Source organism: Dendrobates tinctorius, unplaced genomic scaffold, assembly GCF_039654945.1.
Source record: "Dendrobates tinctorius isolate UK_male_01 unplaced genomic scaffold, ASM3965494v1 ptg000331l, whole genome shotgun sequence".
Lineage (NCBI taxonomy): Eukaryota > Metazoa > Chordata > Amphibia > Anura > Dendrobatidae > Dendrobates > Dendrobates tinctorius.
In genome coordinates this window covers 2,591,543-2,663,631 of record NW_027361997.1, presented here as the reverse complement: position 1 = coordinate 2,663,631, position 72,089 = coordinate 2,591,543, and the positions used below count along the sequence as shown (strand labels likewise).

Below are 72,089 nucleotides of genomic sequence, written 5' to 3'. Positions count from 1 at the left end.
GGGACCTATTCTTTTCAACATATTTATTAACGATCTGGTAAAAGGTTTGCACAGTAAAATATCGATATTTGCAGATGATACAAAACCATGTAAAGCAGTCAATACAAGAGAAGATAGTATTCTGCTACAGATGGATCTGGATAAGTTGGGAACTTGGGCCGAAAGGTGGCAGATGCAGTTTAACAATGATAAATGTAAGGTTATACACATGGGAAGAAGGAATCAATATCACCATTACACACTGAATGGTAAACCACTGGGTAAATCTGACATGGAGAAGGACTTGGGGATCCTAGTTAATGATTAACTTACCTGGAGCAGCCAGTGCCAGGCAGCGGCTGCCAAGGCAGACAGGATCATGGGGTGCATTAAAAGAGGTCTGGATACACATGATGAGAGCATTATACTGCCTCTGTACAAAAATCTGGTTAGACCGCACATGGAGCACTGTGTACAGTTTTGGGCACCGGTGCCCAGGAAGGTGTGAGGTAGCACTGTTATACTGGTAGGGGATACTCGCTCAGCAGCCACAAAATCAGATCCAGCACAGATTTTCCATAAAGCAAGCATAGTCCATGCAGTTTATTCAACATCATAAACCCACAGCAGCAACAAAACTTCATATAAACAGCAGAGCATCCATGGCAGAGTTTCACTCTGTAAACCCTGTGTTCACACAGGTTGTACAATGTCCAGCATACAGGCTCTCTTAGTCTCACTTATCTCACCCATGTCCGGGATTCCTCATGGCTGCTTCAGCTTACTGTAGACCAGGGGTGTATCTAGGGGGGGGCAGCCGGCGTTCTGCCGCCCCCCCGGCCTGGGATTCGGCGGTACTCTGTGTCAGCTGTCAAGCTGACAGCTGGCGCAGAGAAGGTGCGCGTGCCGGCTCCCAGGGTCAGGAACAATTGTACTGGCATCTGACCGCCAGTACAATTGAAGCTCTGACCGCCGGGCCAGAGCGACGTCAGCAGCGTGATCAGGTCATGTGATCACGCTGCTGACGTCACTCCCCGGTGCCCAGAGCGAACGCTGGTGGTAAGTGCTCCACTGTGGAGCTGAAGACACCGAAGATGGGGGGTGTTAATGTGGGGAAGGGGGTTAATGAGTGGGGATGGGGGTTAATGAGTGGGGATGGGGGGTTATTGAGTGAGGATGGGGGTTAATGTGAGGGGGGGTTAATGAGGGGAAGGGGGTTAATTTGTGGGGGGTTAATGTGTGGGGGATTAATGTGTGGGGGGGTTAATGAGTGGGGATGGGGGTTAATGAGTGGGGGATTAATGTGTGGGGGGTTAATGAGTGGGGATGGGGGGTTAATGAGTGGGGATGGGGGTTAATGTGTGTGGGGGTTAATGAGGGGATGGGGGTTAATTTGTGAGGGGTTAATGTGTGTGAGGGGGTTAATGTGTGTGTGGGGTTAATGTGTGGGGGGTTAATGAGTGGGGATGGGGGTTATTGTGTGGGGGTTAATGAGTGGGGATGGGGGTTAAAGTGTGGGGGGTTAATGAGTGGGGATGGGGTTAATGTGTGGGGGGTTAATGAGTGGGGATGGGGGTTAATATGTGTTGGGGGTTAATGAGTGGGGTTGGGGGTTAATGTGTGTGGGGAGTTAATGAGTGGGGATGGGGTTAATGTGTGGGGGGTTAATGAGTGGGGATGGGGTTAATGTGTGGGGGGTTAATGAGTGGGGATGGGGTTAATGTGTGGGGGGTTAATGAGTGGGGTTGGGGGTTAATGAGTGGGGATGGGGTTAATGAGTGGGGATGGGGTTAATGTGGAGGGATTTGGAGTGGGGGGTACATAATGTGTGGGGGCATTTGGGAGTAGGGATGGGGGGTTGTTTAATGTGTGTGGGGAGATTTGAGGACACAAAATGAAGAGTATGTATGAGGAAACAGTATGGGGGATGGGTGCAGACAGTATGGTGAACAGAGGGATGTTAGAGGAGACAGTATGAGGAGGGAGGGGAATAGTGTGAGGCGACAGTATATTGCAGACATTTTTATTTAAGAGCATTATAATGACACTTCTATCTTTAAGGGGATCGTGTGGAGAGTTGGAGCAGAAGACCGGAGAAGATGGACGTCTACAGAGATGGCTGTGGATGAGAAAACTCATCATGGGGTCTGGACAAGAAGAAGAAAAGAAGACCGACTGCAGAGACGACGTCATCTATAAGGTACCTGGATGTAAATATTATGTGTGATACTGACTAATTCTCATGTTTTTATTTGCTAGGAACATTAAAAGGGTTGTCCAGGCTTATGCTGAGTCTGCAGTCATTCTATGTGACTGCAGACTTCTGAATTCTCACAGTGCTCACTGAACGCTGTCAGGATTCTCTCGTGCCGGTAATTTACATACATGTGGTCACATGCTGACTAGACGTGTGTGGCCTCACTCAATGAAAATGAACAGAGCGAGGCCGGGCACGTCTAGTTGGAATGTGGCCAGAAGTATACAAATCACATACTTGTGCTGACATGACTGTATATCGGCAAGGGAGAATCCTAAAAGTGTGCAGTGCTTTAGTTGTGAGAATTCAGAAGCCTGCAATGTCAGGATTCAGCTCTGCAGGTTCCAGTGCCATCACATAGACACTTCACTCATATGTGATTTTCATAGTTATGGTCCTGTGACAACGAGCTTCTCTTCCTGCTTTCAGTTTTTTACTGAACATTGAGAGGATTAGGGAGAGCAGCTCGTGGGTACATGACTAACTGTGCAAGTCGTATATGTACTTGGGGGGGCGCCGAACCAAATTCTTGCCCTGGGTGCCAGAAAGCCTAGATACGCCTCTGCTGCAGACGTTCATTCCCTCCCCTGAGAACTCTGACACGTGCAGCCATTCAGCACAGCCACTCCACAGGCTGTTAGCCAGGAAGCTCCATCTCAGCGGGACCTTCCACACTGGACCAATCGGGTCCCAGCATTCACCCCATGTGACCTACCCTGGCCACATTATATGGTCCATAGCCACGCCCACCGGGTCACATGACTATGACCTCATCACAGGTCCTTCACACACTCACATAGTCTTTTACAATAGAGTAAATAAACACACCCCCTGGGTGGGTTTGGAGGTAACTAGTTCCTGACACATTGAACCAGCACCTCAGCAGTATCACTGCTGATTAACACACATAAATCTCCATCTCAAGGCCACCCACCTTGAGATACATAATGGTCATTCCATATTTTGCCATTCATCCACTCTCCTGGGACATCCATACAGCGCCCCCTAGCGGACACAGTGGTCACTACACCACATACCTCCCCCTCTGTTCAAACTTGTGGGGTTGAACACACAACCTTACACCAGGCTCTCGAGACCGGGCACTTGCTACACCTTGCCCCACAGGTCGAGAGAACCGTCTCCAACCGTCATACGGCCTCATCTCTACATTATGCCTCCCCCGCCCCCAGCGGTCATATGTCTTAGTTAAGCCTGAGTCTGACTCATACTTCATCTCACAGGAACTACGGTCTCTCAACGTTGTCCTGCCAGTCGAACTACCACTTGCTGACATTCTTCGGCCACCTGCCATGTCACTTCTTGGAGGAACCCTTCGGGTCCTTACATCTTGGGTTGAAGGCGGCCACCACCTGGTATTCCGTACTTTATTGATTCGCTGACGGTCCAGCCTCAACTGCTCAATCTCTTGCAGGTACCCCACTCGATACTCCAAGAGCATCCGAAAGTTTCTCAGGCTTTCCACGGAGCCAACCACCAGAACGGGAATCCTACCCTCTTCACTGGATACCTGGTCTTCATCATCAGGAGGGATCCTCACCCTCACCACACCGGAGCTATTTTCAAGGTCTTGCATTACCTTCCTGAATCTTCCAATGATTCTTCCAATCAGACCTTTGGGAACCGGAACTACCTCTTTCTGCAAACCCAACTGATCCATAGCCTCTCTTGCTAACTCTAGGCGTTGAGCAGCTTTCATATTACTCCACCTAACCAACTGTTTGACATGGAGACACTGCAGATGCATGTTTTTCAGAGCAGCCACCCGCTTTGCTGTGTCTTCCCTGGCTGACATTATCAACAACTGCCGAGTCTCAGGCGCCCAGTGCACCTTACATGCTTTCAGCACCTCTTTGAAAGCTTCATGCACACCTTCCTCAGCGCAGGTCTCTTGCATGTCTTTTGGTACATCAATCACAAACTTGAAGGTCGTGGTCTTGCTCTCTTCCTGACCAGGAGGCTCTGGCTTTACCACGGACACTTCCCTCACTACAGTTGCCCCGACCAGGTAACTGTCTTCTTCATTTCTCAGCTCCTCAACCGCACGAGATCTCATCTCTTCACGACCGTCTGCCAAGACGGGCACGGGCAGCTCCATTCCACCACTAGTTGGACCCGGCCGCTGTTCATCACTGTCCAAGTTCTTCTCCCGCAGAAGAGCACTTACAGTTTCTTTGAGCTCCAAGACTTCTTTCTCGAGCTCCTCAACCCTGTGCTCGGCCATTTGTCTCAGGACTCTTTCTTGTTCGAGATGTCCTTCCACTGTCTCCTTTATCAGCTGTATCTCATGATCCTGTTCTCTTTTGGCCAGCACGTGTCTCACTACTACCTCTTTAATTATATTGTCAAAGGGTACCACTGGGTCAGTCCCGTCAGCCAAGTGAACCGTCCCGTTACCGTTTAACCGTGTTTTCCCCCCAGTCGTCTCATCTCCCAGCCCACCATCCGTCATATCACGAGACGTCAGGTCCGTAAGTTGGGCAGATGTACTTCTTTCGGTCAGATCTACCTCTGACCTGTCCACGTCAGGAGCCGTCACCGTCTCAGTGTCTGCTGGCCCCACTGTCGAAACGTCTCCATCGTCCGACCATACGTCATCAAACAAAACAAAGTCCCGGCCCCTCTCCAAGGCATAGACTAAGTCCCATGGTATCCCGCCCCCTTGGCACTCACCACCTTTGGTCCCCTCGAACATTACTCTGTCTACGGCATAGTTCACCATGACCCCGTGTTTACAGCGAACCCTGGCGTTTTTCTCGGTTAGAGATAAAATGAGAGGAGTTCCTGTCAGAGTCACCTGACTCTTTGAGTCCAGTCTACCAGAGACTCCTTCCTGGTGCAGTGTCATGGTACACACCTGTGGCCCGTCATTATCCGGAAAATACATGCCGCACTCCTCAAAACTCATACAGACACACTGCGGTTCCCCAGACATATCCACTGAGGCAACCCGTGCTACCATTTCCTGACCCACCCCAATTTGGGTCACCGCCCCCTTCCGGAACTTCACCCCTTCTTTTTGGGTTACCACCCCAATTTTGGTCACCGCCCCTTTTGGGACTCCACCCCCTTTTGGGCTACCACCCCAATTTGGGTCACCGCCCCCTTTTGGGACCCCACCCCCTTTTGGGTTACCACTCTGATTTGGGCCACCGCCCCCTTTCGGGATTTCCCCATGTTCGTTCTGCAGAACTTCTTATGCCACAGTTCAGTTTATGTCTTTTTGGGCTGGTACTGGCCCTTTAAGCACAACACCACACCAGTTCCTTCTGGCGCTGCCACAGCTCCTGCTGTCACAAATCACCGGCACCACCGGTTGCTGTTCACACACAGCAGCTGTTGTCTTCTTCGTAACCCCGCCGAGTTACCGGAAGCCGCTTGTCCCCTTCGTAACCCTGCCGAGTTACCGGAAGCCGCTTGCCCCCTTCGTGACCCCACTGAGCCACAGCAAGTTGCCTTGCAAAAAAACTTCGTGACCCCTCTGAGCCACAGTAATCACCTTCAGGTTTGCAGAGGAAAAGAGGAAAAATAAAAAATAAAAACACCACACAAAAAACTCACGTGTCCTGTCTGTGTGCTATTCAGGACGTACCATCTCTGCCTGAGATCGTCCAACACACAGGGTGCATCAGGTGCTATTCAGGGAGCCGACCCTCCTCCCAGGGTTTCCCAACACACCGGACTCACCAGGTCCAGGGGCTCAGCGGGTGCTATTCAGGACATCCGTCTCCACCTGAGACTGCCCAACACTCACGCCTCACCAGGTCCAAGGTCATACCACGTTCTCCAGGGATCCAATTCTTCTCCTAGAACCTCCCAACACTGATCCTCCAGGACCTTGCTCACTGAATCCTCCAGGTACAAAGTCTTTCCCACTGACCCAGGTCAGTACAACACGAACACCTGTCCGTTACCTGTGTCGGTCACACAGGTCCTCGGATACCTCTTCTCCACAGAGGCACCCTATAGAAAACCACAGTCTCTCTCTCACTGACCCCGGTCAGTACAACACGGTTTTCACGACCGTCACCTGCTGGCCGCGCAGGTTCTCGGACCCTCTACCGCAGAGGTATCCTATAAGTCTCTTTCTCCTGGGGAAACGGCCGCACTGGGCTCACCGATCCGGACAGTGCCTTACTCACTAGGCCGCCCCACGGTTCCAGAACCCCAGCCGGGCAGTGGCTTCCCCACCCGTCAACCTTCCTTGCTCAGCGTTGCCCTCAGCAACCGACTTTGCAGTCCTCTTCCGTTGCTCACAGCAACAAGGCTACAACAATGCCCATAGTTTTCTCCACCAATTGTGAGGTAGTGCTGTTATTCGGGTAGGGGATACTCGCTCAGCAGCCACAAAATCAGATCCGGCACAGATTTTCCATAAAGCAAGCATAGTCCATGCGGTTTATTCAACATCATAAACCCACAGCAGCAACAAAACTTCATATAAACAGCAGAGCTTCCATGGCAGAGTTTCACTCTGTAAACCCTGTGTTCACACAGGTAGTACAATGTCCAGCATACAGGCTCTCTTAGCCTCACTTATCTCACCCACGTCCGGGTTTCCTCATGGCTGCTTCAGCTTACTGCAGACGTTCATTCCCTCCCCTGGGAACTCTCAGACACGTGCAGCCATTCACCACAGCCACTCCACAGGCTGTTAGCCAGGAAGCTCCATCTCAGCGGGACCTTCCACACTGGACCAATCGGGTCCCAGAATTCACCCCATGTGACCTACCCTGGCCACATTATATGGTCCATAGCCACACCCACCGGGTCACATGACTATGACCTCATCACAGGTCCTTCACACACTCACATAGTCTTTTACAATAGGGTAAATAAACACACCCCCTGGGTGCGTTTGGAGGTAACTAGTTCCTGACACATTGAACCAGCACCTCAGCAGTATCCCTCTGATTAACACACACATAAATCTCCATCTCAAGGCCACTCACCTTGAGATTCATAATGGTCATTCCGTATTTCGCCATTCATCCACTCTCCTGGGACATCCATACAGCGCCCCCTAGCAGACACAGTGGTCACTACACCACAAAGGATATAATGGAACTAGAGCGGGTACAAAGGAGGGCAACAAAATTAATAAAGGGGATGGGGGAACTACAATACCCAGAGAGATTAGCAAACTTAGTATTATTTAGTCTAGAAAAAAGACGACTGAGGGGCGATCTAATAACCATGTATAAGTATATAAGTGGACAATACAAATATCTCTCCGAGGATCTGTTTATACCAAGGAAGGCGACGGTCACAAGGGGCCATTCTCTGCGTCTGGAGGAGCAAAGTTTTTCCACCAACATACTCGAGGATTCTTTACAGTTAGGGCAGTGAGAATCTGGAATTCCCTGCCTGAGGAGGTGGAGATGGTGAACTCAGTCGAAGGGTTCAAGAGAGGCCTGGATGTCTTCCTGGAGTGTAACAATATTGTATCTTACAGTTATTGTTAGGTTCTTTAGAAGGTCGTAGATCTGGGGATTTATTCTGATGGAATTTTATACGCTGAACTGGATGACTATTGTCTTTTTTCGGCCTTTCTAACTATGATACTATGAGTCAAGCCCATCCAAGTGATGTGGGCAGGTCAGAGGAAGAGGTGGTGGTCACGCTGCCCTAGCTGCTCAGAAAAGAGGGTGCAAAAGCACAGAGGCCAACCCCTAGCCAATACGTCGGCTGCTACTGACCACTGCACCGATGTACTGAGCATACCATTAAAGCCAGCTCAAAGGAGCTCCATAACAAGACACAAGTGGTTTGCATGCTGTGCATTCAGAGATTGAAGGGAGGCATAAATATTCTTAACATGAGCACTACCTGCATGATGAGGCATGTGAATGCAAAGCACGAACTGCAGTGAAGTACACACCTGAAAAAACAGAAAAGATCTGAGCATCCTCCGGCTCCCTCTTCTGCTGCAGTCTCAGAAGCTTCCTCCTGCTCCTGAGCAACAGGGCCACCTGGCTCCCTGCAAAGAGAGTATGTGACAGTACCACCACCAGCAATGTCACCGAGCATCTCCACACCATCCCATTTAAGTGTTCAGAGGTACATCCCCCAAACACTGGATCCCATATTCACTCACAAGTGATTTCTAATATGCTAAAGATACACTGGGATGACAGGAACCACAGTGCATGCTTTCCAGTCGCCACTACTTTTCCAAGTGGGCCATCCTTGCCCTGCAGCAACATATTGTTGGATCTGTGTGTCATCAGCCTAGAGATGATACTGAAAGCCGTGGGACTCTATGAGCTGTTCCAGACCGAAAGTGTAGATGAAAAAGGGCAGGGGTCCTAGAACTGAACCTTGGGGGGGTACCGAGAGAGAGGAGGCAAGATGAGGAGATGGTGTGTGAGTGGGAGATTCTGAATGTCCGTTCTGTTTTCTCCCGAGTACGCCAATACCCCATATGTGCGGGAAAACCACAGTTTGGGCGCACGGCAGGGCTCGGAAGGTAAGGAGCACCTTTTGACTTTTTGAACGCAAAATTGGCTGGAATTGAGAGCAGGCGCAATGTCACATTTGAAAAAGAGCCCCTGGTATGCCTAAACATTTTAAAACCCCCACAAGTGACCCCATTTTGCAAACTAGACCCTTCAAGGAACTTATCTAGCTGTGTGGTGAGCACTTTGAACCCCCAGGTACTTCACAAAAAATTATAAAGTAGTGCCGTGAAAATAAAAAATCTAATTTTTTTTCCCCAAAACTGATCTTTCAGCAACGATTTTTTTTATTTTCACAAGTGTAATTTGTCCTGAGTATGTCGATACCCTATATATGGGGGAAAACCACTGTTTAGCAGGGCTCGGAATGGAAGGAGTGATGTTTTGGATTTCAGACTTTGATGGAATGGTCTGCGGCCGTCATGTTGCGTTTGCAACATGATATGCCTAAACAGTGGAAATCTCCCACGAGTGACTTCATTTATACTAACATGCTACCTATAAGGGTATGTACACACGCTGCGGTTTTGCTGGGGTTTTGGCCCTGCAGAACTGCAGCATTTCCACAGACATGGTACTTTACCATGTTAGCCTATGGGTTTTAAAAACCGCAGTGCTCACGCTGCGGTTTTTTACCTGTGGAAAAGCTGCATTTTTTTTCCCGCAGCATGTCAATTGTTTCTGCGGATTCTGCTGCGGTTTGCCACCTATTCCATTGTCCAGGTGTCAAACCGCAGGGCAAAACCGCAGGCCAAACCGCAGCAAAACCGCAGGTCACTTTACCTGCGGTTTTACCTGCGGTTCCGCAGGAAAAAACCCGCAGGTGAATCTGCAGTGTGTGCACATACCCTAAAACTACTCTGTACGATTTTTTTTTCTCTAGAAGAAGATTGGTCATCACTAACACTGTGATGCCGGCTACGCTACCTCTAAAACTACACTGTACTATTATTATTTGTTTTTCTAAAATAAACACCGGCTACACTACCTTGCTGCATCTAAAACTACTCTGTACTAAGTATTATTATTTTTTTCTTAAAAAAATCGGACGTCGCTTAGACTGCTATGCTAACTAGCTAAAAAAAAGTCCCATGGTGCAGTCTCTAATCAGCAGCGATACTGATCAGAGCGCTGCGGACACAGGAAGAGTAGGAATGTTCTGCGCAGAACACTGCGCACAGGAATAAAAGCGCAAAAAAGTGCACTAAAAATTCAATGGGGAGGGGGGAGAGGGGGTACTGGAACAGGGATGGGGACTGGGAAAGGGATGGGGAGGTGCTACTGCAGCAGGCATATTGCAGCACAGAGCAGGAAGCTGGAGCAGGATGCTGAAGCAGCAGCCAGGAGATTGCTGGGGAGATCACACTGGCCACCTATGAAACTTTCAGGTGACACAGAGGCGCTGGAGAACCACTCTGCATGCCAAATCTGAGGTAAAGATGGCGTGCAGGGCAGTGATCGCTATTTTAGATTATCCCCAGTAAATGGCGGCGCTGTACTAGTACTGCTCTGGACAGAAATGCAGTTCCCACAGAGCCGTACTAGTACGGCGAAGGTCGTGAAGGGGTTAAGATGGACATGCTCTTCCAGTATTTTGAGGCATAGAGGAGAAGTGATATGGGATGATAGCTAGACACAGAGGATGAGTCAAGAGAAGGCTTTTTGGGGATTTGTGTGATCAAGGTATGTTTAAAGCATGAGCCGAAGACACTAGTTGTTTAGATGTAGGTTAAAGACATGGGTTAGGGTTGGGATGAAGACTGTGGTGAGGATGCGAAAACACCACCACCAGCAGTGTCACCGAGCATCTCCATGCCATACCATTGAAGCGTTCAGCTGTACATCCCCCAAACACTGGATCTCATTTTCTACATGTGGCCTCACAAGTGATTTCTAAAGGGCTAACAATATGTTGGGATCAAGATAACCACAGTATGTGGTTCTTAGTCACCACTAATTTTGCAGGTGGGCCATCGCTGCCCAGCAAGAACATGTTGCAAACAAAATCAGGTGTGCACAGTGCAAAGCCATCAGTGTAAAGGTCCAGCTTAACCACTGATATGTGGACCAATATGCAAGGACCTTATATCTCCTTAACTGCCCACTAAGTAAATGTTGTGGTGGCTGGGCTTGAGGCAGAAAGCGTATTGGCGCATGTCCTACCACCACTGAAGATTGGTGGATTTTTTTTTCATGTTTCTCTGTCTATGTAGCCTCCTACTCCGCTTCCTCCATCACCTCCTCCTCCAGTCAGCGTAACACCTGCATGACCAACTTCAGCCAGGGGGAAATTACAGCAGGCTGCTCTGAAACTCATCTGTTTCAGGGAAAAACCCCACACCACGAAGGAGCTGTGGATGGGGATCAAACAACAGACAAATGAGTGGTTGGGGCAGCTGAACTGCAAGCCCAACCTTGTGGTGTGCGATAAAGGGCGAAATCTCGTAGCAGCTCTGGGCCTAGCCGGTTTGCCGCACATTTCTTGCCTGGCATGGTCACAGCAGGGTGGTACTCAAAGCAGCTCATGGGCATCACTGGTGTGTGGCTGGGGAGATACAGAGGACACAGATGATACACCTCCCAATGAGGACTGATTGTCATTGCTTCAGGGCAGCTTGCCACACATGAGCCAACACATAGTGATGTGCCTGTGCAATGACCGTCAAGTAGCCCGGATTGTTACGATTGTTACAAGTTCTGATTACTGGGTGGCCACCCTGCTGGATTCCCACTACAAGCACAACGTGCCATCTTTATTTCTGCCACTAGAGCGTGATCAGAAAATGCGGGAATACAAGCGCACGTTAGTAGATGCACTACTGATAGCGTCCCAACCTGACAGTGGGGGTTCAGTGGAAGCACAAGGCAGATAAGGAGAAAGAAGAGGCCAATTAATGTGACTGACACCACCTCGGAAGGGAGGATTATCCTGACCGAAATGTGGAAAACCTTCAACACGCAAAAACATAGAGCACAGCCATCTGAAATGGTCTGCATTAGCAGGAGGCAGTGTTTCTGTTATGCATGTGTAGCAACTCAGGATTAATAGGTTATACACTAAAAAAAAACAAAAAACTGACTCTGCCGATTCCAGTACAGACTAGATTTCCTGGCACTACAGTGTCTAGTGAAGCTTGCAGGTACAGAGATAGCCCTAACCACAGAATTAGGAGATGGCAACTATAACCTAATCTGCCTAAACGGGCGTCGAATTACTTCACGTTCCAACAAAAAAGAAATGCAAGGCAGAGCAGAGTGTGAATTAACTAGGAGAGGAGAAGTGTGCTGAACAAAGATAATATCTCACAGTGAGTAAAGTGTAAAGCAAGTACTGTTAACAAATATTCTTTCTACTTACTAAAGGTAAACATAAGTATAGCAAAGAAACAGGCAAAAATCCTTAGATGAAAGCTCGAAAACTGGCTGCAAACATCAATAGAATGTCAGAACATCAAAATGAATCTATCACCAGCAGGAAACACCAGCTGGGGATAGAATGTAAAGCTGCACCCAAAAGGTGATAGACGGACAAATGAAAACACCTGTATAAAGCTAGAGAGACTGCAACCAGAAAACAGAACCTAAACTCCCAGAGAAAAGGTGTGTCTCCTTTGGCTTGGCAGAAAGAGAAGCAAACCATAGAACACAAGCTCAAGGAATCAAATCTAGGAGAATGACAGTTTCAACAACATGGTAAATTGGGCAGACCCATCACTCACTCTAACTTCTGGGTCTCCAAATTGGACACATGGCCTGAGTTTGCCCTTTACGTCGCAGAGGTACTGGCCTGGCCTGTTGCAAGTGTACTGCAGGAACATGTGTTTAGCACAGCAGGGGGTGTGATCTGTCCACAGCCAACGTGGGCAAGCTCACATTTATTAAAATAAATCAGGCATAGATACCACAGGACTTATCTGTACCTTTTTGAGAAGCATACAAGTCGCACCCAACCGTTATTATACTCCAACGCAGTTTGTTCATTCTATTTGCCATTTACAATGTTTTGGGGCCTCCCCAAATTAAAATAAAATCCCTAAAGAAACAAGGCTGTTTTGCAGAGTACCCCCACAGAGGCTGTTTTGCACAGTACCCCCATAGAGGCTGTTTTATTATATCCCACTTTCGAGTTCCGGTTTGGAACTTGCAGCTCTCTGGTGCTCCCCTTACCCTCAGGTCAGTCAGAGAACTACAGCTAGGATAAGTAGTCGCCAGAAGGGCTGCCTGGTCATGTACTGGCTATTGGGCACTCGGCAGGGAGGGCGGTATGTATGTCCCCAGTCTCAGTCGGGTAATACACACATATAACCTCTGTTCCATCACTAGCAGAGTCTCCCTAAATCCCTAGAACACTTGCTGTCACCAGCTCCTAGTTCTATATTAACCCCTTTACCCCCAAGGGTGTTTTGCATGTTAATGACCAGGCCAATTTTTACAATTCTGACGACTGTTCCTTTATGAGGTAATAACGCTGGAACACTTCCATGGATCCCAGTGATTCTGACATTGTTTTCTCATGAGATATTGTACTTCATGTTAGTGGTACAATTTCTTTGATATGACTTGCGTTTATTTGTGAAAAAGCGGAAATTTGGCGAAAATTTCACAATTTTCCAGCCTTGAATTTTCATGACCTTAAAACAGAGAAATACACTCACTGGCCACTTTATTAGGTACACCTGTCCAACTGTGTGTTAAGACTTAATTTCTAATCAGCCAATCACATGGCGGCAACTCAGTGCATTTAGGCATGTAGACATGGTCAAGACAATCTCCTGCAGTTCAAACCGAGCATCAGTATGGGGAAGAAAGGTGATTTGAGTGCCTTTGAACGTGGCAAGATTGTTGGTGCCAGAAGGGCTGGTCTGAGTATTTCAGAAACTGCTGATCTACTGGGATTTTCACGCACAACCATCTCTAGGGTTTACAGAGAATGGTCCGAAAAAGAAAAAAAATCCAGTGAGCGGCAGTTCTGTGGCCGGAAATGCCTTGTTGATGCCAGAGGTCAGAGGAGAATGGGCATACTGGTTCGAGCTGATAGAAAGGCAACAGTGACTCAAATTGCCACCCGTTACAACCAAGGTAGGCAGAAGAGCATCTCTGAACGCACAGTGCGTCGAACTTTGAGGCAGATGGGCTACAGCAGCAGAAGACCACACTGGGTACCACTCCTCTCAGCTAAGAACAGGCATCTGATGGCTACTTTCAGCAGGATAATGCGCCATGTCATAAAGCTCGAATCATCTCAGATTGTTTTCTTGAACATGACAATGAGTTCACTGTACTCAAATGGCCTCCTCAGTCACCAGATCTCAATCCAATAGAGCATCTTTGGGATGTGGTGGAACGGGAGATTCGCATCAGGGATGTGCAGCCGACAAATCTGCGCCAACTGTGTGATGCCATCATGTCAATATGGTCCAAAATCTCTGAGGAATGCTTCCAGCACCTTGTTGAATCTCTGCCACGAAGAATTGAGGCAGTTCTGAAGGCAAAAGGGGGTCCAACCCGTTACTAGCATGGTGTACCTAATAAAGTGGCCAGTGAGTGTATATCACACAAAATAGTTAATAAATAACATTTCCCACATGTCTACTTTACATCAGCAGAATTTTGGAACAAAACTTTTTTTTGTTAGGAAGTTATAAGGGTTAAAAGTTAAACAGCGACTTCTCATTTTTACAACACCATTTTTTTTTTAGGGACCACATCACATTTGAAGTCACTTTGAGGTTATATATGATAGAAAATACCCAAAAGTGACACTATTCTAAAAAATGTACCCCTCAAGGCGCTCAAAACCTCATTCAAGAAGTTTATGAACCCTTCAGGTGCTTCACGGGAATTCTTGGAATGTTTAAAAAAAATTAACATTTAACTTTTTTTCACAAAAAATTTACTTCAGATCCAATTTGTTTTATTTTATCAAGGGTGACAGGAGAAATTGGACCCCAAAAGTTGTTGTACAATTTGTCCTGAGTATGCTGATATATATGCAGGTAAACCACTGTTTTGGGCGCATGGCAGAGCTCGGAAGGGAAGGATCACCATTTGACTTTTCAATGCAAAATTGGCTGGAATTGAGATCGATGCCATGTCACGTTTGGAGAGCCCTTGATGTGCCTAAACAGTGGAAAACCCTCACAAGTGACACCATTTTGGAAATTAGACCCCCTAAGGAACTTATCTAGATGTGTGGTGAGCACTTTCAACCCCCAAGTGCTTCACAGAAGTTTATAATGTAGAGCCGTAAAAATAAAAAATCATATTTTTTTTTACAAAAATGATATTTTGCCCCCAATTTTTTATTTTCCCAAGGGTAACAGGAGAAATTGGACCCCAAAAGTTGTTGTGCAATTTGTCCTGAGTATGCTGATACCCCATATGTGGGGGTAAACTACTGTTTGGGCGCATGGCAGAGCTCGGAAGGGAAGGAGCACCGTTTGACTTTTTCAACGCAGAATTGGCTGGCATTGAGAACAGACGCATGTCGCGTTTGGAGACCCTCCCAATTCTAAATTCAACCTTAACCCCACCACACCACTAGCCCTAATCCTAACCACAAACCTAACCCTAACACACCCCTAACCCTAATCCAAACCCTAACCCTAATTTTAACTTTAGCCCCAGCCCTAACCCTAACTTTAGCCCCAATCCTAACCCTAACTTTAGCCCCAACTCTAACTTTAGCCCCAACCCTAACTTTAGCCCCAACCCTAACCCTAAATTTAACCCCAACCCTAACCCTAATGGGAAAATGGAAAAAATATATATTTTTTAAATTTTATTATTTTTCCCTAACCAAGGGAGTGATAAAGAGGCGTTTGAGTTACTATTTATAGCGGGTTTTGATAGCAGGTTTTTATGTTTGGCTGCTGTCACACACTAAAATATTCTTTATTGCAAAAAATAGGTTTTGCATCACCACATTTTGAGAGCTATAATTTTTCCATACCTTGGCCCACAGGGTCATGTGAGATCTTTTATACATGGCGGTTTTATACAATAAAAACTAAAAACTATTTTATATAAAAAATAATTATTTTTGCATTGCTTTATTCTGAGAGCTATAACTTTTTTATTTTTCCGGTGATGGAGCTATATGGCAGCTTGTTTTTTTGCGGGACAAGATGTTTTCAGCGGTACCACGAATATTTATATCTGTCTTTTTAATCGCCTGTTATTCCACCTTTTGTTCGGCGGTATGATGATAAAGCATTTTTTTTGTCTTTTTTAATGGTGTTCACTAAAGGGGTTAACTAGTTAAATAGGTCATGTAGTTACGGACGCAGCGATACTATATATGTGTACTTTTATTGTTTATATTTTTTTCATTCAAATGTTGATTTAATGATAGAATAAATATTTATTTTTTAATTATTTTTAAAAAAATATTTTTACAATTATTTAAAAAAAAAATTCATTTTTTTATTTCATTTCATTTTTATTTCATTCTTACTTTTACACTTTGTCCCACTCTGGGACACTTATTTAGTGCAGGCTGATCGCTTCTATAGCACTCAGATCTGCATGCTATAGAAGCAGTCAGCGCTGCATGGATTTTACACTGACCTGAGACACTTCCTGATCATCAGTGCACATGACAGGAAGTCTTTTAGGTCTGGAGACCCCGGATGTCCGACACTGGGTCTCCATGGCAGCGATCCGGACCCCGCGTCATGTCACGGGATCTCCAATCCAAAGGCAGAGGGGCTGTCAACCCCTCTGCCAGCTCGGGAGCGCTGCGAGAGGTCCGTGACCACTCCTGGCACTTAGTGCCGGATGTCAGCTGTGAGAATCAGATGACATCTGGCCGCGATCAGCCGCGCTCCCCCATGAGCGCAGCTGATCGCCTATGATGGTCGTGTACTGGCTATTGGGCACTCTGCAGGGAGGGTGGTATGTATGTCCCCAGTCTCAGGCGGATAATACACACATAAAACCTCTGCTCCGTCACTAGCAGAGTCTCCCCAAATCTCCAGAACACTCGCTGCCACCAGCTCCTAGTTCTATATTAGTATCAATATCGGATCAGGAGCCAACCCACTAGGTAGTGTGAATTTAGCATGGAGACGTGGCAGTAAGTTTATAGAACAAGGAAAATGGAACTAGTAAATTTTTATAGATTTTACTCCAAAAAGAATAGGCAATGTTTACAAAAGTACAATGATATTACAAAGAGAGACAGATTACAATATATACAGGCAATTACAAAATAAAAGTCAATTACGATACGAAACTTACAGTTATCAGTCAATAGCATGCCATGTGGAGGTGGGGGGAAGGGAAACGTCTCAAATCATCAGGTCAAAATGCACAGCCTCTCATAGCTGATTCCCTGGGCAAGAAGACAACTTCCTAATTGGGCTTCATAGCCTTATACACTCTTTGTTCCAAGACCTCACTGGGTGGGCGGAGCTAAGGAATGCACTCCCTTTTGCAAGCTACTAGAAAGCTTAAAAGTACCAGAACTCTGGCTGCGAGGCTCGTAGAGTGGCGACAGGGCTATCATTTTTCTTATTATGAAATTAGCTTTCTATTGCTACCAAACACCAACTATCTGCCAGCTAGGGGAAGGCAGGAACCCTTTTCTCAGCTCCTGATGCGTGCATAAGTCAGAAAACACCACTGTGGATAGCTTTGAGGATGCAGATTCCAAAAATATATTTGCCCTGCTTCTCTGCCTAATCTGCGTTATTAAATTTGATCTGAAATGAACAAAGAGACATCAGATTGCCAGGTGCTTGAGACAGACCGAATTTATCTGGTTAGGGCAATAAACTTGCCTAGCTGCTGGTCTCACATTACACCTTCACATTACTCAAAACTATAGCAGCCAGAGGGAGGGGAGAAGAGGAGGGGGGCTGCCGCCTCGTGAGGGGGATGTCTCTGAGCTGTACCTGCATGTCTTTACCAAACCAAGGAGATGCAGTAGAACTCTGTATGTGTGACTAGAACAATAAACAATATATGTCATTAGAGTTGAGCGAAACATGTCGGTCAGATTCAAAAATCGCCGACTTTCGCCAAAGTCGGGTTTCGCCGATCAAAACCCGACCCTAGGTCGGCCATGAGGTCGCCGATCAGCGCAACAAAGTCACGTTTCAAATTATGCTTTCAGCGCCTTTTCTCACCCAATGATGGAGGACGCACACTGTGGGCAACGCGATGACATGCGCAGCGGCCAGCACCATCTTAGAGAAGGGCATTGAAGTGATTGGCTGGCTTTGTGTGGAGTCACAGTGGGTATAAAAGGCTGTGAACGCCGACCGCCATCTTACTTCTGCCGATCTTACAATAGGGAGAGGTGCTGCTGCTGACTCTGAGCAGGGAGAGCGTTAGGCAGGGAAGAAGAAAAAAACCTACTTCTGCTGATAGCGCTTTTCACTGTACAGTTAGTGTGCAGTGAAAGGGGAGGATTTTTGTTGTGTGCAGCAGCGCTGGTGGTGATTAGGCTGCCTTTTAAGGCTACCTGCTAGCTGCATTGCTGTGTGCACACTGCTGTTCAAACTGCTTTTTTCAAAGCACTCCAAATTTTATTATTTTGTCCTGGTGAGTTACTGAGCGTTCATTTTTTCACCCACCGTCTAGCGGTGTACGCTCCTCACACACTACCGTGTACCGGCTGGTATCACGGACAAATAGAAGCTATCTCGGTGTGACTCTGGAAGAAAAAGCCGAGGAGTTTGTCCGTTTTTCCAGACCTACACCTTAGAGTTGTGTCCGTTTTTCAAACAGTTTCGTATATCTGCTGTTTGATTTCAGTCAAAACTAGACAGACAGCGTGTGTCAGTCCGTATACAAATACACGGAGCTTGACAATTTTCCATACAGACACCATCTAGCGGTGTACGCTCCTCACACACTACCGTGTACCGGCTGGTATCACGGACAAATACAGTTGCGGCCAAAAATATTGACACCCCTGCAATTTTGTCAGATAATAGTCAGTTTCTTCCTGAAAATGATTGCAAACACAAATTCTTTGGTATTATCTTCATTTAATTTGTCTTAAATGAAAAAGCACAGAAGAGAATGAAGCAAAAAGCAAAACATTGATCATTTCACACAAAACTCCAAGAATGGGCCAGACAAAAGTATTGGCACCCTCAGCATAATTCTTGGTTGCATAACCTTTAGCCAAAATAACTGCGACCAACCGCTTCCGGGAAACATCAATGAGTTTCTTACAATGCTCTGCTGGAATTTTAGACCATTCTTCTTTGGCAAACTGCTCCAGGTCCCTGATATTAGAAGGGTGCCTTCTCCAAACTGCCATTTTTAGATCTCTCCACAGGTGTTCTATGGGATTCAGGTCTGGACTCATTGCTGGCCACCTTAGAAGTCTCCAGTGCTTTCTCTCAAACCATTTTCTAGTGCTTTTTGAAGTGTGTTTTGGGTCATTGTCCTGCTGGAAGACCCATGACCTCTGAGGGAGACCCATCTTTCTCACACTGGGCCCTACATTATGCTGCAAAATTTGTTGGTAATCTTCAGACTTCATAATGCCATGCACACGGTCAAGCAGTCAAGTGCCAGAGGCAGTAAAGCAACCCCAAAACATCAGGGAACCTCCGCCATGTTTGACTGTAGGGACCGTGTTTTTTTCTTTGAATGCCTCTTTTTTCCTCCTGTAAACTCTATGTTGATGCCTTTGCCCAAAAAGCTCTACTTTTGTCTCATCTGACCAGAGAACATTCTTCAAAACATTTTAGGCTTTTTCAGGTAAGTTTTGGCAAACTCCAGCCTGGCTTTTTTATGTCTTGGGGTAAGAAGTGGGGTCTTCCTGGGTCTCCAACCATACAGTCCCTTTTCATTCAGACGCCGATGGATAGTACGGGTTGACATTGTTGTACCCTCAGACTGCAGGGCAGCTTGAACTTGTTTGGATGTTAGTCGAGGTTCTTTATCCAACATCCGCACAATCTTGCGTTGAAATCTCTTGTCAATTTTTCTTTTCCGCCCACATCTAGGGAGGTTAGCCACAGTGCCATGGGCTTTAAACTTCTTGATGACACTGCGCACGGTAGACACAGGAACATTCAGGTTTTTGGAGATGGACTTATAGCCTTGAGATTGCTCATGCTTCCTCACAATTTGGTTTCTCAAGTCCTCAGACAGTTCTTTGGTCTTCTTTCTTTTCTCCATGCTCAATGTGGTACACACAATGACACAGGACAGAGGTTCAGTCAACTTTAATCCATGTCAACTGGCTGCAAGTGTGATTTAGTTATTGCCAACGCCTGTTAGGTGCCACAGGTAAGTTATAGGTGCTGTTAATTACACAAATTAGAGAAGCATCACATGATTTTTCGAACAGTGCCAATACTTTTGTCCACCCTCTTATGTTTGGTGTGGAATTATATCCAATTTGGCTTTAGGACAATTCTTTTTGTGTTTTTTCATTTAAGACAAATTAAATGAAGATAATAATACCAAAGAATTTGTGTTTGCAATGATTTTCAGGAAGAAACTGAGTATTATCTGACAAAATTGCAGGGGTGTTAATACTTTTGGCCACAACTGTAGAAGCTATCTGGGTGAGACTCTGGAAGAAAAAGCCGAGGACTTTGTCCGTTTTTCTAGACCTACACCTTAGAGTTGTGTCCGTTTTTCAAACAGTTTCGTATATCTGCTGTTTGATTTCAGTCAAAACTAGACAGAGACAGCGTGTCAGTCCGTATACAAATACACGGAGCTTGACAATTTTCCATACAGACACCGTCTAGCGGTGTACTTTCCTCACACACTACCGTGTACCGGCTGGTATCACGGACAAATAGAAGCTATCTGGGTGTGACTCTGGAAGAAAAAGCCGAGGAGTTTAGTCTGTTTTTCCAGAACTACACCTTAGAGTTGTGTCCGTTTTTCAAACAGTTTCGTATATCTGCTGTTTGATAACGGTCTAAACTAGACAGAGACAGCGTGTGTCAATCCGTATACAAATACACGGAGCTTGACAATTTTACATACTCACACCGTACAGCGGTGTACGCTCCTCACACACTACCGTGTATCGCTTAATAGCACGGACAAATAGAAGCTACCTGTGTGTGACTCTGGAAAAAAAAAACGAGGAGTTTTTCCGTTTTTCAAGACCTACACCTTAGAGTCGAGTCCGTTTTTCAAACAGTTTCGTGTATCTGCTGTTTGATAACGGTCTAAACTAGACAGAGACAGCGTGTGTCTGTCCGTATACAAATACACGGAGCTTGACAAATTTCCTTACACACATCGTATAGAGCTGTCCGATTCTCCAACAGTATTGTATATCTGCCGTTCGCATTACAGTCACTTTTATACCTAGTCAGCGTGTGTGTGTGACACTTCGTAAATACAGTACATATACGGAGATTGTTAGTTGCACAAAAATCGAATACAGCTGTACACTTCTGATACAGTTCTGTATATCTGCTTGTTGGATTACGGTCCAATACATACTGTGAGAGCATCTGTGACTAACATAATATATACGTTGATTTAATTTGTTTAATACACCTTACACAGCTGGACGCTCCTCATACAGTACCATCTCTGCTGGTATTTTTGGTAGATTTTCCCAAGCATGAGGAAGTATGGTGGAAGAGGCCACAGACGTGGGCAGAGGGGCGCAGCTGGTACTGATGGTGGTGGTGCATCGGCTGGTTCTGGCAAATCACAATAGCAGCTAAGGCAGGAGGTGTTGAGCCTGTGTCATCCTCTGGCCCAAGAAGGCCTGTAAGGTTGCCTTTTCTTGGAGTAGGAAAACCACTTTTAAAGCCGGAGCATCAGGAACAGGTTTTGGCTTACATTGCCGAAACAGCCACCAGCTCTATTGCCTCCTCTTCTGAACGGTCAAAACCTGCAAGCACGGAGTCATCAGTGCAGGGTTCTGGTCATAAAAAACCCCTTTCCATGTGTCCTTCACCCCCACCAAAAGTTAAGTATGCGGCAGCCCACACTTCAGATTACTCTATGGAGCTCTTTTCACATACCATGCCTGGGTTATCCAGTCAAATCCTGAATTCCCCAGTCCAAGATGAATCTTACATGGAGTACTCTGATGCATAGCCACTGCTAGATGATTCTGCTGGTACATTGACCCACAGCACTACATTGCCCTCGCAGTCTATTGAGCCAGAATCTGACCCTGATGAAACCCAGGTGCCCCTTCCCGCAAGCTATACCACCTTACACGGTGACACAGAGGAAGGTAAAGAGGAAGGTGCAGATGACTTTGAAGAGTAGGTGATGGATGACCCAGTTCTGGTCCCGGATTGGCATCCATTGGGGGAAGAGGGTGGCGCTGGCAATAGTTCAGATAAGGAGAAGGATCCGCAGCAGGCATTGACATCGCAGCAGCGGTTATCTAGCAGGCCCGTAGCTGTCCTAAAACGTGGAACAAAAACTAAAAGAGTTGCAGGACAGCTTGACCAGATGGTCAACTTAGCACAGCGTGCAAGGCCAGAAAATGTTTACCATAGTAGGAAGAGTGCAGTGTGGCACTTCTTTGCCCAAAATTCTACTGATGAGGCAAAGGTTACCTGTAAGAAGTGCGGAAGGACCTTTAGCCGAGGTAAACAACTCAGAAATTTGAATACCAGTTGCATGCTTAGACATTTAATCAACATTCACTTGCAAGCGTGGACGGACTACAAAACCTCAGGTAGCACATGTGCACCTGCTCCGACTGAAGGTAGCCAACAACGGTCCATCGCTACCCCCACTGTAAGACCACCGCCACCATTAAGCACACCACCAGCACTAAATGTGGAGGTGTCATCGCAAGGCCAAAGCACTCGGAATCACAATGGTTTTGCAACACAACACTGAATCTATCAGGATCCTGACAGCGCCGGCGTACAGCCTCTGCTGAGCAGGGACTCACCCGCATTGTAGGGACCCCTTGGGACCAGGACAGCCAGAAAGTATAGGTGCACAGGACCTGAATGCTGAAGTTTAGCAAGCTGGCACGGGACCTACGGTCATGTGACTGCAAGGGGGCGGGGCTTAGCGTCCTGCTTTCAGAGAAGATAGAAAACTCAGAGTCGGGCAAAACGGAGGTCATTCACGGTACAGGCTAACGAGGTACAGGAGGGATAAACAGACGGGAGATCAGACAAAGCCAAAGGTCATACACAAGAGGGGGTTGCTGTACCAAAGAGACGAGCAGAGAGTAGTCGAGTCACAAGCAGAGAGTCATACATGAGAGAGCGGTGAGGTACAAGAGGGGCAAGCAGAACTCGTAACAGGGACAGGACCGGATCACAACCAAACAAGCAACAAGTTATCAGGCACAAGGCACACGTATACAAGAGGTCAACTAACTCAGCCGAGGGCAGGAGTATAATTGACACTGGACCTAGGTCCAGTGAGCATTAAATAGCCGCCCTCTGCCAGAGAGAGGCAGAACAATTAACCCCCAGTCAGACCAGGACGGGCCAAAGCGAAACCCCGTCCTGGATCATGACAGAATCTAGGCCATCACCACCAATACCATCACCAACCTCCTCTCACTCCATCCAGTCCACCGCTACTTCCCCCATATGCAGCTCTCCAGTCCAGCTCTCCCTACCAGACACTCTGAGTAGGACAAGAAAGTACTCATCCTCTCATCCGCATACACTGTGTTTGAAAGCAACATGGCCAAACTAATCTCATTAGAGATGATGCCCTACTGTTTGGTTGAAAACGAAGCTTTCCACGACCTCATGGCCTACGCTGTCCCACGCTATGACCTACCCAGTCGGCACTTCTTTTCTGAAGAAGCCATCCCTGCCCTCCACTGGCATGTGAAAGACCGCATTGTCCATGCACTAAAAGAGTCAGTGAGTGGAAAGGTGCACCTCACAACGGATGCATGGACCAGTAGGCATGGTCAGGGCCGTTACGTGTCCATCACTGCACACTGGGTTAATGTGGTGGATGCAGGCTCCACTGGGGACAGCGGCGGTGGAACAGTGCTGCCTAGCCCACGGTATAGGAAACAGTTGGCTGTAGGCTTTCGCTCCTCCTCCTCCTCGTCTATTAGCGAAAGCTCGTCCACAGAGCGCAGTCGCACGAGCACTACATCCTCAGCTGGCAGTGTTGCACACGAGGTGTCCCACTATCGAACAGCTAGTGGTAAGCGTCAGCAGGCTGTGTTAAAGATGATGTCTTTGGACGACAACAGACACACCGCGGAGGTACTGGCCGACTACTTGCAGCGACAAACAGAGTCATGGCTGGGCAGTTTACATCTTGAGGCAGGCAAGGTAGTCAGTGATAACGGCCGTAATTTTGTGGCAGCCATAGCCCGTGCAAAACTCACACACATACCTTGCCTGGCTCACACTTTGAACCTGGTGGTGCAGTGCTTCCATAATAATTATCCGGAGTTAACATCCCTGCTCCATAAGGTGTGATGACTGTGCTCGCACATCCGTCGCTCGGCCTTACACTCCAGTCGTATGCAGAAGCTGCAGCGATTGCTCCACCTCCCCAAGCACCGCCTAATCATAGATGTTGCAACAAGGTGGAACTCCACCCTGCACATAGTTGAGAGGCTGTGCGAACAGAGGCAGGCTGTAATGCATTTGTGGAAGGATACACGGGCAGGCAGTTTGAGGGAAGACATGGAATTGTCGGGTGTGCAGTGTTCAAAGCTGAAAGACCTCTGTAAAGTCCTTCAGTGTTTTGAGGAATGCACACGGCTGGTAAGCGCAGACGATGCCATCATAAGCATGAGCATCCCACTTATGCGTCTGCTCATGCAAAGTTTGATGCACATTAAGGATCAAGCGTCTGCAGTGGAGGAGGAGGAGGAAGGAAGCCTTGATGACAGTCAGCCATTGTCTGGTCAGGGAACTGTCCTGGACGAGGTGGAGGAAGAGGAGGAGGATGAGGGGGATGATTATTTTGGGCAGGAGGATGTTTCTCAGGGGGCAACAGAATGTTGGCGTTCCAAGGTCAGGGACAGTGTTTGTGCGTGACTGTAGGGATGTGGATTTGCCAGAAACTGCTCCTCCACCCACCACGGGCAGTGCATCATTGACACCTGGAACATTGGCCCACATGTGCGATTATGCCTTGCGGATCCTAAAAAGGGATCCCCGCATTGCCAAAATGATGAGGGATGACGACTACTGGCTGGCCAGCATCCTCGATCCACGCTGCAACGGCAAATTACACAACATCATGCCTTAGGAGAACCTAGACATAATATTGGCAAACAAGCAAGCAACTCTGGTAAACCGTTTGTTTGAGGCTTTCCCAGCACACAGCAGCGGTGCTGGTTCTCCCACGAGCCGTAGTGGGCACAATGGAAGAGGTGTTCATGCTGCACATGTGGTAGGGCCCAGATTGGGGGGTGGTCCACTGCTTACCGCGCACAGCTGACACAGAGACGAGATGGAGGCAGATTTCAGTTGCAAAAAGTCCGGGTTTTATTGGCAGTCCTCCTGATGACCGTAGCCATACACCGCAGTTCCTTTACTGCTCTCTGTACTCAGGCCCGGGTACCTTCACCTTTCCTTCAGTCGTAGTGACATTCCTTGCGGATCTTTCGCTGGGGCTGTCCTAGACCTATCTACCGCCAGCGCTTCACCTGCCCGAGGTTGTCGTCCAATCGGTACCCCCGGGGCCTCGTCTGTCCTGCGGTTCTTGATGTCAGGGCCACCCCCTGACTGTCTCTTCCCATCAGTCCCCTGGTCTAGCTCTCCACTGTTGTCAGTCTTCTGCTCCTGAGCTCCTCCCGGGACTAGAACTCTCTGGAACCCACTCCTGTTCTATTTATCTCCCTCCTTGGGAAATCCCCTCCTTGGTTCCTATCTCCCCGCCCCCCATGACTAAGCGGTTTCTATAGCCTTATGCTGCTGTCAAGTCCTAAACTACGCTCCCCCCTGCCATCTTGTGGTCAAATCCAGGTATTGCACTCCCTTTTCTATCTTCCGCAGTTGTTACCCTTCTGTCATTGCCAATCTCCGTCTATAGTGCACAAACCATCCCCTCTTCCTCCAGTTAGGTCTGTCCATCAAGTCACCTTCCCCACACACACAGCAGAAGTGGCGTTGGAGACAGGGGTTTAATGACCATGTTGTGGAATGATTTCTCAAGTACGGCTCACACGACTGCTAATACTGCATCGATTAAAAGTGATAGGAGGCAGCAGTTGTCAACTATGGTTACAAACTACTTTTCCTCCCATATCGATGTTCTCCCTCACAGGTCATTCCCCTTTGACTATTGGCCCTCTAAACTGGACGCCTGGCCTGAATTGGCACAATATGCCTTACAGGAGCTTGCTCGCCCTGCTGCTAGTGTGTTATCTGAAAGAGTCTTCAGTGCTGCTAGATCAATCCTGACAGAAAAAAGGACCCGTCTGTCGACCCAAAATGTTGATGATCTAACCTTCATTAAAATGAACAATGCATGGGTTTCAAAGGATTTTGTCCCACCTTCCCCTGATGACACATAGGTTACCAGAAAAGTGACTGTTTTTTCCTTCTCTTCCTCGGACTTGCCCAATTACGCCCTTTGCAGCAGCTGAATGTCCAGCCAGCACATCTACATATGCCAATTTTTAAACCTCCCTAACTGGGCTGCCCACCCCTCCCCCAACAGCTGGGGTCAAGACCTGGCGCACCCGGGCAAGTGTTGATGCTCTGAACAGGTGGATGGGTCCACTGATGGCCGACGGCAATGGCACAGGGCCCCTCATAGTACAATACAGTGTCTCAGACGGTGGGAGGGCCCACTCGCTGTCAGACACACCAGCGCACTATGAGGGGCCCTGTGCCAGTACCGTCGGCCGCGATTGTGGCCCCCCTGCTTGGTCATGGCCACAGCACTTGCAAGTTGCAATACTTAGCTCTCCTTGCTCCACCGCTGTGTAGTCTGTGCAGTTAAATCCTTCACAGGGACGGCCACTAGAAATTTGGTGCATTGATCAATGTTGGTTAAGATGTAGCTATTGTCATGATCCCAGTGCAGGTTTTTGAGCTGCATGTCAGGGGTTAATGTCTGGAGCTCAGTGCAGGTTTTGACCTGCACACCTTGGGTTAATGATTGTAGCCTCTTTTTGGTTCTGGGAGAGCTTCTTAAACCCCTGGAAAGCGCCAATCCCTGTCAGTTATACTTTTGCCTTTGGCCGAGTGTGGTGACCTCCGTGTGCCTGTTCGTTGTTATAGCTTGTTTATATGGTTCTGACCCGGTTCTGTTCCCCGTTGTGAGTTTGCCTGTTGATTCGGTACTGCGCTATCCTCTCTGTGTATGACTCGTTGCCTGTTATCTGACTACTCTCTGCTCGCCCCTCTTGTACCTCGCAGCTATCTCTGTGTATGACTCATTGGCTACATCCTGACTATCCTCCCTGTCTATGCCCCTTGGTAACTTTGTCTCGCAGTTACCCTGCTAGGAGTTCTCTTGCAGCTCCTAGCTCTCTAGAGCTTAGGCCACGCCCCCAGCAGTCACGTGCTTCAGGTCCTGCTGTTCTGAAGTACGCACCTACTCGGCTGCTGCCTGCTCCACAGGTATCTTTGAGCACAGTTCGCTTTACTCAGGACACTCTCACTGGCTCAGTGAGCAAGTTCAGTGCGGTGTTCCTGACATTATAACTGACCTTGAATTTTTCTTTTTTTTTCTTTTCTCTCCTCACTTCTGCAGCATGGACCCAATGTGTGTTTTATCTGAGCAGGTGAAATGCTTGACTCAGTCGCTGCAGAAGTTTAGTTTGGAACACCAAGCTCTGGCTCAGTTCCAACGGCGGGTTGAGGACTCAGTTCAGGGGGTGCTTTCCGCAGGCTTTCAGCAGGTGGGGAATAGAAATGTCATTTTAGTCCCACCCGAATCCCCGGTTAAATTGCCAGATACGTTTGCTGGTAACAAAGATGAATTCAGAGCATTTAAGGAGGGCTGTAAGCTCTTTTTCTCTTTGAGACCCTGCTCCTCTGGGGATGAGAAACAGAGGGTGGGGGTGGTTATGTCCCTGCTTAGGGGGTCCCCACAAGCCTGGGCATTTTCGCTTTCCTCTTTTGCCCCGGAGAGAATGTCTGTGGATGCGTATTTTGAAGCCTTACGGCTTATTTATGATGAGCCTGATAGAGTGCGTTTGGCTGAGGACAAGGTGATGAGTGTCTGTCAGGGGGAGCACTCGGCCGAATGGTTCTGTACGGAATTCAGACATTGGGCAGCCGAGATTTCTTGGAGTGCAGCCGCCCTTCGGGGGCTGTTCCATAGAGGCCTGTCTGAACATCTGAAAGATGCCTTGGCACTCCATCCTCCACCTGACTCCCTGGAGGATGCCATGACCCAAGCGGTTCGCATGGATCGCAGACTACGGGCTAGAGGCGTTATGCAACAGGAAACACCATTATTCTTCAGTGGAGATGAGACCCGGACTCTTCCTGTGGCTATGGAGGTGAGCGCTGTCACCTGTGAGAAGGAAAGAAGACGCCGCCGGGAGAAGCAGTTGTGCTTCTATTGTGGGGAATCTGGACACTGGAAGAAGGACAGCCCCTCCTGTCCGTCATCCTCCAAGATGGCGGGAAACAACTAGGTCTGGGTAGTAGTCAAGGAGGCTACCCAGACCTTCAGGTACAATTTTCCTCATGTGCAAAAATGGTGCTGCAGGTCGAACTGGAACTTGGTAATGGTCCGGTTCAGACTACTGCTTTTGTTGACTGTGGTTCTGCTGTGAACCTGATTGATACCAAAATTATGACTCTTAATAAAATAGGGACAGTCAGGCTTCAGGATCCTGTTAAACTTGTGGCAATTGACTCGTCCCCTCTTACCCAGGATGGTATCTGTTGCAGGTCTGAACTTTTTTCTCTAAAAGTGGGTTCCATTCATGTGGAAAAGCTAAGTTGTTTTATGTTAGATAACTTGCCTGCAGGATTGGTACTGGGGATGCCTTGGCTTCAACGCCATAATCCTACCATTGATTGGGTTACAGGGGAGATCACTCAATGGAGATGCAAGGATAAATGCGGTAACCTGGGACACCTTGTTAACGCTGTTAAATCCGTGTCGTCTGTCGGTCTGGAAGGTATTCCGGAGTACCTGAAGGATTTCGAAGACGTTTTTTCTGAAAATGAGGCTGAGGCGCTGCCACCACATAGACCCTACGATTGTGCCATTGATTTAGTACCCGGAGCCAAGTTACCTAAGGCTCGATTGTTCAAATTGTCTGGGCCTGAGCGCCAAGCCATGAAGGAGTACATAGCTGAGAGTCCCCGCAAAGCGCATATCAGGTGTCATGATCCAGGACGGGGTTTCCCTTTGGCCCGTTCTGGTCAGACTGGGGGTTAATTGTTCTGCCTCTCTCTGGCAGAGGGCGGCTATTTAATGCTCACTGGACCTAGGTCCGGTGTCAGTTATACTCCTGCCCTCGGCTGAGTTAGTTGACCTCTTGTATACGTGTGCCTTGTGCCTGATAACTTGTTGCTTTTGGTTGTGATCTGGTTCTGTCCCTGTTACGACTTCTGCCTGCCCCTCTTGTACCGCACCGCTCTCTCTTGTATGACTCTCTGCTTGTGACTCAACTGCTCTCTGCTCGTCGCTTTGGTACTGCACCGCCCTCTTGTGTATGACCTTTGGCTTTGTCTGACCTCCCGTCTGCTTATCCCTCCTGTACCTCATTTGCCCGTACTGTGTATGACCTCCGTTTTGCCCGACTCTGAGTTTTCTATCTTCTCTGAAAGCAGGACGCTAAGCCCCGCCCCCTTGCAGGCACATGACCGTAGGTCCTGTGCCGGCTTGCTAAACTTCAATGTTTAGGTCCTGTGCATCTGTACTTTCTGGCTGTTCTTGTCCCCAGGGATCCCTACAGTGTGGGTGAGTCCCTGCTCAGCGGAGGCTGTACGCCGGCGCTGTCAGGATCCTGATATCAGGCCTTCTGCGTCACCTGTGGCAGCAGGATTCTTCTTTGTGAAGAAGAAAGATGGTGGTTTGCGGCCGTGCCTCGACTTTCGGGAACTAAACAAGATAACGGTTAGGAACACTTACCCGCTTCCCGTCATCCCAGACTTATGTAACCAGTTATCTGGGGCCCAGTGGTTCTCCAAGTTAGATCTCCGGGGGGCCTATAATCTGATAAGGGTTCGGGAAGGGGACAAGTGGAAAACTGCGTTCCTCACATCAGAAGGACTCTTTAAAAACCTGGTAATGCCGTTTGGGTTAACTAATGCGCCCGCTATTTTCCAGAATTTCATCAATGTGGTGTTTTCTGACCTGATAGGCCGTTTTGTTATTATTTATTTGGATGACATTTTGGTGTATTCCCCGGACAGCCAATCTCACTTGCAACATCTACAGACAGTTCTCCAGAGACTCAGGGAAAACCAATTGTTCGCTAAATTGGAAAAATGTTCATTTTTTGTACAGGAACTGTCTTTTTTGGGGTTGATAGTGTCCTGTGAGGGGTTTCGTATGGATCCTAAGAAGGTGCTGGCGATCGCTGACTGGGTTCAGCCTTGAGATTTCAAGGGGCTCCAGCGATTCTTAGGATTTGAGAACTATTATCGGAGATTCATTAAAGGTTTCTCACAAGTGGTTAAACCACTCACGGATCTTACCCGGAAGGGCGCTGATGTAAAATATTGGTCTGTACTCGCTAAGGAGTCCTTCTCAGCTATTAAGAAATGTTTCATGTCCGCGCCAGTGTGGGTCCAACCAGACCCGTCCAAACCATTCATTGTGGAGGTGGATGCTTCTGAAGTATGGGTGGGGGCAGTGCTATCCCATGGTCCGGCCACCCTTACCAGTCTCAGACCCTGTGCCTTTTTCTCCAAGAAGTTCTCTTCAGCCGAGAGAAACTATGATGTAGGCAATAGAGAACTTCTTGCGGTCAAGCTGGCGTTTGAGGAATGGAGGCACTTTTTGGAAGGGGCTGGAAAAGAATGTAAGAGCGCACTGCAAATACTTTATGAAATAATTAATGTCGGGGGTGCAAATGGTCACATGAAGAATTAATGCAACAAAAAAGGAAAGAAAGACCACATAAAAATGCACACCACCGATAGATATAATAATAACAAGAAAAGCTTTATTGACAACAATATAAATTTAAAAGCATGTAAAAACAAAAAGGGAATACAATCCCCCATTAGTCCTGATCAATACAATAACGAATTGAGTCTCATGCATATATCATCAGCATAAATAAAGGAACAAAAAAAGGAAAACATCCACAATAAGGTGTATCCATATGATAGATGTAAATATATAATTACACCAAAGAGCACCTAATGGCGCACAATCCTGATCAAATCCCCCTAATGCTGGAGACTCAAACAATAAAATAGCCTTCACGTGGAAAAATACCATGGATCACATGTCAATCACAGCTGAAGTGCCACATAGTCTGGTAGAATATATAGCATCCACAATACTTGAGATGAAGGTCCAGGAAAAATATATGTAGACCAGCGCACAAGATGTGCAGAAAATGGTTCAATCCCATAAATATGAATAAATAACTGCACTGAATGCTGAGCTGCGCGCATAAAACCACTTAAATGAGTGGTAATAAAATACCAGAAATGCAGATATTATTCAAAAAGCCATGATAATACCAAATGAAAACCACACTAATGTGGATCTGCATGAAAGACGCCACATAAATAAGTGGCAATAAGATATCAGGCAAACAACGCTGTTGAAAAACAGCCAAGTATGCCCAGTGAATGGCAGCCCATTACTCCATTGTATTAGGGCCTGGTGGTCCCCATGAGCCTTATTTTAGGGTGGTTGCTGAGATATTCTTATATAGGTTGGACGGTATATGGATTATCATATTGGACATACATATGTCATACATGTTCAACCATTATATTGTATAATTGTGGGTTGCCTATCATGTTTTTAGCATGTTTTTAATATCTTTTTTGCATCAATAAACATTTCTACTTTATTGAGTTTAGTGTGCGCTTCTTGCAGTGGTGCCTTTTTCTTCTTTTTGTATCTCATATACAGGCCCATCTGAACTTATTCGACGTAGTACTCGGTAAGGCTCTTCCTCCCACCGGTGCTCCCATTTGTTTTGGGGGCACCGGTCCCGTACGAGAACGTGATCTCCCACGTGGAATTCTGTGGGTTGTGATGGGGCTTTTCCTGGGTGTTCCAGATCTCTGAGCTTTGTTTGTACTAGTCTGTGTATGGTCTGCAGACGGTACCGGTGATCCTGGACCCACGAGGAGACCCCTGCCCATGGTCGTTCCTCATCTGGGTCCAACTCTACCCCGGTGATCCCTTTGGATTCTCAGCCGAAGAGTAGCGAGTATGGAGTATAGCCGGTGACTCGATGTACCCGGTTGTTATAAAGTATATCCAGACCAGCTCAGGGATGTACTCGAGCCAACGGGTCTTTCGGTCGTCCTCTAGGGTACTCAGCATTTGGATTAGGGTCCGATTAAATCGTTCGCAGGCCCCGTTCCCCTGCGGATATTATGGTGTGGTCCGAGATTTGTCAATGCTGTACAGACGATGTAGTTCCTCCTTTACTTTTCTCAGGAAGCAGGCGCCCTGATCCGAGTGGATACGCTGAGGGCAACCATACGCTTGAATAATGTTCTTACAAATAGCGTAGGCTGCGGATTCCGCCGTTTGGTCTCTGGTGGGGGTTACCACGGCGAATTTGGTAAAATGGTCTACCATAACCAGTGTCACGTCGCCATCGGATACAGGGACTGCTGTTCCTGCTTCGGCCACCAGGAGGCACCAGACTGGCACGTTGCAGTCAGACCCGAGCTCTGCTATTCCGGTTTCGGCCTCTGGGAGGCGCCGGACTGTCATGTCACGGTCAAACTCGGGGACGGCTGTTCCTGCCTTGGCCACTGGGAGGCGCCGTGGTCCACCCATGGGTACTGCTAACAGGGAGGAGGCTCCTCTGCAGGCATCTGGCGGCCGCAGGCTGCGCTCCTCTGTCGGTCATGAAAGGGTTGGTGCATCACCATCTGGCATGGTCCTAATGACATCATCAGACCGTGAACCTGTGAGGGATGATCTGATCCCTCAAATACCTAGGGGCTGGTCTTGCAGGCTACAAGATATAGTCTTGGCTTCTCGAGTGTGCTAGTTTGTTGTTTGCTATCTTTGATTCTGACCTTTGCCTGGATTTCTGACCCTGCTCCTACCTGACGATTTTGTACCTCTGCCGCCCTCCTGGTTTACGACTCTGACCTTGGCCTGGATTTGACTCTGCTACTGTCTGCCGTTTTTGTACCTTTGCTGCCCGCCTGGTTTAAACTTGGATTCCTGACTACGCTTTTGGTTCTGTTTTTTAACCCTTTCTGATGACCGTCCTGCTCTGGTCCGCTGCTCTTATGCGGACAGCTACCTCCTGGACTCTGCTGTAAATCCAGATCCCTGCATAGGGGTAAAGGGTATCGGGGTTGCTCGGGGTGCTGTCTTACTGCAGCCCAGACTCGCAGACGGACGTCACAACTAGGCAGTGCTCGTACCCCTGGTAGGCTGGACCGATGGTCAGGTAGTCTATCATTAATAGCTCGATGGGTGCTGTTGTTATTATCGTTTGTATAGGGGCTGTTTGCTCTGATGGTTTGGTAAGCTGACATTGGCGGCATTTTCTGCAAACCTCTTCCACTTCTGTTTTTAACCCGGGATGGTAGGCTATCCGCTGTAGCCACTGGAAAGTCTTTTGCGCCCCGAAATGAGCCCCCTTTTCATGAGCTTCCTGGGCAATTTCAGCTAGTTGGACCCCCGGCACTACCACCTGCTATGCGGCTGTTGGTTCTGCGCGTAGTTCCGCTTTTCAGTACAACAGTCCATCTTTAATCACTAGTCTCTCCCACTGGCGTAGCATTATTAACGTGTCCCGAGAAAGCGTCCTTCTTTGAGCATCACTGGGCAGCTGTTTCGCGGCCACCCATCGACGTAGGGGGCCGATTTCCTCATCTTCCTGTTGCTGACGTATCTATTTGTCCCAGGACTGTTCTAGGATGTCCCTTGCGGGTCCCGCATGGGACTGTTCTATTGTAACTGCCATTGTTTTGGCGGTGCCTGAGGAAAATGGTGTTTCTTCTTCTTCCAACTCTTCATCCCGGCTCCGCCCTGGGGCTGTGTGTCGGATTCGGGACAAGGCGTCAGCATGGACATTCTCTGCCCCTCATTTGTAAATGATTTTATACTTAAATTTGGCCATCCTGGCTACCCAACGTTGCTCCAGGGCCCCCAACTTGGCATTTTCGAGGTGGGCTAGTGGGTTGTTGTCTGTTCACACCAACACCTCGGAACCCACTGGGTACTCCGCGAATTGCTCCATCATGGCCCACACCAACGCGAGGAGCTCGAGCTTAAAGGAGCTGTAGTTGTCGGGATTTTGTTCGGAGTCGTGATGCGACCTGCTGCCATAGGCGATCACCTTCTCTCGACCGTCCTGCATCTGGGACAACACAGCCCCAGCCTGTGCAAACTCCCGTCGGTGTGCAGAATAAACGGTTGCGAGAAATCCGCGTAAACCAACACCGGGGCTTCCGAGAGTGCGGCTTTGAGGTCTCGGAAAGCTTCCTCCTGCGGTTCACGCCATTGTATCTTCCAGTTGTTGGCACCAGCCGGGGTTCCTTTTAGTAGGTCCTGCAGGGCTCGGGCTCGGTGGGCAAAGTTTTTCACGAAGTGATGATAATATCCAGCCAGCCCCAGAAAGGCCTGCACATCCTTCTCCATCTCGCGGGTAGGTCACTAACGTATCACAGCGACCGCCAGAGACGGTTTCACGCCCTCGGCGGAGACGACATGTCCTAGGTACTCAATCTGTGTGCGGAACAGATGGCACTTCTGGGGCTTTACCATCAACCCGTACTTTTGTAGCCGGCCGAGCCCCTGGCCCAGACGATACAAGTGGTCCTCAAATGTGGCGGCGTAGATGATGATGATGTTGTCGTCCAGGTATATTAGGGTGGCCTCGAAGTTTAGGTCACCCAAACACCGCTCCATTAATCGCGGGAAGGTTCCGGGGGCATTGGCCAGTCCGAAACGCATCCGATTAAATTCAAACAGCCCCATGGGCAAGATGAATGCGGTTTTTGCACGATCTTGTTCCGACATCGGTACCTGCCAGTATCCACTGGCCAAGTCTAATGTAGAAAAATATTTTGCCTTCCCATGGGCAGACAGGGACACCACTATACGGGGAAGCGGATATGAGTCCTTGATGGTGCAGGCGTTCAGCTTCCGATAGTCCACGCAGAAACGTAGCATGCCGTCTTTTTTCCGCACCAGCACAATGGGGGCTGCCCAGGGGCTCTGGCTTTCCCTGATAACCCCCTTTCGTAGCATTTGGCCCAATAGTGTCTTTACCTCCTGGTACAATTGTGGAGGAATCTGCCAATAGCGCTCTCTGATGGGGGCTGTCCCCCCGGTGGGGATGCCGTGCGTAATCGCCGTGGTGCAATCTAAGTCGTCTTTGTGGCTAGCGAATACCACTTTGTAATGGCCCAGGAGGGCTTCCACCTGCTGTATTTGGGCTTGCCCTAGCCCGGAGAGTTCCGCTCGCATTTGCTCTAAGATCGCTCGTCCCTCCTGCTCAGGCAGGGACCCCGCGGTCTGGATGGAATTCACAGTCATGGCCCAGGGGTCCCTTGAACTCACCCCCATCCCCAGCGCCAGGGCGGGAGCACCTCTTCCAGGGATTTTACCAGTTTGACCATTTCGCTGCGAGGTTTTATGACGATGTCTTGGTCCTCCAGATTGACACAGCGTATAAGGGCTGTCCCCTTTCTTACGGTGGCCAGGGCGTGAGCCACCAGGAGCCCGGGGGGGTAAGTGATCGGAGAAGGTCAAACGCGGGTTCACTCGTACCCGCTCCCACAAGGCCTGTTTTGTCAGGGGGTCCCCCAGTCCGGTCACCAAGAGGTCGCGTAGGGTTATGTCGATGGGCCCCACACCTACCCCGCCCTTTTGTTCAATGGCTGTATATAGCTCCTGCAGGACATTCATGTATTGTGTTACCGCCTCCCTCTCCCTCTGCATGGGACTAAACAGCTGGGTCCTCATTTCTCCCACGTTAATAGGGTCCCCATGGATTTCCTCCAGGGTCTGTAATACCCTGGCGAAAGTGTTTCGCTGTCCGGGGGGGGTCTTAACATCACTGAGTCCCTGGCTTCCCTGTCCAATGCCATTAGGACCACCTCGGCCTCCTGGTCAGGGGTCATCGGGTGCATCTGTTGTATGTGTGCCAATTGGGGGGTGGTCCCTTTCGGCTGCGGAACAGACTGGAGGCAGAGGCAGAAATCCGTTCAATCAGGTCCAAACTTTATTTGGTGTCCTCTTGACATCCACAGCAGACACACCAGCTTTTGCTCCCTAGCCTGGGTACCTGTCACCTTCCTTCTACTTCGATTGGCGAAAACCCTCCGGGTTCTTTCACCATGGCTGCCGTTAGGCCCACGGCCACAGCGCTTCCCCCTGGCTAAGTCTGCCCGCTATACACCTACTCACTCTTCGGTGTTCCAGCCGTCGGGTACCCAAACCTTCCATCAGTCGCTGCTGTCCCTTCCTGCGGCTGCCTCCTCAGGGCCACCCCCTCTCAGAGTAACCATCTCTGGCTCTCCTCTGTCCTTCCTGAGCTTCTCCTCTCTCTGTCCTCTCTTGTGCTCTTCTCACTTCTTTCTTCCCCGTGGGTGTCTCTCTGCCCTGCCCCTGGGACTCTCCTCTCCTATATCTCCTCTCTCTGGAAATCCCCTTCTCAGTCCCGTAACTCCGCACCATGACTATGCAGTTTCCCCAGCCTAAGGCTTGCTGTTAAGTCCTTTTCTCACTGCTCTATGTCTCCATCTTGTGGCCAAAACCCGGTACTACGTCATCCTGCACTAATTCCCAGCTGTTAACCATACACATACAATAAAGTATAGTGCACATCAACCTTTACATGTTCTCTCCATCTCAGACAGGTCCACAGGTCAGTCCACCCCCTGCACCTCCTCAACAATCCCCGCATTTGCTCCGTCCAGCTCTACAGCATTGTATTACTGCCTATGAACCTTGGCAGGTTATTCAGCATAGCCCCTAAAGATAATGCTGGACCGGGGGCCACCCTTGCCCCCTTGGTCTGCAGATTCCCCGCTCGCGCTCGGAGACTGCATCCTGCCGACTACTCCAAATGTGGTACTAGCAGGTACGTAGGAGCCGGAGCCATATGGATAAACGGTAAAGCTGACAATAGTTTTCCACTCAGGGAAGCTAGACACTAATACACAAATAACACGATATCAAACAGTACAGCAAGTGCCGGTAACTAAATGGCCTTGATATGGCCGACTACGGGTCCTTGGACTATAGTTAACGATCAACGAAGTGTCACTTATAAGTCTCTGACGTCCTGCAGAGTTGTTGTCCGGGAGGTGTCTGTTCGGCGTCTCAGCCGAAGAAGAGTTGCCGCAGGCTTTGGGCATTCCTACGCCAAGGTGCGGAGGGGGCGAAGCAGGCCCCAGTCTGGTTCCCCACTGTCGGGGCTGCCCCTTTAGGAGGCGAGGTAGAGGCGGCCGCGGGCCTCAGCGTACAGGTCGCAGCTGCGGTATGGAGCGGGGCAGTGGCGGCTGCGGGCCTCGGCGTACAGGCCGCAGCCGCGGTATGGAGCGGGGCAGTGGTGGCCGTGGGTCTCGGTGTATCTCCTCCTCGTGCTGCTCGGCAGCATTCTTTCCCCTGTTCACACGAGCCCCCGTCCTTTCTGTCTGAAAGGCGCTGGCTCACTCTCGCTCTCCAGCGCCACTTAGACTCCTTCTTCCTGTCTCTCGTCTCTCTCCTCGCCAAGTCCCTCCTGCTGGTCTCCTGCGCTCGTTTTATAGTAGCCCCGCCTCCACAGTTCCTGGATGAGAGTCCATCCCGGGCCTGTAACTACTTCCCCCCGGGAACATACACTCTGGGAACCTGGGTGACAGCCCTCCCCCCCAGTTCCGGCCCGGTTACGCTGCAAGCCCTTATTACGGGGCTCTCTCTGCTACATATACTCGTTGCTCGGGTGATCTCCGAGTATTTGGATGTGCTCGGAGATTTAGTTTGTGTCGACACAGCTGCATGATTTACGGCTGCTGGACAGCCTGAATACATGTGAGGAATGCCTGTTGTTAGGGAATCCCCACATGTATTCAGGCTGTCTAGCAGCCGTAAATCATGCAGCTGTATTGACACAAACTAAATCTCGGAGCACATCCAAATACTCAGAGATCACCCGAGCATGATTGGGAAAACCCGAGCAATGAGTATACTTGCTCATCACTAATTGGGACACGAGCGTGCTTGGATAACACCTAATATGAGCACGCTCGCACATCACTATTTAGCACCTTTTGCTGCATTTTTATCACTTTTTGTGCTGCTCCATAATCTTATTGATCTATATATCTATTTATTAAAATAAAAAAATAAAAATTCCCCCTCCCCCAAATAATATAACACAATAATACAATACCATTTTATTACATATTAATGGGAACCGGCTCATGTTGGATAATGCTGCATACCTGCATATATTGGGTGAATTTAAAGTTTTAAAGTTAATATCATTATGCAGGTGCCCGGCCACCATACTGAGTGCAGCAAATAGGAGAAAATGAACTTTAGACCTGCAGGGAGCTGCTGGCTTGGCTTTCAGTCATAAAGGCTTGCTGATGTAGCTACAGTTACCACGTCTCGACACTTTGACTGACAGCCAACCCTGCAGTGCATCACTGCACATCTGGCTGTCAGTCAAAGTGTTGAGAGATTGCTGTAGCTACACCAGCAAGCCTTTATGACTGAAAACCGGCGGTACCTGGAATACATTTAATTTTCCTCCAAGAGTTGCACTTCCAATAGGGCAGCCAGGCACCTTCATAACACTATTAACCTGCAGATTAGCCCTATATTTGCAGGTTAATACTGTTATTGGACATCGCAGGTTTTGTTTAAATAACAAAAACATACATATTAATATATATGCACACAACCACAACAATCTGAAAGTATTTATATTAAGACTCTCCTCTCTGCCCTTAGTCCAGGCACAGTGTGAAAAATTTCCAACATGTCTTGGTCTGAGGGCAGAGAGGAACACTGAGGAGACTGACGAGATATCCCAAGGCAAAGCGGGACACTGACTGACTAAGGAGACAGCCCGAGAGAGAGCAGAGAGGAATGCTGACGAGACTGAGGAGACAGCCCAAGGGCAGAGTGGGAAGTGAAGACCCTCTAAAGGAAAAGTGGAGAGGACGCTGAGGAAACAGCACGAGGGCAGAGAGGGACGCTGATGAGACTAACGAGACAGCCAAAGGGCAGAGAGGGACGCTGATGAGACTGAGGAGACAGCCTGAGGGAAGAGAGGGATACTGCGGAGACAGCCTGAGAGCAGAGAGGGATGCTGACGAGACTGAGTAGACAGCCAAGGGCAGAGCGGGATGCTTAAGGAAACACTCTAAGGGCAAAGTGGAAAGGACGCTGAGCAGACAGCTCGAGGGCAGAGGGACATTGAGGAGATTGCCTTAGAGCAGAGAGGGACGCTGATGAGACTGAGGAGTTAGCCCGAGGAAAGAGAGGGACACTGAGGAGACAGCCTGAGAGAAGAAAGGGACGCTGTTGAGACTAAAGAGGCAGCCCAAGGGCAGAGAGGGACAATAAGGAGACAACATGAGAGCAGAGAGAGTAGCTGACGAGACTGAGGAGACAGCCTGAGGGCAGAGAGGGACGCTGAGGAGACATCCAAAAAGTAGTGAGGAATGCTGACGACACTGACACAGCCGGAGGGCAGAGAGGGACGCTGAAGACACTCTAAGGGCAGAGAGGAGATGGATCCCAGGACAGAAAGTTGAAGGAGTTTGTTATGCTCAGTGGGGACGGTCAGGCTTTCCTGTGCATTCGATGACAAATCTATCCCCTACTGCTTTCCCGTGTTCTGCTCCTATAATGGACAGGACAAAAAAAGGTTTAGTAGGCAGCTGTGTGAACACTGCCTTCATAGGGCTGTCCATCACTTTCTCTTAATTTGAACATGTGATAATGAAATGGTAAATTGGTGTGGCCATGGTTAAAGAAGCTACCCAAAATTTGCTGTGGGGAATGTAGCGTGCCGCATAGTCCGTCCCTCTTTCTCTTCTTCAAAAGTTGGGAGGGATTGACTAGGGACATTGTTAAAATCTGCTTAGTTTATCTCTTTTTTCTATTCTAGTCTGTATTACACCATATCTACATAACATATGAGGTGCATTCATAATAACTCTGTTCTGAGTATAGTAGTTAGCCCCCTTGGTTCACAGCGCGGCCATGATGTGTTTCGCATGGAGCTCCACCTCTTTATGTCGGCACAACTTCTGAGCAGCGGCCATTTTCACAGCGTCTACAATACATCTCCAGCTATCCAGCAGGCTACAGAAACATGGCTGCCGCGCAGAGGACGTGTGTGGCGCATAGCTCACTCCCTCTAGCGCCGACTATTCAGAGCCGATGACATAATAAAGAGCCGACATGTTGTTGGGAGTTTACATTTAGTGAGGGTGGAATGAGCCCGAGCTCGTTGTGCATGTAACCCCAGAGTTGCCTGCGCCTGACAGGTGAGACGCGGCCTCTAGGGCTGTACCGGATGCCATGCAGACCAATACTGTGCATGCCTATTATGTAGGTGGAGGGGACACGAAGTACACAATGAATAGTAACGGTAGGGCACATGGGGATGACTGGTACCTGTGCTCAGGGGATGTTTAGCACTGGCATCACTCGCTGACTAGACAAGAACAGGCAGAAGTTTTCTCATAGAGGCTGTGCTGCCACCATCAGAGATTGCCACCTGGAGGCTGAGGCACTCCTTATGTAAAGTGTTAGCACATACCTGGCTATGGCTTCCATGCCTCCTCACTGTGGCACAGCACATACAGACTTAGGTACCCCATTGTCAATGTGCACCAGGTGCAGGGATCCTATAGAAAGCGGATTCCTGATAGGATTTCTGACAAAGGGGAGACTTTTTGGGGACTGTAATGGGGGCTTTCCAGGGGGAGGAAGATGCTTCCTAGATTGGGGATTTTTTTGTGGCGGCCACATATAACATGTCGTTCCTGGTAAGCAGTCTGAAGTATTCTCTGTTAGGATGAGGCATGTCATCATTAGAACAAATCATTTCTCATTAAAGAAGGATTTGGGAGAACCAATAAATCCAATATCCTTGGTCAGGCGAAGACATTCAGAACAATAACCACAAGGCATTCCTGATGGTAAGAAGTTATTTTTGGTCAGCCAAGGATGTCCCTGGTTGGAACAAAGCTATCCTTAGGTCAAGGTGTTCCTGGTCAGCCACAGACTTTCCTGGGCAGAAGAAAATTAAGCGAGTGGGTTCCTAATAAAGAGAACATATTTTTGTTCGTAAGATGATGTGCCTTGTTAGACAAGGTCATTCGTAACAACACATGCCTGGTTAGCGCAGGTGTTACATAGTCACAAGGTGGCATTTTCCCATAAGTGATGGTGGTCTTGTCGAAGAAAGTGTTCCTTAAAGGAATAACTAGTAGGGTTGTCCAATGACATCAAGTAATCAGCTATCCGAGGTGATAACTTGAATGGTGGAGGTCGAACGACTGGTACCAGCACCAATTGGCAAAAAAGGTCGCTTATATTCCGTTAGAAGGGAGCAGCAGTGTGCATGGTCGACCACAGCTCCATTCATTCTGTGCGGAACTGTCAAGTGCTGCCCTCAACTTTTCTGGGAACTGATCTGCCCATGCTATTTGGAAACTGGGAATAAGATTATCCATCGGGAATGAAAATGCTCCAATCTGCCAATCGGTGTGGCTCCTGGTGGTGGGACACCCACAGATCAGCAAGTTATCACTTACAATAAGTTTTAGCTGGGTAACCCCATTAATGAAGATGTTCCTAGTTGGAAGGCAATTTTTCTTCTTTGGGCAAAGATTAGGCAAGGGCATGCTTTATAATATCAACAGTGTCCTTGTTAAAGCTGTATCTCAAATTCCAGATAATTCGGAGATCTAAAAAAATAAGGGTTTCTTATTGTAGCTTTTTAATGTTTTAGTCCCCCCCAATAATCTTTGTCAGAGTTGCTACCAGGACACCTAGCCACCCATTCCAGCCACCAGATATCACAACATTAGTTACTGGATGTCAACCTTTTTTTTTACAAGTATATAATTGGGAGGGGCAGGCAATGGAAATATTTGTTTGATTTACTTTGCATTGTTTTAGAGATGTGTCAAAGCTGTCAGTGTCTTACATATTCCTGATCTGTAGCTTATGTACATTTTGAATATGGTAGAATTATATATCTCCATTCTTTAAGCAAACTTGCGGGATTCATATTATGGGCTCTCGCCAGTCCTATCTTAATTTCAGAAGACATGCAGTAGGACATTCAGTCATCAGTGTCTTGTCTCAGATCTCTTCTAAGGTCACCTTCACATGTGCAATAGTTGTTTCCATTTTTGGATCTGATCTCGGAAGATGAAAGCGGAAATAAAATGATCTAGTACAAAATCTATTATTATGAATGGAAACAGAAATGTCTTAAAATGTCTTCCATTCTCCTCCTTTCTAGCTTCAATCTGTGTTTTTAGCTGGATCAAAAAGCGTAGTCTGCACAATTTTTTAAAGGGAATCTGTCACCTCATTTTTCCGATATGAGATGCGGCCACCGCCATCAGGGGCTTACATACAGCATTCTGTAATGCTGTAGATAAGCCCCCGATGTAACCTGAAAGAGAAGAAAAATGAGTTAGATTATACTCACCGGGGGGGTGAGGGGACGGTCTGGTGGCCGCATCTCACATAGGAAAAATAAGGTGACAGATTCCCTTTAATTTTTTTACCTCACAAAAAAAAACAACAACAAACAACTGGAACTGTTTCCTTTAAGATTGAAGGATATGGGAAACAGATCACAATGGATGTGATTTGTTAACAGATCTATTTTCTTTAGCACGAACAATAAAAGTGGTCAGAGACACCTCTAGTAAGAAAATTGATCCGATACAAAGCAGATGAAAAACTAAAACATCCATTTTTACTTCCTTTGTAATGGATCCAGCGTATTTTTTATTTATTGATTTTTTTTTTTAAACTGGATAAGTTTCAAAGGTGATGACAACTCAACGCGTAACCAGAGCCTAAAGGCCCCGTTACATACAACGATATTGTGAACGATATCGTTGCAAGTCACCAGTTTAGTGACGTTGCAGCAATGTTAAAAACAACATCGTTGCGTGTGACACATAGCAACGATCAACAATCAGTTGGCTGATCGTTAATCGTTGCCTAGTCGTCTGGGCCATAGATCTATCGTTGGTCTCCTGCTGGGCAGCACACATCACTGCGTGTGACAGCGAGAGACCAACGATCACCGAGCTCCCAGCGCCATACAGCAGACGCTGGGAGCTGGTATCCAGGGTAAACAGCGGGTAACTAAGAGACGCACGGCGCTTAGATACCCGCTGTTTACCCTGGATACCAGCGTGCTCGCTGGTCCTGATCGCTGGTGTGACAGCTCATTAGAGATCAGCTAACTATGTCCCAGCGATCCCATCCACGTCGGATCATTGGTGGGATTGCTGGGACATTGAAGCATGTAACGGGGCCCTAAGAAATTAATTGTGCAATGCAGGCAAAGCCTTTAGAGAGAGAAATAATGGTAATAACATAAAAAGTTGGTATGAGCATCTTGGCATTTCTTACTTTTCAAACTTGGTCCTTTTTCTATGGGTCTACCCAACAGTATAAAATGAATAAAACACACTAAACAAGTAATCAGTGCAGTCCCTACACCCCATTTTCATATCATACATATAGGTCATCACTATAGTTTTATACCATGTATGCACTAATCAGCTCTTGTGCAAAATATGCAAATATTTATGACATTAATATTCTGGATGTGTGTGAGTAGACATGTAGACCAAATTTTGGTGACAGTCCGTGAAATTATGGTCTTTCATACTACATAGCTAGAGATTGTGATGTGGCTCCTAGAGTGCTGCGTATTTACTGTGAAATACAGGGGAATGCCTGGTTCACATTCACACTGTGCTGCTCTATACTGAAAACGGATTCAGAGAGAGAATGAGTTTCTTTGGACGTAGTCTGACTTTCTTTCAGGCAGTATTCGTATTCTTAGGCGAACACAAAAGTGCAGTAGACAATGTTTTTGTGTGCTAAAAAGGAAGAGCACTGCCAGAATGGGAATAAGACAATGTACAAATTGGCTGGCCCCATCAGGGCTTCTGTCTGAATCCTGTTTTTTTGATGAAAACCCTGATGACATGCTCAGTGTAGAGCACAGAATCAATGTGAACCTACTAGATGGATATGTGGGTCATCTGTGAAAGCTTTTTTTTTTCTTTGATACCGTTTCTCTTCTTTCCTATGACAAAATCCAATCCGCACTTTCCGTGCCAAATAGATATCAGTCGCACAAAACTGTGATATACTGTATCTTTGGCTTCTTGATTACTGCCTGCCAACAAATAATTTTGATGGGTTATGCCAATATAAGGGCCCCCATACACATTAGACCTGTGAACCCTTCGATATTGACGGGTTCATATGAGGACACCAGCCTACTGATGGTCGGGAAAGATGTCTCTTGCACATGTCCGATTTCGAACTGCAATTCTCACTGTTCTTCCAGAGATAAGCCACCAGCTAATGTGTCAGTCAGCGGTTTTCTCATAGAGTATACAGGCGCACTCGACCAAGCGAGAACGCCTATGTATGGGAGTGTCGGCTGCGACGGCTGTTGGCCAAACAATGGGATGAAGCATCGTTTAGCCGACAGTCATCTAATGTATATGGCCAGCTTAAAGGGAATCTGTCACCCCATTTTCGGCCTATGAGCTGCGGCCACCGCCATCAGGGGCTTATCTACAGCATTCTGTGATGCTGTAGATAAGCCCCCGATGTAACCTGAAAGATAAGAAAAACTAGTTAGATTATAATCACCCAGGGGTCCGGTCCGATGGGTGTCGCGGTCTGGTCCGGCGTATCCCATCTTCTAGAGATGACGTCCTCCTTCTTACTTCAGCCGAGGCACCTGAGCAGGTGTACTTTATCTGCCCCGTTGAAGGCAGAGCAGAGTACTGCAGTGCGTAGGCGCCGGGAAAGGTCAGAGAGGTCCGGCGCCTGCACACTGCAGTACTTTACTCTGCTCTCAACAAGGCAGAGAAAGTACGCCTGCGCAGGAGCCGCGGCTGAAGTAAGGAGGACGTCATCTCTAGAAGATGGGAGGCGCCGGACCGGACCCCGACACTCATCGGACCACGCCCCCCGGTGAGTATAATCTAACTTGTTTTTCTTATCTTTCAGGTTATATCTGGGGCTTATCTACAGCTTTACAGAATGCTGTAGATAAGCCCCTGATGGCAGTCCACATTGTTGTTGTTGGAATCTGACACGCTTTATCTTTTATTCATTGTATTTTAATCACACCATGCCTAAAGGGGGTTTTACACATAGCGATATCGCTATAACGTCACCGATTTTGTGACGTTATAGCGATATCGCTATGTGTGATACTTACCTCCGACCGGCTTCCCCGCTGTCCATCGCTGATCGTGCGAGAATGTCCGGCTCCATTTCTCGTCGGGCGCTTCCTGCTGGCGCTGACAAGCGACGCGTGGAGGCGGGCGGGAGGACGTCAGGATCGCTGTGTGTGAAAGGAGAGTCGTGCGCTGCGTCACTGCTGCATCGCTGCTGCATCGCTGTGAGATCTGCCTGTGTGACAGCTCACTAGCGATCATTTAACGATGCACCAGCGAAACCTGACCGGGTCGGATCGCTGGTCGGATTGCTGGTGCATCGCTAAGGGTATGTGCACACGCTGCGGTTTTGCTGCGGTTTTGGCCCTGCAGAACTGCAGCAGTTCCGCAGACATGGTTCTTCACCATGTTAGCCTATGGGTTTTCAAAACCGCAGTGCTCACGCTGTGGTTTTTTACCTGCGGAAAAGCTGCAGGTTTTTTTCCGCAGCATGTCAATTGTTTCTGCGGATTCTGCTGCGGTTTCACACCTTTAACATAGTAGAGGTGTGAAACCGCAGGCCAAACCGCAGCAAGACCGCAGGTCACTTTACCTGCGGTTTTACCTGCGTTTCCGCGGGAAAAAACCCGCAGCAGAATCTGCAGCGTGTGCACTCACCCTAAATGTAAAGGGGCCTTTATCCACAGCTGGTTTTATGCATTTGTCTCAGGGACACCAATCTCTGCCCTTTTTGAGACTTAAAATCTTATCTAATGCTTAACGCCTCTTTACACAGACCGTTAAGTGTGTGTTAAGACCGCTGTGTGTGACATGTATCAGCAACCGCCCCCCCCCCCCGCCGGGTATCGCGCTCCAACGTCCAGGGCCGTTTTTTGATCGTTGGTCTCCCACAGGCCAGCATGCATCGCTGCATGTGACAGCGAGAGACCAACGATCAGCGACGTTGGACTCTGGTTTCCAATGTAAACAGCGGGTATCTAAGAGCCGCGTGGCTCTTAGATACCCGATGTTTATGTTGGATGCCAGCTTGCTCGCTGGTCCTGATCGCTGGAGGGGCTTTCTATGTGATAGCTCACCAGTGATCACCCTAACGATGTCCCAGCGATCCCATCCATGTCGGATCGTTGGTGGGATCGCTGGGACATCGTTATGTGTAACGGGGCCTTAAGACTATCACTCAGTAAACTTTTACCTGTCAGTGATGTTTAAAGACCAACGCAAACGATGTGCACTGAGCGATCTATACTACTCAGTGCACATAGGCTGCCATAGGTGGCCACCGACAACGATTCTTTTATGCTGTATAAAAGATCGTTTTACCTGACGAACAAGCGTTTTGCTGGTATGTTGAGTGATAGGCAGCCTGTTTACACTGCGAGATAATCAAAAATGATCTTGCACTGTAAATGCCCTTTTATGCATACAAGTCTAGGCCAGTTTCATAGTTGAAGGTATTCCCATCTCCAAGATCCCATCCCAATATGTAGTAGGTGTAGTAATAATAATAATATTAGCAAATACCTCCAATTAGAAATGTAGTATAGTTCTTCTGTTTTGATAAATCGCTTACCCCATTTACAGGGCATTGCAGTATTGATTGGTTTTGCCTACTCATACAGTGACGGTTAGCTGTTAGTGGTCGTAACCATGAATACCTAAGGTCCTGCAATGCCATGAACATGGGGTAAGCGACCCTGCAAATCAGAAGAACTATGCTACATTTCTAATTGGAGGTATTTCCTATTATTATTATTATTATTACTACACCAACTACATATTGGGATAGGAGCTTGGAGATGGGAATACTCCTTTAACCCCTTCACCCCAAGGGTGGTTTGCACATTCATGACCTGGCCAATTTTTACAATTCTGACCACTGCCCCTTTATGAGGTAATAACTCTGAAACACTTTCAAGGATCCCGGTGATTCTTACAATGTTTTCTCGTGACATATTGTACTTCATGTTAGTGGTAAAATTTAATTCATATAACTTGCGTTTATTTGTGAAAAAAATGGAAATTTGGCGAAAATTTTGAAAATTTTGCAATTTTCCAACGTTTAATTTTTATGCCCTTAAATCACAGAGATACGGCACACAAAAAACTTAATAAGTAACATTTCCCACATGTTTACTTTACATCAGCACAATTTTGGAACCAAAATTTTTTTTTGTTAGAAAGTTATAAGGGTTAAAAGATGACCAGTGATTTCTCATTTTTACAACACCATTTTATTTTTACGGACCACATCACATTTGAAGCCACTTTGAGGGGTCTATATGATAGAAAATACCCAAAAGTGACACCATTCTAAAAATTGCACCCCTCAAGGTGCTCAAAACCATATTCAAGAAGTTTATTAACCCTTCAGGTGCTTCAAAGGAATTTTTTGAATATTTAAAAAAAAAATGAACATTTAACTTTTTTTCACAAAAAAAATATTTCAGGTTCAATTTTTTTTATTTTACCAAGGGTAAAAGGAGAAATTGGACTGGAAAAGTTATTGTGCAATTTGTCCTGAGTACGCTGATACCGGACATGTGGGGGGGAACTACTGTTTTGGCGCATGGCAGAGCTCAGAAGGGAAGGAGCGCCGTTTGACTTTTTCATTGCAAAATTGTCTGGAATTCTGATCCGACGCCATGTCTCGTTTGGAGAGTCCCTGATGTACCTAAACAGTGGAAATCCCCCAAAAGTGACCCATTTTGGAAACTACACCCCCCAAGGAACTTATCTAGATATGTGGTGAGAACTTTGAACCCACAAGGGCTTCACAGAAGTTTATAACGTACAGCGGTACAATTAAAAAATCATATTTTTTTCCACAAAAATGATCTTTTCACCTCCAATTTTTATTTTCCCAAGGGTAACAGGACCCTAAAAGTTATTGTGCAATTTGTCCTGAGTACGCTGATACCCCATATGTGGGGGTAAACCACTATTTGGGCGCATGGCAGAGCTCGGAAGGAAAGCAGCGCCATTTGACTTTTTTGGCTGGAATTGAAATCGGACACCATGTCGCGTTTGGAAAGCCCCTGATGTACCTAAACAGTGGAATCCCCCCACGAGTGACCCCATTTTGGAAACTAGACCCCCTAAGGAACTTATGTAGATGTGTGGTGAGCACTTTGAACTCCCCCAGTGCTTCACAGAAGTTTATAACGCCCGGGCATGAAAATAAAAAAAATCGTATTTTTTCCATAAACATGATCATTTAGTTCCTTTAATGCCCGGGCATGAAAATAAAAAAATCGTATTTTTTCCACAAACATGATCATTTAGTTCCCTTTTTTTTATATTTTCCCAAGGGTACCAGGAAAAAAGGGACCCCAAAAGTTGTTGTCCAATTTGTCCTGAGTACACTGATACCCCATATGTGGGAGAAAACTACTGTATGGGCACACGTCGGGACTCGGAAGGGAAGTAGTGACATTTTGGAATGCAGACTTTGATGGAATGGTCTGTGGGTGTCATGTTGCCTTTGGAGAGCCCCTGATGTACCTAAACAGTGGAATCCCCCCACAAATGACACCATTTTGAAAACTAGACCCCCTAAGGAACTTATCTAGGTGTGTGGTGAGCACTTTGAACCCCCAAGGGCTTCACAGAAGTTTATAACGCCCGGGCGTGAAAATAAAAAAATCATATTTTTTTTCCACAAAAATCATATTTTTGCCCCCAATTTTTTATTTTCCTAAGGGCAACAGGAGAAATAGGACCCCAAAAGTTGTTTTGCAATTTGTCCTGAGTAGGCTGATACCCCATATGTGGGGGTAAAACACTGTTTGGGCGCATGGCAGAGCTTGGAAGGGAAGGAGCACCATTTGACTTTTTCAACGCAGAATTAGCTGGAATTGAGATCAGACGCCATGTTGCGTTTGGAGAGCACCTGATGTGCCCAAACAGTGGAAACCCCCCAATTCTAACTCCAACCCTAACCCCAACACACCCCTAACCCTAATCTCAGCCCTAACCCTAGCCCTAACCCTAGCCCTAGCCCTAACCCTAATGAGAAAATGAAAATAAATACATTTTTTTAATTTTATTATTTTTCCCTAACTAAGGGGGTGATAACGGGAGGTTTGATTTACTATTTATGGCGATTTTTATGTTTGGCGGCTGTCACACGCTAAAAGACGCTTTTTATTGTAAAATTAGTTTTTGCATCACCACATATTGAGAGCTATAATTTTTCCGTATTTTGAGCCACTGAGTCATGTGAGGTCTTATTTTTTGCGGGACGAGATGACGCTTTTATTGGTATCATGTTCAGGCACGTGACATTTTTTGATCGCTTTTTATTCCGATTTTTGGGACGCAGAATGAACAAAAACCAGCGTTTCATGAATTTCTTTTGAGGGGTGCGTTTACACCGTTCCGCGTGCGGTAAAATTGATAAAGCGGTTTTATTCTTCGGGTCAGTACGGTTACAGCGATACCTCATTTAGGTCGTTTTTTTATGTTTTGGCGCTTTTATGCAATGAAAACAATTTTATATAAAAAATAATTATTTTTGCATCGCTTTATTCTGCGAGCTATAACTTTTTTATTTTTTCTCTGATAATTCTGTGTTGCAGCTCGTTTTTTGCGGGACAAGATGACGTTTTCAGCAGTACCATGGATATTTATGTGCGTCTTTTTGATCGTGCGTTATTGCACTTTTTGTTCGGCGGTATGATAATAAATCATTATTTTTTGCTTCGTTTTTTATTTTTATTTTTTAAGGGGTTCGCTAAAGGGGTTAATTAATGGGACAGTTTTATAGGGCAGGTCGGTATGGACGCGGCGATGCCAAATATGTGTACTTTTATTGTTTTTTTTTTATTTCCAAAAAATGAATTTATTAAGGAATATTTTTTTTTTTTATTTATTTAGCGATTATTTTAAAATTATTTTTACACTTTTTTTTTTCTTTTTTTTTAACTTTATTAGGTTGTCCCAGGGGGGACATCACTGTCCTGTGACAGATCGCTGATCTGTCACATCACAGATCAGCGATCTGTCACAGGCAGTGTGCAGGTTTCCTCCTTGCCTGTGCTTTGCAGGCACTGAGGAAGCCGGCTCCTTGCAGGCCCCTGAAGGTCCCCGTCGCCATCTTGGATCCGGGGACCTGCAGGGAAAGAGCCCCCCGCAGCAGCGCTGCACATTGCGCTGCTGTGGGGGCTCAGGGAAGCGCGGAGGAAGCCCCCTCCCTGCCGATGCTTCCCTTTAACCCCCGGTACACCGCAATCGTGTTTGATCTCGGTGTGCAAGGGGTTAACGTGTCGTGGGCTGTCCGTGACCGCCCCTGACACATAGTGCCGGGTGTCAGCTGTGATAATCAGCTAACACCCAGCCGCGATCAGCGGTGCTCACCACGTGGGCACCGCTGATCGCGCTAGACGTACTATCCCGTCCATGGGCATAGAGGCCCGGGTCCCATGGATAGTACGTCTGATGTCAGAAAGGGGTTAACTAGCTAATGTTTTAGGAGTGTGTTCGGAAACCATTTTATGCAGAAGAAACCCAGTCAAGCATAAAGAGAACATACAGGATTCATATGTTGCTCAAATTCATGTTTAAGTTTTTTGTTGTTTAATTTCAACAGATATTCTACTTCGTGAAGATGGAAAAAGACAGAAGTCAAATGACTGACAGGATATTAAACCTCACACTGGAGATCATCTACCTACTGACTGGAGAAGTGAGAGAGTTCAGGAATAAGAAAATGTCACATCACATTTATTTAAAAAAAAATTTGGTTAACCCATTCATGACATGCGCCATACTAGTACTGCACATGTCGTGCCCCTCCCTTTGATGTTTTGAGCAGCTGACATGTGCCTTTAACCTTTGCGGGTGGAATTGCGATTCACCCACGGTTGTTAACCCGTTAAATGCAGCTGTCAATCTCTGACAGCGGCATTTAATGTGATCACGCCGAAAGCACGTCACTAATCCTGCCCATCGGCGCCCGTGTCACAGGACCGCAGGTCGCAGATGGGTTGGCATGACAACCCATTGTCTCCAGGAAACCCCTGTGGTTGTCAAGTGAGCATTTCTGCTACACACAAGTGATCTGAACATCGCCTGTGTGTATCAGAGCCAATCAGACAACTGCAGCTTCTAGTCTCCCATGGAGACTATTGAAGCATGCAAAAAGTAAAAAAAGCAATGTTTTTAAAAATATCTAAAAAATATAAACAAAAATAAAAGTTCAAATCACCCCCCATTTGTCCCATTCAAGATAAAGCAATAAAAAAATACACATATTTGGTATCGCTATAAAAAGAATTAATCCCATCGGTAAACAGTGTAGCGGAAAAAAAAAAAGTCAAAACTCCAGAACTATGTTTTTTTGGTCGCCACAACATTGCATTAAAATGCAATAATGGGCGATTAAAAGATCATATCCAGACCAAAATGGTATAAATAAAAATGTCAGCTCAGTGTGCAAAAAATAAGCCCTCACGCAGCCCTAGATCACGAAAAATAGAGACGGTAGGGGTTTCGGAAAATGACGGAATTTTTTTTTTCTTTTTAACAAAGTTTGCATTTTTTTTTCACCATTTAAATAAAAAGCAACCTAGACTTATTTCGTGTCTACAAATTCGTAATGACCTGGAGAATCACAATGGCAGGTCAGTTTTAGCATTTGGTTAACATGGTAAAAAAAAAATTAAAAAACAGTTGTGGAGTTGTTCGAGTACAAGATATGGTAAAACCAATGGTGTTGTTCAAAAGAACAACTCGTCCTGCAAAAAACAAGCTCTCACATGGCCATATTGACCAAAAAATAAAAAAGTTATGGCTCTGGGAAGAAGGGGAGTAAAAAACTAAAAAGGGCTGCGGCGTGAAGGGGTTAATAAAAACTGTATAAGTCTTTACATTGAGAATGTACTTTTTTAGGTTTTTAACAGATGGGAGAAATACATGTAATTATACATACTGATTGTTCTACTGCTTCATACTGGACTCGCAATATAAAGTACACATGTGGTCAAAATTGTTGGTACCTCTCGTTTAATGACAGAAAAAAACACAATGGTCACAGAAATAACTTGAATCTGACAGAAGGAATCTAAATAAAAAATCTATGAAAATGAACAAATGAAAGTCAGATATTGCTTTTCAACCATGCTTCCACAGAATTTAAAAAAAAAAATAAAACTCATGAAACAGGCCTGGACAGAAATGATGGTACCCTTAACTTAATATTTTGTTGCACAACCTTTGACGGCATGTTTCAGCTCTTTCCAAAGATGCTCGATAGGATTTAGGTCAGGGCTCATAGAAGGCCACTTCAGAGTAGTTCAATGTTTTCCTCTTAGCCATTCTTGGATGTTTTTAGCTGTGTGTCTTGGATCATCCTGTTGCAAGACCCATGACCTGCAACTGAGACCAAGCTTTCTGACACTGGGCAGCACATCTCTAGAATCCCTTGATAGCCTTGAGATTTCATTGTACCCTGCACAGATTCTAGACACCCTGTGCCAGATGCAGCAAAGTAGCCCCAGAACATAGCAGAGCCACCTCCATGTTTCACAGTAGGTACAGTTATCTTTTCTTGATATGCTTCATTTTTCCGTCTGTGAACATAGAGTTGATGTGCCTTACCAGAAAGTTCCATTTTTGTCTCATCTGTCCATAGGACATTCTCCCAGAAGCTTTGTGGCTTGTCAATATGTAGTTGGCAAATTCCAGTCTGGCTTTTTTATGATTTTATTTCAACAATGGTGTCCTCCTTGGGCATCTCCCATGAAGTCCACTTTGGCTCATACAACGACGGATGGTGCGATCTGACACTGATGTTCCTTGAGCTTGAAGTTCACCTTTAATCTGTTTAGAAGTTTTTCTGGGCTCTTTTGGTACCGTTCATATAATCCGTCTCTTTGATTTGTCATCAATTTTCCTCCTGCGGCCACGTCCAGGGAGGTTGGCTACAGTCCCATGGAGCTGAAATTTCTGAATATCGTGCAACTGTACTCACAGGAACATCAAGCTGCTTGGAGATGGTCTTATAACTTTTACTTTTAACATGTTTGTCTATAATTTTCTTTCTAATCTCCTGACACAACTCTTCCCTTCGCTTCCTCTGGTCCGTGTTCAGTGTGATACACACCATGTCACCAAACAGCACAGTGAGTATCTGTAGCCCTCTATACAGGCCCACTCACTGATTCCAAGATTGTAGACACCTGTGATGCTAATTAGTGGACACACTTTGATTTAACATGTCCCTTTTGTCACATTATTTTCAGGGGTACCATCATTTCTGTCCAGGCCTATTTCATGAGTTATTTTTTTTTAATTTCTGTGGATGCATGGGTGAAAAGCAATGTCTGACTTTCATTTGTTCATTTTCATAGATTTTTGATTTATTATTACTTTTGTCAGATTCAAGTTAATTCTGTGACCATTGTGGGTTTTTCTGTCATTAAACGAGGGGCACCAACAATTTTGACTACGTGTGTATACATTATGAAATTGATCTTTCAGACTTAACGAGGTACTTACTTTAAAAACGCAAGTGAGGATGCCTGTGTAATCATTTTTAAAAATGAAAACTCAATACCCACTCACTGAGCCTGTTTGACATTTTCTCACTGACCCTCCTCCCTGCTGAAATCTCACTCTACAAGCTGCAGCTGTAAATTAAACCATGTGGGTGGAAATTGAATACACATAGATTCATGAGCAATTTCTCACTTTACTGAACAGATAAAATACTTCTATTAATATCAGGAGTATACAAGTATGACATGGAATTTCAAATAAAGTACACCAGTGTCAACAGGTCTATGAGATTTAGTTTTAATAATAACGTATTTTGCAGCTTGAATTGTGAAATTTATTGCACGTTTGCTTTAAATAATTTTCCTATCTCCAAATATTAGTTTCCTTTTAATTAATTTCTGTCCTGATCTGTAACCTGTAACTTTCTAGGACTATGTACCTGCAAAGAAGTTAAGTGAGCCTGTCACACCAAGCAACTCACATGTGTCAGGAGGACTGAGCAGGACCCAGAGCCCTAGCACTCTGTCTCCTACTCACTCAAGGAAACAGGAGAAAAGCAATGATGAGAAGATCCTAGACCTCACCAACAAGATTATTCAAGTGCTGACTGGAGAGGTGAGCGCTGCTGGGAATACTGGGACATTACATAGCACCCCAAGGGACGTGTCTAAATAATGACAATTACAACGTGTGTCTCAGGTTCCTATAAGATGTCAGGACATCTCCGTCTATTTCTCCATGGAGGAGTGGGACTACATAGAAGGACACAAGGAACTCTACAAGGATGTTATGATTGAGAACCACAAGCCCCTCACATCACCTGGTAAAATGGCTGCGTATTGATGTTGAGTTTTGATTTGTGCAAGTACGCTAGTAATGCCATCTTTTAAATTGGAGTCTGACCTCTTCCAGATCTTCTTTTCCAGGTAAAAAATAGAAGGCAGAAGGCTTATGTCAAAGGGAGAGGTTTCATAATTAAAGTATAACAAAAGTAAAAAAAATTAAAAGTGTGTAATCTTTTTCTTTATCCCCTTCTAAATGGTTCATTTTAACATTGTTGTAGCATACATGAGAGGAAGGTGTGAGACTAGTTTTAATTAGGCGGGGCATGTAGTAGAATGACTCCAAGAAAAACCATGGATCTCCAAATTTAAACCCCTAGAGATGTCCCCATTTTTGTTGCTTTTTTTCTCACCTTCCAGGAGCCATCACATATTTTTTTCACCCATATAGTCGTATATTTTTCATCCATATAGCCGTATATACAGTATCAGCATGAAGAGTTACAGTTTCGAATTATACTGTAAAAACGAAGACAAAAACCCATGGTAAAATTGCATTTTTTCTTTTCCCCAACTTCATCACATTTAGAATTTTTATTCTCGTTTTTCAGTACATTGAATGGTAAAATCAGTGGTGTCGTTGAAAGCTACAACTCATCCCCCCAAAAAATGGCTCTTGGGAGAAGGGAAGGAATAAAAGCGCAAAAATGGAACTTGGCTGTTGAGGGAAGGGGTTCAAGGACTTGAATTTTCAATATGTAGTCTATTGTACAATTGCTGGCCATAATTCTGATTACCGTATTTTGATGTTAAGATTTAATGTACAAAGCTGGTGACATAACTACATTAAAAGTAGGTCCACTCTAACATTTTGGGGTTCATAGGTGTGCTAATATGGCAGACACGGAGTGGGCCTTCAGTATGCCACTGACTGCCATGACAACCTATTAGTGCCCCGTTACCACATTGCGGGGGGTAGTAGGTGTTAGACATCCCCCTCACCTCCCCATCCCATCTCTTTTACCTCTTAAATTTAATCTAAGAGGCTAAATTGTGACCCGAGCTAATATAGCTTAGTAATCACAGTATAGTTGCTTTTTATATTCAGTCAATTTCTATATTTCTCTATTTTATTTATTCAGTCAATTTCTATATTACTCTATTTTATTTCTCCAACAGATCACTTTAAAACCAAAATGCCTCCTGAAGATTTTCCCACTACTTTTCATCCCCCTTACTACATAGAGCAGAATAAGAACTTCAGTAAGACTAATCTGAGACCTGAATTGTTGAAATTATATAAAACAATCGAGAGACCTTGGAAATCAGTAAGTGACCAATTCGAGGACTCTTCTTCCAGTGAAGAAGACTATTTCTCAGAAAGTGACCTTTACATACACACTCAATACACGGCTACTGATGGCCAAGCCACAGAGTCCGACTCCAGTGACGAAGATGTAATTTATATATCCACACAACAAAATCAAACAAAACATCCTCCTTTATTTAGGAGGGAAGAATCGAGGCCACGAGCTGGAGCAAACCTCTTTCATGTCTATAACCCAAGAGCTTTAGCATACAGACCAGCTCCTAGTAAACAAATTCCTAAAACTAATACCAGCACCCAGAAAATGAATGCTATGTTAATAAAATATGGTGAATTTAACAGGAATTTTAATATTAAGCCAGCTCCTCCACCTCCTCGGCAGACTGTACCTCAGCAGACTTTACAAATGACCCGGAGGTTGTTCACCTGCACTGAGTGTCCAAAGGCTTTCACTAGTAACGCCGAACTGACTAGGCATTTTCGAGTACATAGGAGAAGGAAACTGACGTGCTCTGATTGTGGAAAGCTTTTCCCATACAAGTCACATCTGGTTAGACACCAAGCGGTTCACACAGGAGAAAGAGCCTTCGTGTGCCCAGAGTGTGGGGAAAACTTCCTCTGCAAGTCCCACCTGGTGACACATCTAAGAACCCATACAAGAGAAAAGCCTCTCATCTGTCAAGATTGCGGCAAACATTTCTCTTGTAACTCTGCTCTCATCACTCATCGGAGAATACACACCGGGGAGAAACCTTTTGTTTGCCCCATCTGCGGGAAGGCTTTTGCTCAAAGTTCGAACCTTCTCTCACATCAGAGAGGTCACACCGGAGTGAAGAAGTTCATCTGTCGGGAATGTGGCAAGAGCTTCGCTCAGAAAAATGACCTGAATAGACATTTGAAAATCCATAGAGGACAAATTGTTTTTCAACATATGTAGAGCTTTTTGATTTTAAATAAAACCTGTTAACCTTTCAAGTATCTTAAGTTGTTGTGCATTTTATGTTGTTAAAAGACTTTTATAAGGTTGCCCAATAGGGCAGCGTTAAGATGAAGATAAAATATAACCTGTGTTGTGATAAGATCTAATTTACCAAACTGGTGATATAACTACAAAAAAGTAGGTCCAGACTAGCATAGCACTTCTGTGTGTAAATGGTACTTAATTACGGCATTTTTACATTTCAAATTTGGGGGAAAACGTTTAATTCTAGAAAACCACAAATAGTAATTAAAAATAGCCATATAAAGTAAATTTACACAAAGCTGAGAAGTAAAAGAAATTATGGTCTAAGAGTAATGAACTTGTATATACAATGGTCAACAGAACACATCATGTGCAGACCTTTACATAGAAACTTAGGACAGACAAGATTGGAGTGGTGGATGCACTTTATGAGAACGCTATGTAACGGATGCGTTAACGCACCCATAGACTGCAATAGACAAGCGCATCGCTAACGCATGTCATAATCGGCAAGCGTTAGCGATGTGCCGTCATTCTGTGACGGACCCTCGGATGCGGTCTGCAGCGTCCAAGGGTCCATCACTGCTAGCGCAGATGAAACATCTGCGCTAGCGGTATAGCATAATGCGATCATACAAAGAAGTTGCGTTAGCGCAGCCCGTTTAACGCATGCGTTGAACGGACTGCTCTAACGCAATGTCAACCTAGCTTAACAACTCTTCGCAATGACCAGATAAGGATCTCAAAAAGGAGATTATCCTCTATTAACTTAGAATTACCTAATATAGTTTAATTCTTTTTCTGTAAAATTGAGATTACATTTAAGAGCTTAAAGGGTAGCCTCCAGAAACACCATGCTTTAGGGCTACACTAGCCATGAGAAACAAATTATATACATCCCCCCAAAAATACATATCCTGTAAATACACCTCCACCACAGTTGTGTGAATTTAGCCTTTTTATATCTGGTAAACACATTTTTACCATCGATTTCTTCTCCCTTAGTAGCCACAACAGAGCTCCCCTTACAGTAATATTAGTGCCTCCAGTCACCGCAACTTTCAAAGTAGTTATAGCAACTACCCAACATTGAACAGAAGAAAAAATGCAGCACTTACCTGTTAAACTTAAAAAACTACAGTCCTTTATTAAACCATCATGAATATGGACAAGGTTTAAATCGGGCTAGTTACGTACAGGCATGCGGTGAGCAGAGCAGAACGACGGCCGTTTCGCGCAAAAACACGCTTCCACGGGTCCAGGTCGTTGACTCAGGAGGATCTTATTCCACTAGTGAGTAGATTTGCCTTGGTGCCAGTTTTTTTTCTCATTGTTGCGTTATAGCAACTACCCCTACCTTCACAATGATCATAGCACATACGACAAACTTCCCTCATCGTAACAACGGTTCAACCACTTCCCCTGTTGTCATAACAGCTCCTCATTTACCAATTCTACTTTGATCAATGACCAGAATAGCCTCTCACCAACTGTGATTTTTCTTTTGAATAGGTTGTTCAGCCCTGTTGAAAAATTATTGATTTCATTGGGGCTAGAAGTGAGAAGAGTTATGAAACATTTAGGCAAAAAAGTAGGTGACATTGATTCTTCAGATTTTATTTTGATGAGGTGCTGTAAGGGTGATCCTCTCTTATTTTGTGTTTATTTTATTGCATTTTTGAACACAAAAAAATAGACAAGACTTAACAATGCCCATCCAAAGATTATCATGATGCTGTTGCCTAGATTACCTTAATTAAAATATGCATTATCTACATTATTCCAGTGGAGGATGGGAACGTAGCAGTCTACAATGTAACCAAATTCGGATAAACTAATTGAAAAATGGTGACTAGCTTGGGGCAAAGTTGTCCCAATTTGGTGGAGAACGCATAAACAAGTATAATTTGTTATCCATCTTAATAAGCTACCCCTTTTTAAGTGCTGTCAAGTCAAACCATTAATAAACAAAACAAATATATCAACAACACAAGAAAATTAGACTAGAAGAGTACATTGTAATAACATTGTGAAGGCACCACGTTAATCACAGACATTTGCATAGAAACTTGGGACAGACATGAGTGGAGAGGAATCATCTATCCAGGATCATCAAAACCAAGATGGCTGGGGACACTTTAGGACAGCACGCACTCTCCGTTTAAGAGGGCATGACCATGTGAAACCCTAAGCACAGTGGCCAGCGATCTGTGAGCCATGTGCAGACCCCGGGCAGCAGCAGCAAGAGGATGAGGGAAAAGTGCAGGACCACGACGGTGAGTGTCGGCGTCTCTGCCGGGGGATGCAGAGATGCCGAAGCTACAAAGATCTTCATATTGTTTCTGCTTCTGTTCGATTTGTGAAAGCCTGTGACTGAGGGTATGTGCACATGATCAAGTATGGCTCAGTGTTTGTTCAGGATTTGACGCAAGTGAAAGCTGCACCAAATCTGCATCTGAGGCCACTGGCAGGTTACCTGCGTTTTTTACATGCATTTTTGATGCGTTTTCAAGAAATCCCATGTCCACTATGCGTGCACCGATGCCCGTGGCTCACCTGCAGAGACGGACATGCTTCTTTCCAGACCGCAGCATTTCAATTTATGTAGCGGAGACGCTCAGTCTCTGCGTAAATTACCCATACACTTTCATTAGATGCGGTAAAACCGCATTATCTTTCTAGTCACGTGTATTAAGTGCGAAAACGTAGCTTACTACACATGTATACTAATTTAAATAATGGTAAATCTTGTGACACAGCTGGAAGTACATGACACCGGAAGTGTAGGAAAGCACAGAGAGAGGTCCCCTCCTTTTTCTAAAAAACATAATTAAAAAAATAGCATGGAGTCCCCCTTTATTTGTTAACCAGCCAGAGTAAAGCAGACTACTGGGACTGGTATTTCAGGCTGGTAAGGATCCAATATCCATGAAGCTTACCAGCCTGATAATACCAGTACACAGCAGTCTGCTTACCTTGAAGGGTTAGCAAAAATAGTGGGATCCCCTCAAAAAAATAGCATGAGGTGCCCCTATTTTTGGTAACCAGTCAAGGAAAAAGACAGCTGTGGCCTGGTATTCTCAGGCTGGTGAGGCCAATGGATTTTGGCCCTCACCAGCCTAAAAATAGCAGTTTGTAGCCGCACCACAATTGGCACATCCAAAGCTGCGCCATTTGTGGCACTTTACCCAGCTATTCCCACTTGCCCTGTAGCAGTGGCAAGTGGGGTTCATATTTGTGGGGTTAATGTCACCTTTGTATTGTCCAGTGACATCAAGCCCACGGCTTAGTAATGGAGAGGCGTCTATAAGACACCTATCCATTACTAATCTCATAGTTACATGGTAAATAAAGACAAAGCCAGAATAAAGTCTTTTAATTGAAATAATGACACAGACTCCTTTAATAAATCCTAATTAAACCATACTGCATCGACTATTCCACCGTCGCCCTTGTCTCCTGGAAGAGAATTAAAAAAGCAATAATATCCTTACCTATCCGCCGAGAAAATATACCGTCCCACGACGAGTCCAGCTCTGCTACATCTGGATGCCTTTGGCTTAACGGTGGCATTATGCCACCATTCAGCCTGACTTCCGGAACACAGCTGAGCTTAAAGATGATCACCGGAGATAGCTCAGTCCCCGGCGGTCACGTGCACTACAGTTCTCGCGGTCAGCTGACCGTGAGATCTTGGCAAGTGACCGGAGATAACCCCGTCTCCAGCTGTCTCGTGTACTGCAGTTCTCGCAGTCAGCTCAGCTCATCACGAGAACTGCAGTGCATGTGTACTTCCATCTGAAGCAAGGTACAACATTATTTAAATTAGTATACATGCGTAGTAAGCTGCGTACCCACACTTAATACGCATGTGACTAGAAAGGTAATGCAGTTTTTCCGCATCTAATGATAGTGAATGGGTAATTTACGCAGTGGAGACTGAGCGCCTCCGCTGCATACAGTTGTGGCCAAAAGTATTGACAGCCCTGCAATTCTGTCAGATAATACTCAGTTTCTTCCTGAAAATGATTGCAAACACAAATTCTTTGGTATTATTATCTTCATTTAATTTGTCTTAAATGAAAAAACACAAAAAGAATTGTCCTAAAGCCAAATTGGATATAATTCCACACCAAACATAAAAAAGAGGGTGAGCAAAAGTATTGGCACTGTTCGAAAAATCATGTGATGCTTCTCTAATTTGTGTAATTAACAGCACCTGTAACTTACCTGTGGCACCTAACAGGTGTTGGCAATAACTAAATCACACTTGCAGCCAGTTGACATGGATTAAAGTTGACTCAACTTCTGTCCTGTGTCCTTGTGTGTAACACATTGAGCATGGAGAAAAGAAAGAAGACCAAAGAACTGTCTGAGGACTTGAGAAACCAAATTGTGAGGAAGCATGAGCAATCTCAAGGCTACAAGTCCATCTCCAAAGACCTGAATGTTCCTGTGTCTACCGTGCGCAGTGTCATCAAGAAGTTTAAAGCCCATGGCACTGTGGCTAGCCTCCCTAGATGTGGACGGAAAAGAAAAATTGACAAGAGATTTCAACGCAAGATTGTGCGGATGTTGGATAAAGAACCTCGACTAACATCCAAACAAGTTCAAACTGCCGTGCAGTCCGAGGGTACAACAGTGTCAACCCGTACTATCCATCGGCGTCTGAATGAAAAGGGACTGTATGGTAGGAGACCCAGGAAGACCCCACTTCTTACCCCAAGACATAAAAAAGCCAGGCTGGAGTTTGCCAAAATTTACCTGAAAAAGCCTAAAACATTTTGGAGGACTGTTCTCTGGTCAGATGAGACAAAAGTAGAGCTTTTTGGGCAAAGGCATCAACATAGAGTTTACAGGAGAAAAAAAGGCATTCAAAGAAAAGAACACGGTCCCTACAGTCAAACATGGCGGAGGTTCCCTGATGTTTTGGGGTTGCTTTGCTGCCTCTGGCACTGGACTGCTTGACCGTGTGCATGGCATTATGAAGTCTGAAGACTACCAACAAATTTTGCAGCATAATGTAGGGCCCAGTGTGAGAAAGCTGGGTCTCCCTCAGAGGTCATGGGTCTTCCAGCAGGACAATGACCCAAAACACACTTCAAAAAGCACTGGAAAATGGTTTGAGAGAAAGCACTGGAGACTTCTAAGGTGGCCAGCAATGAGTCCAGACCTGAATCCCATAGAACACCTGTGAAGAGATCTAAAAATGGCAGTTTGGAGAAGACACCCTTCAAATATCAGGGACCTGGAGCAGTTTGCGAAAGAAGAATGGTCTAAAATTCCAGCAGAGCATTGTAAGAAACTCATTGATGGTTACCGGAAGCGGTTGGTGGCAGTTATTTTGGCTAAAGGTTGTGTAACCAAGCTTTAGACTGAGGGTGCCAATACTTTTGTCTGGCTCATTTTTGGAGTTTTGCGTGAAATGATCAATGTTTTGCTTTTTGATTCATTCTCCTTTGTGTTTTTTCATTTAAGACAAATTAAATGAAGATAATACCAAAGAATTTGTGTTTGCAATCATTTTCAGGAAGAAACTGAGTATTAGCTGACAGAATTGCAGGGGTGTCAATACTTTTAGCCACAACTGTAAATTGACATGCTGCGGTCTGGAAATACGCGCTGCATGTCCCTCTCTGCAGGAAAGCCGAAGGTGTCCGTGCATGCATAGTGAGCATAGGATTTCTTGAAATCCCATCCACTATGCTGTAACATCTGGACGCTGCAGGTTGGACGCTGCGGATGTACGGAGCATCCAACCCGCAATGTTTACTGACCGTGGGAACATACCCTTAGACTCGTCTGATCAGCAGGTAATGCTGTGGATGAAAGAAGTCTTAGAAATGTTTCATGTGCCTCTGTTTTTGTCCTTTTCCTCAATTTTTCTAAATTCATTAGCAGAACCTGATACTTATAATTACTTTTAACAGTAATATAAATTAAATTTGGTGGTCATTCTTAATGGATAACATTTAGTTACTGATCAGATGTTAAGGAAAATAATTAATAGTTGTTATATTTTACAATTTGCCAATATACTCTATTACTTAAAATAACTGCAAACTTCAGTGTGCATAACTATTCACCCTACCCCCCTTTCTCCAACGTTAGTACTTTGTAGAGCCCTCTTTTTCAGCAATTACAACTGCAAGTCGCTTTAGATAAGTTTCTATGAGCTTTATATGAACAGATACTCCAGTCTCTGTTTGGGAACTCTGCAGCTCCTTCAGGGTTACCTTTGGTCTCTGGGCTGACTCTTTGCCCGGGCTGAAATGGAAAGAACATGGTACCACAACAAGGGCTGCCCAGCAAAACTCTCAGCCCAGGAAAGGAAGGCATTAATCAGACAGGCAGCACAGAGACCAAAGGTAACCCTGAATGAGCTGCAGAGTTCCCAAACAGAGACTGGAGTATCTGTCCATGTCAATACAGCAAGCCCTACACTCCATAGAGGTGGCCTTTATGGAAGGGTGGGCAGAAGAAAAGCCTTTATTTACACATAAAAATTGTAAGGCTCGTTTTGAGTTTGAAAAAAGCAAACAATATCCTATCTGGGGAAATGTTAAAAATGTCTCAAAAATCCCTAACCAGGGATTGAAGCTTGAGGAAGACAATTTGGATATTCCAGGTGCCTTCTGGGAAAAGCTAAGAGTCTCCCTCGTTGTGTACAGCCAGGACCAGATGCTTGGAATGCATCGCCAAACCGCGCGACTTATGGAGCGCCAATTTTTGCCTATAGGACAGGAAATAGCAATAGCAAGAAAGCTTGGCTGACTGATTAGATTACACAAGAAGGAAAAAAACAGTAGATTACACAAGAAGGAAGACACACAGCAAATCAACAGGATCTAGGAGCAACATGGCAGATGTGACAGCCTACATGGTGAGCTGCAACTAGAGGAGTTGGTGTACTCTGTTTAAACCTTCGTATCACAGCGTGACAGGTTGCAGGTTTCTGCTAATAACCAAGAAAAATTATCTTTCACAATTGGTGCAGAATCCAACCAGTGGAGCAGCATTTTAGACCTAATACTATCTAACAGACCTGACAGAATAACAAATCTGCAGGTCGTCGGGCATGTAGGAAATACTGACCCAATATTGTACAGTTTCATTTGTCTGTCGCTAGGGGGACATGTCAGGGAGTCACAAAAACACTGAACTTTAGGAAGGCAAAGTTTGACCAGCTTAGAGATGCCCTTAATCTGGTTGACTGGGACAATGTCCTCAGAAATAAGAATACAGAAAATAAATGGGAAATGTTTAAGAACATCCTTAATAGGCACTGTAAGCGGTTTATACCTTGTGGGAATAAAAGGACAAGAAATAGGTAAAAACCCAATGTGGCTAAACAAAAAAGTAAGAGGGGCAATTAACAGTAAATAGAAAGCATTTAAACTACTAAAGCAGGATGGCACCGTTGAAGCTCTAAAAAAACTATAGGAAGAAAAATACTTTATCTAAAAAACTAATAAAAGCTGCCGAAAAGGAAACAGAGAAGCACATTGCTAAGGAGAGTAAAACTAATCCCAAGCTGTTCTTCAACTATATCAATAGTAAAAGAATCAAAAGTGAAAGTGTAGGCCCTTTAAAAAATTGTGAGGAAAGAATGGTTGTAGATGATGAGGAAAAAGCTAATATATTAAACACCTTCTCCACGGCATTCACGGTGGAAAATAAAATGCTGGGTGAAATGCTAAGAGACAAAGAATACCCTATATTAAGGGTCACCAATCTAACCCAAGAAGAGATGCAAAACCGGCTAATTAAGACTAAAATAGATAAATCTCCGGGTCCGGATAGCATACACCTACAAGCACTAAGAGTGTTAGAACGGCAGAACGCACTAAATAAAAACAATACAGTGCGTTCGCCGCTCAGGGTCCACCGTGCAGTAGGTGATATAACCGCTGCTAAGTGGTGGCAGGAGCAATATGACGGAAATGCACACAGGGTTAAACTTCACCCATGTGAGCAGTGCAATCTCAGTTAACTCACAGAGATGCCAAAAAGTACAAACACAAATGACTGAGCCTGTTGTACTCACAGTACTCAGTAAAAACACACACGGTATACGGTCACAGGAGTAGCTCAAGAAGGCGGCACTACGTCCGTCTAGACCTACCGTGTGCATGGCGTTGCAACTGCGAACGCAAAGGAGGCTGCTACTGCAGCGCGGCGTGGACACTGCCACTAAACGACAAAGGCAAGGCGCAAGCACAATGTCGAACGCTAGCAGCTGTGGATGTAGCAGCAGAGGAGCGCTGGCGCTGATTCTAACTCAGTCCCTATCCACATGCGTAATATCAGAGGGAAGGAGTTTCAAATGAGTCAGTCACCAGAATCATGCATCGTCCTCATACACACAGCAGCAAGTAAGTCTATACTAGCGCATGGCGGAACAGCCATGTGCGCCTTTTATAGCAGCCGAGACCTTCTGCACGCTTCCAGATCTCTGAGATGGACCAATGAGAACTGGAACGGGACTTGAGCACATGACTCACGATCTCCAATGGGAGATCATCCCATGAGCATGCTCAGTAGGAGGACAGAAGGACTTAGCCTCAGGAGAGATTTGCTGCAAGGCAATCTCCTCTGCAATCTCCTCTGCAGTGGAAAAATAGGAGGAGAGTGCAGAATGTGAGGATCTGGATCCCTGCTGAGTACATGCAGAAATCCGACTCCTAACAAAGAGAACTAAGTAATGTAATAGACAAACCATTATTTCTTATATTTAGCGACTCTATAGTGACAGGGTCTATTCCACAGGACTGGCACATAGCAAGCGTGGTACCAATATTCAAAAAGGGCTCTAAAAGTCAAAATGAAAATTATAGGCCAGTAAGTCTAACCTCTATTGTTGCTAAAATATTTGAACGGTTTCTGAGGGATGTTATTCTATATCTCAATGAGAATAACTGTTTAACTTCATATCAGCATGGGTTTATGAGGAATCGCTCCCGTCAAACCAATCTAATCAGTTTTTATGAAGAGGTAAGCTATAGACTGGACCAAGGTGAGTCATTGGACGTGGTATATTTTGATTTTCCCAAAGCGTTTGATACCGTGCCACACAAGAGGTTGATACACAAAATGAGAATGCTGGGTCTGGGGGAAAATGTGTGTAAATGGTATATTCTCTAACTGGGTCGCTGTGACCAGTGGGGTACCGCAGGGGTCGAGTACAAAAGAGGGCAACTATCAGGATCCTGACAGCGCCGGCGTACAGCCTCCGCTGAGCAGGGACTCACCCGCACTGTAGGAACCCCTGGGGACCAGAATAGCCAGAAAGTATAGGTGCACAGGACCTTAGTGATGAAGTTTAGCAAGCCGACACGGGACCTACGGTCATGTGACTGCAAGGGGCGGGGCTTAGCGTCCTGCTTTCACAGAAGACAGCAAACTCAGAGTCAGGCAAAACGGAGGTCGTTCACAGTACGGACAGCGAGGTACAGAAGGGGTAAACAGACGGGAGGTCAGACAAAGCCAAAGGTCATACACAAGAGGGCGACGCGGTACCAAGGGGACGAGGAGAGAGAAGTCGGGTCACAAGCAGAGAGTCATACACGAGAGGTAGCGCAGTACAAGAGGGACAGGTAGAACTCGTAACAGGGACAGAACCAAATCAAAACCAAACAAGCAAGCAAGATGTCAGGCACAAGGCACACGTACGCACAAGGTCAACTAACTCAGCCGAGGGCAGGAGTATAACTGACACCGGACCTAGGTCCAGTGAGCATTAAATAGCCGCCCTCTGCCAGGGAGAGGCGGAATAATTAACCCCCAATCAGACCAGGACGGGCCAAAGCGAAACCCCGTCCTGGATCATGACAGTACCCTCCTCTCAATGGGGGGCCACTGGACCCCATGAACCAATCGAGCCGGAACCCACGAGCATTCTTCAGGACCGTAGCCTTTCCAATGTACCAGATATTGAAGGGCACGACGGACCAACCTGGAGTCGACAATTCCTTCCACCTCGTACTCTGACTGCCCGTCTACCAAAACCGGTGTTGGGGAAGCTGATGATCCCTCCCCAGCAGAACTCACAGGTTTCAAAAGGGCCTTATGAAAAACATTTGGGATCCGCAGAGATGGCGGGAGACGCAACCGAAAAGCCACCGGGTTAACTGCCTCGGTAATTTCATAAGGATCGATAAACTTGGGTCCAAGCTTCGCAGAGGGGACCTTGAGTCTTATATTCTTGGTGGACAACCATACCTTATCCCCAATCTGCAATACCGGTCCCGCGGATCGTTTTTTGTCCGCAAAAAATTTAAACTTGTCCTGGGCCTTCGTAATATTACTCTGGACCTCTCGCCATACCTCCCCCAACCGCTGGATCGTCTCATCCCCCCAGGACACCCAGAATTCAAACGGGAAAATTCTCCAAAATGAGGATGAAACCCATAATTGCAAAAAAAAGGAGATGTACCCGTAGACTGGTTAACACGGTTGTTAAGTGCAAACTCAGCCACCGGTAACACAGAACACCAATCATCTTGTCGGTCTGGAGTCAAGCAACGCAGAATTTGCTCCAGAGACTTATTGGTCCGCTTGGTCTGCCCATTAGTCTCTGGATGATAAGCGGATGAAAAGGACAGACCAATATCCAACCTTTTACAAAAAGGTCTCCAAAATCTGGAAACAAATTGAACTCCTCTATCAGACACCACATTCAAGGGTAACCCATGCAACCGCACCACATGCTCAACAAACAATCTGGACAATGTTTCCGCATTAGGTAGAGCTGTCAAAGGTACAAAATGTGCCTGCTTACTAAACCTGTGCACCACAACCAAGACGACGGTATTACCCTTGGAGGGGGGAAGGTTGGTGATGAAATCCATGGACAAATGCGTCCATGGTCTCTCAGGAATTGGCAGTGGTACCAATTCCCCGGCCGGCCGGTTATGGGGGTTTTTTGCACGGGCACAAACATCACAAGCAGACACATATTCCCCAACATCAGAGGCTAAAGCAGACCACCAGAATACTCTAGCAATGGCCTTCCGGGTAGCTGAGATCCCTGGATGTCCACCCAGAACTGAGTCATGGAACTCCCGGAGGACCTTAAGGCGAAGCTGAGCTGGCACAAAAAGTTTGTCCACCGGCTTAGCCGGCGGTGCAAGAGACCGGGCTTCCCGAATCTGTCGTTCCAACATATTTGAAATACCTGCCACCACCACCCCAGGCTTAAGAATGGAGGATGGAGGTTCTGAGGGGGACACCGGATCTAGACTGCGTGACAAAGCATCTGCTCTGACATTTTTAGATCCTGGCCAAAAAGTGATCGAGAAGCTGAATCGGGAAAAAAAAAGTGACCATCTAGCCTGTCTAGGAGTCAACCTCTTAGCTGACTCAATATAAGCTAGGTTTTGTGGTCCGTAATTACGGTTATCGGATGGACAGCTCCCTCCAAAAAATGCCTCCATTCTTCAAAGGCCAACTTAACGGCCAGAAGTTCTCGATTTCCCACATCATAGTTTCTCTCCGCAGGGGAGAACTTCTTTGAGAAAAAGGCGCAAGGTCTTAAATTGGTCAAAGTGGCGGGTCCTTGGGACAATGCCGCCCCCACCCCCACCTTTGAGGCATCTACCTCAACAATAAATGGTTCAGACGGGTCCAGTTGAACAAGAACCGGGTCAGACATGAAACATGTTTTCAAAAACTGAAATGCCGCTACCGCTGCGGTTGACCAATTCTTGATATCGGCCCCCTTTTGAGTCATGTCTGTGAGGGGTTTAACCACCTGTGAGAACCCCTTTATGAATTTGCGATAGTAATTGGCAAATCCTATTTATGAAGTTTTGGAAGACCGCTGGAGCATTCGTCAAGCCGAAAGGCATGACCAGATTTTCAAACAACCCTTCAGTAGTGAGAAAAGCGGTTTTCCATTCATCTCCGTCTCGGACTCGGATAAGGTTATACGCTCCCCGTAGATCTAATTTTGAAAACCACTTAGCTCCGGACAATTGGTTGTATAAATCAGGAATAAGTGGAAGGGGATACGTATTCCTCACAGTTATCTTATTTAACTCGCGAAAATCGAGGCATGGGCGTAAACCACCGTCTTTTTTCTTTACAAAAAAGAACCCCGCCGCCACAGGAGAAACAGAAGGACGAATGTGTCCCTTACGGAGGCTCTCGGAAATATACTCCTTCATCGCAGCCCGTTCTGGACCCGAAAGGTTATACAAGCGGGCCTTGGGCAATTTAGCACCTGAAACCAGGTCAATGGCACAATCAAATGGGCGGTATGGTGGTAAAACCTCAGCCTCTTTTTCAGAGAAAACGTCTGTATAGTCTATCAGGCACTCCGGAATACCCTCCAGACCCATGGACGACACAGACACAGTATCAAGACATTTCTCAGAACAATAAAGACCCCATTTAACAATGTCTCGACATTCCCAATTAATTACAGGATTATGCAATTGTAACCAGGGGAACCCCAACACCAGTCCCGCTGGCAGGTTGTCCATCACAAAACATGAAATACGTTCCTGGTGCAAGGAACTCACTTTAAGGAGAAACTCTTCAGTACGAAACATAATATCATTTTTTACCAGTGGTGTTTTGTCAATGGCCACAAGGTGAATAGGAGTCTCCAACCTAACTGTCCCTAACTTACACCCGGATACCAAATCAGAGTCAATAAAGTTAAATGTTGATCCGCAATCCGCGAAGGCCAAAGTGGATGTGGAGACACTCCCACAACAAAGTTCCACCTGCAACAACATTTTAGAGAAGGCAGGAAAAGGTACCTGAGAGCCTGGGTGACCTCCACGACAATCACCCGGGCTCAGTCACTTGGTTAGTGGATGGGAGGGGCACACCTTTCTTCAGAATCGCCTGTTATGGATGAGTCACCGAAGGAGGAAAAAACAAAAACAATAGCTAAGTCCAGAAAACCAGAGAAGTTGGCAGCTATCAGATTGCAGACCCCTGAACCTATCCACAACAACTAGCAGTAGCCGTGGGGGATTCCTACGGTGCCCTAGACCCCTCGATCACAGCCGGAGAACTAAATAGGCCTAAAGTCAGAAAGGGGAAATCTAAACTGCCCCAGAGCAGACCCCAAAGCAATAGGCAGCCCCCAACATATAATGACTGTGAAGCAAGATGAAAAACACTAACACAGATAGAAAGATAGGTTGAGTAAATGATGGGGCCCAAGCTAACTAAATAGGACAGGATAGAAAAGCTGCTGTCTGCAATCCGCAAAAGCCCTATCCAAAAATGTACCAACAGACTGATAGGAAAAACAGGCCCTGAAGTCGCTAGGCTTCAAAAAGACTATATCAGCACTCAGGTATATTCTGAAGACAGAGCCAGAGATCAACAGATCAGAGACAAAAATGGAATTCAGCTCACCCCCGGCCGGGGATGGCCGAACTCCAAAAAACAAGGCAAACAAAACCAGAACTAAAGTGTACAAAAAGCAGAGCAAAAATTAGCTTTGAGAAGCAGAAATCAGACTGGTCTCCAAGAATCCAGCAGGAAGATCACCAGCAAGGCAGCAGGGCGTCGGCTGCCTTATATCCAGTCATCAGTTCCTGTGACCCAGTCATCATCTACCTGCTCAGCTGTTTGGTAATCAGTCTCACTACCTTCCTTCGCCAGAAGAGGGAGTTCATCAGACCTCACTGGTGAAGGGAAAAATGAACTCACAACAGTACCTCCCCCTTGAGGAGGGGTCACCGAACCCTCATCCATGCCACCAGGGCAATCAGGGTGAGCCCGATGAAAGGCACACACCAATCTTTCAGCATGAATATCAGAGGCAGAGACCCAGGAATTATCCTCCTGACCATAACCCTTCCACTTAACCAAATACTGGAGTCTCCGTCTAGCCAGACAGGAATCCAGTATCTTCTCATCCTCATACTCCATGTTACCTTCAACCAATATAGGGTCAGGAGGTGCCACCCCAGGAACTACTGGTTCAACAAACCTCTTCAACAAGGACTTATGGAACACATTATGAATCTTAAATGTGACAGGAAGAGCCAACCGAAAAGAGACCGGATTAATAATCTCCAAAATCTTGTAAGGTCCAATAAATCTAGGCTTAAACTTAGGAGAAGCCACCTTCATAGCGATATTTTTTGATGACAACCAAACCATTTCACCCACCTTAAACTGGGGACCAATGGTCCTATGCCGGTTGGAAAACCGCTGGGCCTTTTCCTGGGAGAGAGACAACTTATCCACCACTTGGTCCCAGATCTGGTGCATTCTATCCACCACAGTGTCAACACCAAAAATCTGCAATTTTCTTGATGGTCTGGGGCGACCCGCATTACCATCTGGGTCCAAAACTGAGGTTTATTTTTTGCCAAAGGAGTCGCATCATTACCCCTCAAAGGGATAGGCGTCCGCACTTGCATCATAGGAAATCCACAACGTTTAGCAAAATCCAAGTCCATCAGGTTCAGAGCTGCTCCCGAATCCACAAAAGCCTTGGCGGAAAATGTGGACAGGGAGCAGATCAGAGTAATTGCCAGAAGAAACTTAGGTTGAACACCACCCACAGAAAACGTGCGAGCACAACGTTTCTCTCGTCTAGGGCAGACAGAAATAATATGCAAGGCATCTCCACAAAAAAAACACAGCTCATTATGCCTTCTGAACTCCTGACGTTGCGCCCTGGACAAAACCCTATCACATTGCATAGGTTCAGACATTTGTTCAACAGGTGGCAACACCTCTCGTGCGGTCTTGCGTTCACACAAACGCCGATCAACCTGAATGGCTAATGACATAGAATCATCAAGACCAGAGGGAACAGGAAATCCCACCATAGTATCTTTTACGGTTTCTGACAAACCTTTCTGAAAGAGAGCTGCCAAGGCATCATCATTCCAGGTAGTAAGGACCGCTCACTTTTGGAATTTTTGACAGTACAACTCTGCAGAATCCCGACATTGTCTCAATGCCAACAGGGTCTTTTCAGCCTGATCAATAGCATTAGGTTCATCATACAACAACCCCAAGGCTTGAAAAAATGCATCCACATTATTTAGAATAGGATCATCAGGTTTCAAAGAAAACGCCCAATCCTGGGGATCGCCACGCAGCAAAGAGATGACAATTTTAACCCGCTGCGCGGAGCTCCCCGATGAGTTAGGCTTCAAGGCAAAAAATAATTTACAATTATTCTTGAAATTCAAGAATTTAGACCGATCCCCAAAAAACACATCAGGAGTAGGGATCTTTGGTTCAGCAGCATGTGAATGAGTAAGATAGGCGGAAATTCCCCGCACTTCCGCAGCGAGCTGCTCCACGCGATCAGACAATTGCTTCATCTCCATTGAGAGAAAAAAAATTCCCCCTACGGCCTCAGAGATATAGAGGAAAAAATATACACAAAGAAATTCTGACACCAT

The 72,089-nt window shown here is 46.2% G+C and overlaps 1 protein-coding gene across 2 annotated transcripts; it reads left to right on the top strand.

Annotated features, from left to right (window-relative positions):
* Positions 1 to 40,082: 40,082 nt before the first annotated feature.
* On the top strand, positions 40,083 to 56,711 carry LOC141074251 (uncharacterized). 2 transcript variants are annotated; one of them, XM_073561868.1, is made up of 5 exons: positions 40,083 to 40,205; positions 50,716 to 50,811; positions 54,054 to 54,239; positions 54,324 to 54,447; positions 55,586 to 56,711. In XM_073561868.1, the coding sequence occupies exons 2-5, from the start codon at positions 50,734 to 50,736 to the stop codon at positions 56,668 to 56,670; spliced, it is 1,473 nt and encodes a 490-aa protein (XP_073417969.1). In that variant the 5' UTR covers positions 40,083 to 40,205; positions 50,716 to 50,733; the 3' UTR covers positions 56,671 to 56,711. The 2 variants fall into 2 exon arrangements, with proteins under 2 accessions (XP_073417969.1, XP_073417968.1); XM_073561867.1 differs by lacking the exon at positions 40,083 to 40,205 and adding an exon at positions 40,782 to 40,862.
* Positions 56,712 to 72,089: the final 15,378 nt, after the last annotated feature.

Bases quoted from the DNA above. Each gene is read 5' to 3' on its own strand.
- LOC141074251 (XM_073561867.1), top strand. The intron at 50,812-54,053 runs GTGAGAGAGTTC...GTAACTTTCTAG, and splicing joins TCTACCTACTGACTGGAGAA to GACTATGTACCTGCAAAGAA. The intron at 54,240-54,323 runs GTGAGCGCTGCT...CGTGTGTCTCAG, and splicing joins TTCAAGTGCTGACTGGAGAG to GTTCCTATAAGATGTCAGGA.